This window comes from Elgaria multicarinata, chromosome 1, assembly GCF_023053635.1.
Source record: "Elgaria multicarinata webbii isolate HBS135686 ecotype San Diego chromosome 1, rElgMul1.1.pri, whole genome shotgun sequence".
Taxonomy (NCBI): domain Eukaryota; kingdom Metazoa; phylum Chordata; class Lepidosauria; order Squamata; family Anguidae; genus Elgaria; species Elgaria multicarinata.
The window spans coordinates 22273787-22345875 of record NC_086171.1 but is presented as its reverse complement, the minus strand read 5'-3'; the positions used below and the strand labels follow the sequence as shown (position 1 = coordinate 22345875).

The 72089-nt window shown below is 44.5% G+C and overlaps 1 protein-coding gene across 3 annotated transcripts; it reads right to left on the bottom strand.

Annotated features, from left to right (window-relative positions):
- Positions 1-22356: 22356 nt before the first annotated feature.
- Positions 22357-48868, bottom strand: GASK1A (golgi associated kinase 1A). Of its 3 annotated transcripts, none has more exons than XM_063124684.1 (5): positions 48834-48868; positions 34276-35724; positions 25860-25982; positions 24564-24667; positions 22357-22735 (listed from the first exon to the last, which is right to left on the bottom strand). In XM_063124684.1, the coding sequence occupies exons 2-5, from the start codon at positions 35713-35715 to the stop codon at positions 22525-22527; spliced, it is 1878 nt and encodes a 625-aa protein (XP_062980754.1). In that variant the 5' UTR covers positions 35716-35724; positions 48834-48868; the 3' UTR covers positions 22357-22524. The 3 variants fall into 3 exon arrangements, with proteins under 3 accessions (XP_062980754.1, XP_062980745.1, XP_062980738.1); XM_063124675.1 differs by lacking the exon at positions 48834-48868 and adding an exon at positions 41530-41561; XM_063124668.1 differs by lacking the exon at positions 48834-48868 and adding an exon at positions 37458-37518.
- Between the last annotated feature and the right edge of the window lie 23221 nt (positions 48869-72089).

Here is a 72089-nt window from a genome sequence, read left to right as displayed (position 1 = left end):
CAAGCATCCCTGTTTTGTCCCTTATTTTGACAATTGTGTGTGTGTTTACAAAATTGCTCCCAGAGCTAAAGGAAGGGAAGGGTACAGACAAGGAATAGCAACTGTATTAGAAAGCGGGAAAACAGACGAGGGAGAGCAGACATTTCCCACCCCATGGAATCAGCGGTTTGCCTGTTACTAAGCTACTGTGACAGAAGAATATGTGTTATTTGGCCTTTGCAGATCTTCTTGCACTCATCAAGCCTGCGATGTGTCACAAAATGTCTGTGATCAGCTGAATCAAAGACGCCCCGTGTTTATGTTACTGCTCATGCTGGGTTCTCCGTTCTGTCCTATGATGGAAAAGGGGGAAAGCAGCCCCCGAATTCAGCTAATGGAATATCGTATCCTGTGATGAACTCTGAAAATTGCATCATCCCCTCTCCTCCCATCTGCGCTGTGCTGGTGGGGGTTTTGGGGGGTGGGGTGGGGGTTGTTGTTTGTTTGTTTGTTTGTCGGTTTGCTGTCGTCCATTTCTAAAATAATTTCACCCTGAATCCTTGTTGTTCCCTTCTGCAGCATCTTAACAGAATATATAAGAGTCCTGCTGGAACATACCAAAGGCTCGTCTCGCATTCTGTTTTCCCCTGCGGTCAACCAGATGTCTATAGTAAGCCCACCAGCAGGGCAGGAGGGCAACAGCCTTCTCCCACTGTCGTTTCCTAGTAAGAACATCAGAAGAGCTCTGCTGGATAAGACCAAGGGTCCATCTAGTCCAGCACTCTGTTCACACAGTGGCCAGCCAGCCATCGGCCAGGGACCAACAAGGCAGGACATGGTGCAACAGCACCCTCCCACCAATGCTCCCCTGCAACTGGTGCACACAGGCCCACTGCCTCGAACACTGGAGATAACACACAACCATCAGGGCTAGTAGCCAATGATAGCCTTCGCCTCCAGGAATTTATCCAACCCACTTTTAAAGCCATCCAAACTGGTGGCCATCACTACATCCTGTAGTAGTGAGTTCCATAATTTAACTACGCGCTGTGTGAAGAAGTACTTCCCCTTATTTGTCCTGCATCTCCCACCAAACAGCTTCCAAGGCATGCTGCCTCTGACCCCAAGGTAGCATACACTCACTGGGGGGCTGTCTTGACGTCGCCGCGTTGGAGCCGCGTCCCCCCAAAACCCTGCGCTTTCACTCCTCTGGGGTTGCACTGGGTAATCCCCACACCAAGGAGAGAGAGAGCAGTTTATGGCTGCCACCCCCCCATCCCTCCCTGGCTTTCCCCCTTAACCCCTGTAAAACACAGAAGCTTTCTTCTTCAAAAGGGAAAGCTTTTCCCCACCCTGGAGGCAACAGGGAGTTAAGGGCGTTCCAGCAGCCATTCGGTATGCCGGCCCTTCCCCTTCCTTGTGACCAGTAGGAGGTCGCCTTCTGCCTGAGAACACCCCTGGAGTGGCTCTGAGCAAGGACAGGCTGGAGGAAGAGCCAGGCTGTACTTTCTCTGGCTAGAAAAATCCGGGTAAGTCCCTGACTTTTCAGCCACGCATCTTTGCCACTTTGCCCGGGGTGGTGTCGAATTGGCGGCTGTGTCATCAGCCTGACACTGCACAGATTAGGGGCCACCCCAGGGCAAAGAAGACTTCATGGCAGCCACTGGGACTAGTAGCCACCGATAGACTGATCCTCTGTGAATTTATCCAACACCCTTTAAGGCCATCAAAGTTGGTGGCCATCACCACGTCTTGAGGCAGCTAGCTCTTAAATGTGCTTCCTGTTGTCTGTCCTTAATCTCCCCCTATTAAGCTTCATTAGATGGTCTGAGAACTAGTATTGTGAGAAAAGGAGAGAAACATCAGTGATGAACCCTGTAGCCCCTTTTCTAACAGGTGTGGGCGACCATTCTGAATTGAAGAGCTACTTTTTCCTGTTGAGGTCCCCACCGCCTCATTTGAAACCTGTTGGGGGTCTATATTCCAGCAGTGGGTGGAGCAAGCTCCAAAAGTGGGTGGGGTTAGAGATAGGACTCTTTATCTTCATTCAGATTGCAATGCGCATTTATTTTAATTCTTTTGCATCCAAGCATTCTCCTGACCCAACTTGTATAAGGTTGGCTCTGGGGGCACAGTGTGGGTTGGAGTAAATAATATCAAAAGCCCTGTGCGAGGCCAGTGAGGGTGTGTGGCCTGGGCCTAGGCCTACGCTGAAAGGCCTGGACAGGATCTACACTACTGCTTTATAGTGGTTTATAACAGTTTTGTCAACTGTTCGAGCCGGGACACATTCCATATACCATTTTCAAACCATTTCCGAAGTGTTATATCCTGCTAGGTGTAGATCTGGCTCTGGAGGCCCTCATTTGCCCCATGGGCCAGCGGTTCCCTGCCTCGCTATAGGAAAGCCCAGAACATGCATTGCATTAGGAACCTTATTTGCTATTACTTCTTATAGAGCAGTTGGGTTAATCTATTCAATTATTTAAACCCTGCAGGAGGTAATAACTAATGTTTCTCTTTATAAGCGAACAGCACAATATATAGTACAAGGGGATGTTCTACTCCCTAACGTCTCTACAGTTGTTTGCTCAGGAATACACTTTATTAGTTTTCTGATATAATCCGCACAGTGGGTGATTTACCGGAGACGCTTTTAAGCAAAACCATGTCTCCTAAGGATTATAAGTGGAAGAAAAATTCTAGCTGAAGCAACTGGAAGTTCACTACTAAACATAGCGTTTTTTGAATTGGAAGACAAATTCCTTTCTATTACACCGAGCGCCTGTCTTGGCGGCGGCGTTTTGGTGCTGCGAGGCCTCGAGCGCCCACATTTGTGCTCCTTCTCGGCATCTGCATGGGAAGGAACGCAAGGGCGGAGTTGCCGCTGCCATTGCTGCCGCACTGAGCACCGGCGGGGATGGGGGAGGAGCGAGGCAGCAGGAGGGGGACGAAGAGAGGGACGCGCGGCACCCGAACCACGTCTCCGCCCTCTCACCTCCCTCTGGCTGCCCGTTCCCGGCCATTTTTATATGTATCTGCGCAGTGCACAGATACAGATTTTAAAAAACCCAAAAAAAGAGGGGGGAGGAATGGCCCCATTCCTCTCCTCCCTCCACCACCAATTTTTAAAATTTATTTATTTATAGGGATGCGCAGGGCTCTGCTGAGCTCCCGGAGGTCTGCCCCCTTCCCTGTCCAGCCGATGGTGACCAATCAGGGGCCGCCATTGGCTGTGACACACCTCTGCAGCCAAAAGAGTCGGGATAAGTGCCTGATTTTTTTTCAGTGGAGTTTCTGGGGTTTGACCCTGGATGCTTTTGCAATGGCAGCTGCATCATGTAGTTGACTTGCCACTACTGTGAATCCAACCTGGGGCAAACCATTCGTCAAGACAAGTCCCAGAGTGAGAAACCCCAAACTTCTCCCTACCGCCGCCAGCTGTCAGATGTGTGACAAGAGACAACAGCTTTTCAGCCAGGGCACCCAGATTATGAAACTCTTTAAAGAGGTTCACTAGGCCCCATCACTGCCTACTTTTAGACAGGGAGTAAGAAAAGGATATTATTGTTCCAGTCACAGGGTAGCCATGTGTCCTACTTTACAGGGGTCAGTCCTCTATCTGAAAGCTGTCAGAGGGCAGTCCTCTATTTGATGGTATCTTCCATTTGACAGCCTGTCCAACTGAAGTTCAGTTTTCAAATGAAGAACCATATGAAGGAAGGGTAGGAGCCTTGAAGCTGCCCATCAACATTCTTGGAAGCAGGCTGAGCTCAACAGGTCAGTCTTTCCCCCCTATCGACAGATGTACACTTTCTCTTTAAACTATAGAAATTCTTTCTAAATGTGTAGCTATACCTCTACATTAGGAAATGCAAACCATATGCAAATCTGACCCATCTTTTGTCCTATTTGGGGGGATCATTCCCTCTTTTTTGCTAATGCAAAGGTGGCCATCTTAGTTCCAGTGGACCTTTTCTCCCACAACATATTGCCTCTATGGAAATTTGTTTAATCTACCAGGATTTCTATGACTGTGCTTTCATATTGTCGATCTACTCTTATTTTATCAATCAGTTTGTAAGTCACCTTGAGCATGTTATATACAGGGCGGGTAGGGAGGGAAGCAAAGTAGAATGTATGAAAACCAATAAATAAGCATTTATAGTTTTGCAATTTTCTTTTATTTTGAGATTCAAGCTATAAGGGTTTTGTTCAATCCAAACGTAAAATGTCACAAGAGTTTTCTGTTTGGAAAAATTATATTATGCGATATTCTCTCCATGTCTGCCTTGCTCCTGATTTTATTTATTTATTTATTCCCCACTTTTCTACGAAATGTACCCAGAGTAGCATATATCATAGTACTAAAACTGTGTCCAAAAGCAATAACAGAACACATATAATACAACTAACAATAACAACAACAGCAATAATAATTTTGTCTACTCCTGTTGTTCCCTGACCTTCCCCACTACCATGGAGTGAGAAAATAAGTAGGTAATTCACATGTCTGAACTGGCTCTATGTGGCTGGAGAACCTTGCATAGCTTCAAAAATTGTTTCATGCGTTTAGCAAGAGAGGATGGCGAAATTACTGTCCCTCAGGGAAGTGTCACTAGTAGCATTTAATGTTGTATGGATTGATAACCCAGGACACACTATGAAACTAGGTGGGATAGATTTCCTCATGCTTTTACCCCAACACCATATATCTCATCATAAGCAGGAAGGACATTTCACTCACTGAAACTTTGCTCAAGGGAGGCATGTAGTCTCAAGAGCAAGTTGATTTTTTTTTTTTAGCCCACGTTTCTATTTGTAGCAGATTACAAACTGGGAAGAACAATCTGAGTCCCAATGGTTGAAGAACAGCCACATCCTAAACCAGACTTCCCCAACCTGGTGCCCTCCAGATGTGTTAGACTACAACTCCCAGAATCCCCAAGCCAGCATAGTGGCCTTTCATAACAAGGAGTGGGGGAAACGCCTGAGTTTAATGTAAATCTGACAAATGCTAGTCAGGTCTTAGTCTCTTTCTGTCCCTGTATCCTCAGCTATCCTGTCAGTAGCTTAACCCTGGAATGACACAGCTGTTCTCTTTACCATACTAAACAGGATTCACCTTCCTAGAGTTTTTGCAACGTCAAAGCTTAAATTCCCGGTGCTAATGAATATACTACTTTAGGAGCACTGTGACTTTTGATGTAATGGACACACACTGTCTAAATCAGTCTATTTCATTCATAAGACCACTCCAGAAGTGAGTCCAGAAAGAAGACGTAGCTTCATTTTGACATTTCACCCTCATTTCCCCCCTCACCCCCATCCTTCATGTGTTAGCTGTGCTGAGCGCTTCACCCCTACATTAAGAAACCTTCCAAAATGGCAGCGGGACCACTTTCCGCCCAGATGTTGCCTGTCAACATACCCTGTGATATTAGCAGCGGGCTACATTTCTCTCCCTCCCAGTGCAACTACAATCCTAATCACGTCTGGGAGCTTCGCAGCAGTGAATATGTTGACACACTGAGGGGCCGAGATTACAGGCTCCATCACAAAGCGCATCATTAACACACCCCATATGGCAGGAGGAGGCTGTCTGCGTTAGTTCAGTCAAGTGAATACATCGCACCTCCTGCTGAGCCAAAGCGGTACTGATAAGCTTTGGGCTCTTGCTGTGTGTAGAAATAGAGAATCTACAGTGTCCTTTTGTGACCAGGGAACTGCTAGGACAGTTTCTTTGCCCTTAGTTGATCAGCATGAGAACCATCTCATTCTGCTTCTCCTAAACAGCAGGCCAGATGGTCAACCTGTGACTTAACTATGAGCCCTTTTACATGGGGTTTGTATCATGGAATCGAAATTGGCTGCTCACAGAGATTTGCGGGGTCTTTACATGATGATGTCAACCTCCAGGGCCCCTTCTGCAGTTTATGACCTTTTCCCCGTTTTCAAAAAAGATCAGAGATAATGCGACAAGGGGCATTATTCTGATCAATCGGCTGTGTGAAACGCCGGCGTTGGGCTATAATTCAGCCACTATGTGGTGTTGTGTAATGGAAAAGATAGAGAAGGGAAGTTTTCAATTCAATTCAACTCAAATCACATGTCGACCATGTAAAGAAGACCATCATAAAGGAAAGAAACCGGAAGCAGAAAGACCAGGTGAGAATGCAGGGTTTCAGCTTTGTGTGAGGAACCCCTAAATCACCACCAGAACTGGGGTCACCATACAGCATCCTCTGGCAGTGGCTGGGCCCTTCCCACAGCACACAGCTCCAGAGAGTGTTTCATTCTGGCAATGACCTCAGCAGTGTGGGGGTTTAGCCCAAGCACAGGGTTCAAGGTAAGTTGCGATTTGGGCAGAGCAAGACAAGGCAACACATATAGCAAAAGTCAATTCAGGCAAGACAAAAATAGCACTCTAGATTCAAAAAGCACTCTAGACAACTCCATGTGACACTTTTATGAAGACTGAAGACTTTATAGAAGAAAATAAGGGATGGTATCAATGGGTAGGCACAACTGGGCACCTGCCAAGGCCTCACATCCCACTGTCAAAAGCCTCCGCCACGCTCTTCGTTCATTGAATTTCATTTATTACGTTTCTATACTGCCGAAGCTCTCTAGGCAGTTCACAAAACTAAAAACCATTAAAATGCATTATACAAAGTACAAAAACCATTTACATATAAACAGATAGCACACCCACAGACAACATATATCTAAAAACAAAATTTAAACCATCAGCCAAAGACAGTCAATCCTGATTAAAAACTCATTATATGCTGCCAAACGCCTGAGAGAGGAGAGCAATTTTCGCCTGGTGCTGAAAAGATAACAATGTTCCCTCCTCTTCACTGTTGCAGCCTGCTTGTTCACTTGCCTCTCACTTTGGGTGGTGGTGAGAAGGAGGAACAGTAGATGCCACTGCATATTATTATTATTATTATTATTATTATTATTATTATTATTATTATTATTATTATTATTTATATCCCGTCTTTTCCCCAGTACTGGAACTCAAAGCTGTTTACAAGATTAAAGCCTATAAATATGTTACAGAAGTTAAAATAGAATTAAACCTACAGTAAAATTAAAAACATGTTAAAAAAATTAAAAATTGTAACAGGTTAAAAGGGGGATCCAATATATTAACACAGGTCCAGTATAGTTCCAAAAGCCTGCTGAAACAAAAAAGTTTTTGTCTGCCTCCAAAAGTGTAACACAGAGGGAGCCAGCCTAGCCTCCTTGGGAAGGGAGTTCCAGAGCCTTGGAGCAGCCACCAAGAAGGCCCTCTCCCGCGTACCCATCAGGCGTGCCTGGGATGTTGGTGGGACCGAGAGAAAGGCCTCCCCAGAAGATCTCAGAGCACAGACAGGCTCATATGGGAGAATATAGTCTTTCAGATAACCTGGACCAGAGCTGTAGAGGGCTTTATAGGTGATAACCAGCACTTCGAATTGTGCCCGGAAACAGACCGGAAGCCAGTGAAGCTGTTTTAACAGGGGAGTTGTATGGGCTCACTGCCTCTCTGCCTATCAAGCAAACAAGTGGTAGCGAGGAGGAGGAGGAGGAGGAGGAGGAATAGCAGAGAGTGGCAAAAAGTGGTGAGAAGGTAGATACACTGAGGGAGGGGGCCAGTGAACGTGTCTTACCAACAGACCCCACACCCAGAACCAGCACAGAGTCAGATGTTGCTTCAGTACCAGGCAAGCCCCTATTGAGCCTTAAAAGGTGCAGCAGCTCCATCTAAGTGGCTAACTCTGTCTTCAGGGCCTAGCCTGCTTTAACAGCCTTTGGCTCTGACAGGGCAGGTGAGACATAGTTCTTCTGTGGTTTCTGGAGCAGAGTCCTCAGAGTCAGAGGAGGGCAACTATCTTCTCAAGTTGGTGAGGTGCTGGCACAACGGGCTTCTCTTGTGCCAATGCTTCCCCAGGGGAGTAGGAATGACCCTGGATGGCTCGGTGGGCACGCCTCCCTCTGAAACCACAGCTTCAGCTGACAAGGATAAGGAATCGGATCCCAGGGTCAACACAGGCAGACACTGTTTTAACTTCCCACAGTGACCCAGATGTAGTGGCGCTCGGGGGGCATTGTGGGAAGTTAAGATGGCACTCATCTAACTCTGGTAGAAAGAAGAGCGAGGGAAGCATCACAATAAAGGCACAAAAAAAGAGACAAGCGCTAGTGCATATATATATATATATATATATATATATATATATATATATATATATATATAAATTCTTTAATGAATTCTTCTTAGATAAGAAGACCGTGCAGCAAGAGTAGGAGTGATTTTGAAAGTGTAGTTCTCGACAGGGACGCCCAAAAGAAAAAGCTGAGGACTTTTTAGGTACTGTAAAGCCTTTTAAAAAACTTGTGTTTTCCTTCAGGTTAGTCTATATAGTTTGGGAGTTTGCTAATGCTATGCATATAGTTATAAATTGTGCAAAGACATGTTTCGTTTCTCACAGGGAAAGAGTTTGCAGTACTCTAGAGCCAAGATTGCATGAATAGCTTTTTCTTCTAAGAATGTGGCTATCAAAGAGTAGCACAAAGCAGCTGATATGGGGGTCTGTTTTAGATATTGTACATTTGCAATGTAATTAAATACATACAGGTTCTTTCAGCATTATACGTGTTGCTTTCAGGTTGTTATGACATGGGTAGGTATGTTGTCTCTTAATCAATATTCATGTTATATTTTTAGCTCTTGAAAAAGGATTTTATCCAAAACACATCAAGCTTGTCTAAGAAGAACTCATTAAAGAAAAAAAGAAAAAGAAATACTTTTGTAAGCACCAGAGCCTGTCTCTCTTTCTGTGTCAGTCATCTAACTCCGACCAGAGTAGCAGCACCATTGAGTAACCTCTTTCAACCCAAGTAGGGTGACCATATGGAAAGGAGGACAGGGCTCCTGTATCTTTCACAGTTGTATTTCAGCAGGTGTCATTTGTATGCATGCAGCAACTGGTGAAATTACCTATTCATCCCAACAATTAAAGCTGCAGGAGCCCTGCCTCTTTTGTATCTGGTCAAGAAGGGAGGGGGTGCATTCCAGTGGTGGGTTGGGCTGAAGGCAAACGGGGCAGCCGAAATTCCAAAAAATACCAGCATATTTTCACTTAAATCTCCTAATGCCTGTTACTAAGCCTTAGAAGATCCATCTGTCGGGGATGCTTTAAGGTGTATTCCTGCACTGAGCAGGGGATTGGACTCGATGGTTTTATAGGCCCCTTCCAACTCTACTATTCTATGATTCTATGATTTCAACCTTTTAGTTGGAGGGGGGCAGTTGCACAAAAACCCAGGAAACCATAAAATGAAGCCCAATCAATTAGCAGTCAGGGGAAAGGAGGTGGAGCCAGGTGAAGAAGGCATGGCCTTCCAGGGACCCTGTATTGGAGGTTCTGCATCCTTGCTATAAATGGCTGACACTTACATAGCTCCTTAGTCTGAGGAGGTGGTAGGTCCCTACTTATTCACCTCCCTATTGCCTCCCTGCTTTGACTATGTCACCAGCCCTGACATAAACAGCACTTGAGTCTCTTAAATGGCTCATGGAACTTAATATTAATTGGCTGGCTTTAATTTTATTCTTCGCTCTTATTGGCAATGGCGGCTGGCGCCTCCAAAGGCAGTGGGCTGGTGAATCCGCTCCAGGTTTCAATCAGAACTCTTAAGGGGCTCTCCAAGGTAGGAAGTATCTTGGATAGCTCCCTTAGAATTCTGGCTGGTTCTTGAGTGAAACCCTGAGCAGATTTACCACCCCACTGAATTTGGAGCCACTAGCCTCCACTACTTATTAGTTAATTATGCTGTTAGTTTTGTGTTATTGATGCATCATCATCATCATCATCATCATCATCATCATCATCATCAGCCACCTTGAGAGGGTTCTTGCCCTCAAAGGTGGACTATCCATATTTTTAATAAATAAAACATATTAACTTCTTGTTGCCTTGCAGCTAGTCTATATGCAACTGAAATAAATCAATGTCCCGTCCTTGAAACAAAATCTCGCCTTTACTAATCACTTGCTGCATTCAGCCACTTTAGCTTTCATAACAGAGGAGGTGTGAATAAGTCATGTTTGAATAATATGGAGCAATTAGCATTGTCCTGTTATCGCTTTACATGTATTGGAACTCGTGGTCCATGACACTTGCTGACCCAGGATGTCCTAAAGGTCTGAAATTTGCAGACTGTTTACAGATAGCTAAAAGAAAAGAACAGAGTAATTGGTAGTCAGAAAGAAGCAGAGAAGAGAGCCTGGCATGGGGTGGGGCAGGCGGGCAGGCGCATGGTTGTCTCATCAGGGACAGATGATACAGAGAAGAGCAGTTTAGCTAATAAGGCTCATTGGTTTGATTCATTACCATAATTTCTCTGAGCTACTGAGAAAAGTGTGAAGATAGTGAAAATCGTGCTGAACTACAATTTGGGTTGCGACTTGCTCATCTCACTCCCAAATGGTGTGAAAGAGCAGATGATTTTTTCTTTCTTTTTTTTTAAAAAAAGGAAAGATATGAAATGCAGTTAATGTAGTCCACTTGAAATGCATCTGGGTTTGCTCAGAATACAGCAAAATAGTGCTTTGTAAAATCCAAACATAAGAACATCATCAATCATCATCATCATTATTCAGCTGTACATGGAACTGTACATAGAAAACAATAACAACTCCCTGCCACATAGGCTGAGAAGAGCATGCTAGATTAGACCAAAGGTCCATCTAGTAGCCAACCAGCTGCCCATGGGAAGTCCACAAGCAGGACATGAGTGCAACAGCACTCTTCAGTCCTTGTTCCCCAACATCTGAGAAAGATATAGGCATACTGCCTTTGTTACTTGGTCACCATCCCTGCATCTTGTTTGTGGTAGTGAATTCCATAATTTAACATAATTCACCCAAATGGTGAAGACATATTCATCTGCCAATCCAGTTGGCTTTTGTACATAGAATGGAAAGGGTGTCATTTTTGCCTCAGGCAGCAAAATATCTTGGGACGGCCCTCATCCTGACTGCTTCTGTACCCGCCCTCTGTCTAAGCATTGCCTGTGTATGTGCTTAGGCACCTCCTGTGCTGTAGTATTCTGCATAACCGCAGGAAGAGCCCAGGCTATGCTGAATGGCCCCCTACAGAGGAGGGGTAGAGCTGGGGGGATGTGATGAAGGCAGGGGTAGGGGCAGTGGGCCCACATGCCATGCTTCCTGCAATTGGTACATGTCACAGCCTAGACACAGGCTAGATGAGCCTTCCACAACCTGGTGTGATGGAACACAACTCCCACCAATGAATGTGTTAATTGCCCTATAAGTGTACCACATGAATGGAGTCAATTGGGAAACATCCATGTGTCGGTAAATCCCGGTTTGAATAGGATGGGTTCAACAGTTGGAAAGAGAGAGAAAATCATTGCAGTGACAGCATTGCCCACAAGAGGCCACTGTTCTTGCAGATGCAGGAATGCTAAAGCAGTGGTTCTTCTGATTCCATTCCACTAAGGCACAGGCCACCCTGGGGCATTTTTGTTGCAGTCCTCCTTAGCATTATCCTTGGTTATTCCTCTCCTGCATTGAGCCTCATGTGTTTTCATATCTTGTTTACCGGACTTCTGTACGTCCTGTATCTTCCTCCTACAATGAGTGCCTGGCCGGTTGTTGCATATGAGTGATGGGTTCAGTGATGGTTTTAGGTTTGTTTCTCCATTCCATGTGTGTACCAGCAGTGGAGGCACAGAGGGGAATGGGTCTAGATTTAGGTGCATGCACGTGGGCTGGCAGAAGCAGGCTTCCCTGGCCCCTCCCACCCCATAGGCATCCTCTACAGTCCTGGCAAAATACTACACGAGAGAGTGAGCTGCTGTGGTGCAGAGGACAGAGTGAATCCCCCCCCCCCAAATCAGGTGGAGGAACCTTCTTTGAGCAGAGCCCTTCCATTGATAGAAAGCAGATCCTAGTTCCATCTCAGGGAGTCACCTTCACATGCACCCCTTTAATATCTGATGGACCACAGACATAGAGCCCATCCAGTGGGTCTTTCCCATCCAATTGGCACCTTCCCTCCCAGCAGGTGGAAAGAACTCCTTGCAATCAGCCTCACTCATGTGTTCATCTTATGCATGCATGCACCTTTGCAGCGGGGGACTGCACATCGGTGAAGTGCCACTATAATACCCGTTGTACATGTGTGAATAGGGGCGGAATGTATGTTGAATGGTTTTGCCTTTCTCACTGAGTAGTTACAGCTGCCCAAACACATCTGGGTTTGGGTGGGAGGTGAGCTTATTCCAGTCCTGAGCTTTTGCTCCTCTCATTTTAGGACCCATCTACAATGCTCCATCTGGTTCCCTGCCAATCAAACCGGCACTACCTCCTAAAATGGATATCGTGGGCTGATATGCTATGGAGAGACATCTGCATAGGCGTTCCCCATTTTGCACCTGGTGGCAGGTATAATTGGGATGGAAATCTGGAGAATTATTCCACACTGCAGGCACCTTTGCTATGCACTCTGGGCACAGGAAGCCTACCAAGGGAAAGCAGATCCAACAGAAGAAAGCTGTTGGCAAGGAAAACTGAGCATCTTGGATTTGCCGGGCTGGGCGGTGGTGGGAGTCTTCAGCATACAGAAAATTGATACATTTTCAATTGGGAAGAGAGAACAGGTGTGTACTATTCTTAGAGTAAAGATAAGTCTCCAAAGTGAAGCAGTCTCAGGAATGTATGGGGAATCTGTGGCCCTCCAGGTGTCACTGGACTCCAGTTCCCAGAAGACCCAGACAGTATGGCTAATGGTCAGGGTTGATGGGGGCTGTAGTCCAAAAATATCTGGAGGGCCATACGCTCCCCATCCCTGACTTGTAGGTTGATAAGTAGAGTAAGTGGATAGGCAGGTAAGTAGATGATTGAGAGAGAGAGAGAGAGAGAGATAAAGGCCTCCTCCTCAGCTTTCACCTGCTTAACCTCTGGAAATTGGGCATGGGAGAAGGTTATTAAAACATCTTACAGTATGAGCATGTTTGTGTTGAAGTATTTTAGACCAATATTTCTATACATAATGGTTATGGCTTACTATAGAACATTGTAGTTAGATAACATCCATTTATCATGGCAACTCCTAATAAGCTGCAGTTTTTTCACAGACACCCAGCTAAATGAATACTACCAACAAAAGTAAAATGCAAGGTATTAGCCAGAAAGGCTTTAAGAAAACAAAACATCCCTCATTCTGCATTCAAGAAATTCTTCTATTCAGTTAAGGAATTATCCTCTAAAATAATTGTCCCTTCAAGCAAGAAGGGACAAAATCATGTTATGCTACCGCAACTACCTTTTCCCCTGCGTGCTGCAGTGTCATCCTCCTAATGCTAGAATCCTGATCCAGACTACTGGATTCCATAAGTGCTGGGCTCTTGCACAATGTTGTACAACGTATAGTGCGCTCTTTCTTTCAAGACCAGGTAATGCTTGCACAATGTTTTCATGGAACTACACTGCTGCTAAAACTCTTCTACAAGTACATATCTGGATTTCATTGCACCAGGGGCAGATTTCTCAGCATTTGGCCAAGGTATACCCTTACATAAAGAAGATATGCAGCAAGAAGATGCAGTTGGACAACCATCTGTCAGGTATGCTTTAATGTGGATCCCTGCATTCAGCAGGGGGTTGGACTTGATGGCCTTATAGGCCCTTTCCAACTCTACTATTCTATGATTCTAGATCAGTGATCTGATCTTCACTGCAAGGCTCAAGGGCTTCTAGCAGCTCCCAGTCACCACAATTCTCATTCTCTCTCTCTCTCTCTCTCTCTCTCTCTCTGCAGTAGCTGCTCATGATCAGCAGTGGTCTCTAATTTTGCCCTATTTGCTTTACTGGTGAGCCAGCTGCTTTGATCTGGGCTACTAAGAGGCTTTGGGGCTCATTGGCTGTAAGTAGTTGTGGGGCGTGGAAGGGGAAGAGGGGGCTGGAGAAGCAATCAGCCAGTTAGCTGGGGTGAGGGTGGTGGGCTTGAGACCCAGGGGTTGCCTAGATACTCTGAAACCTCCGCAGTGTGTATGCAGTGGTGCTGCATAGGTTATACAACACAGAAGCCACCTTGCAGCATTTGCAGGGCTTTCCCACAAAGGGGCAAGTTTAAAAAGTCGGGGACTTACCCCGACTTTGTCGCCACAGCAAGGCAAATAACAGCGCACCCACTGTCTAACCTCACTCCAGTGTCACATTCTGGGCGGATGGCAACCCCTGATTGGTCGCCATCCATCCAAGCGGGGTGGGGTGGGGGAATCACCCCACTGCAGTGAAAGTGCTGAGTTTCTTTAAACATGGCAGCAAGACAGTGTCGTCTAGGCAGTTCCCAAGGGGCAAAGCCCATCATGATTGACTATCTGCAGTGGTGCTTTGCTCCGGTGCTGGAGGTGGAGAGGAAATTGAATGTGGAGATGTGAGAGAGAGCAATGTGACCTGCTGAGCAGATCGCTCTTGGAGTGACAAGAAAAAGATCCATCCCAACCCAAGAACCAAGTGAGCCTGTTGGAATTTGCCTGCCTGATGACTTGGCAATTGAATGAATGAATAGTTTATTTGTTTGTAGCACAAAGCCCATTACAAAATACAGAATTGCTCACATATAGCAACACACATTATTTAAAATATTCAAAATATTTGAGGTACAACCCTTTCTCAACCAAGGAGTCAGTCAGTGGGTCACTCTAGGGGTGCTCCATTTGTCTGCAGCACCCACCCTTTGCTATCACAATGGTGACATACATGCCAAAGTCACAAGAATAATTTCAGTGATTATATTATAACCTAAAATGCTAGCGGTCAATATCTGGCACTATCAGATAGGTGGGATCTCTGATGATAGTTTATACAAAACTATTAAATCAAATGGTCCCCCTTACAATCTACGCAGACTTTGTTTAGAAAGTTATTTCTGATTTTTTTGGGCTGCAGCCGCAAACTTTGCTACCTTAATTGTGATTGCTTTACTATGGTCCGCCAGCAGATCGCAGATAATGTCTCTAGTGTGGACTTGGAATTGACTGATGGAGCTTTGCTTGGACCATGTGGAGCGGGTGGAAGGAGAAGGCAGAGAAGGACTCCAGCTGAGTCTGGTGCACAGTGTCGCTACTTGCCTGTAATGTGTAGAGGAGAGGTTTCCCAAGGGCAGGAAAGGCTCCCAAGTGGCCTTGGTGGCAATGCCTGAAGCCAAAGTGGCTCCTGCTTGGAAAATAATGGATCACTGAGTGGGTCTGTCTTCACGTCGCCACATTGGTGCCGCTCTGCCGTCAAACCCTGAGCTCTCACTGGTGCGCAGTGGTGGCAACTTGTCCTAATGAGGGGAGGCAGCACAGGCTTTCCAGCAGCCATTAGACTCAGCACACCTGTCCCCTTCCCTTCCCACGTCTTCCAGTGACCAATAGGAGGCCGCCTTCCACCCAGGAATGCCCCCAGAGTGGCTCCAAGTGAGGACAGACCAGCGGAAGAGCCGGGCTGCCCTCGCTCTGGCTGGAAAAGTCGGGATAAGTCCCTGACTTTTCAGTCGCACATCTTAACCTCTTTGCCCCGAGGCGGCTTCAAACCTGCGGCTGCGTCAGCTAACTGATGCAGTGCAGATTTGGAGCCACCCTGGGGCAAAGATGACATCAAGTCAGCCACTGAGATAGATCATACTGGAAAGATAAATATAAGAGTACTCACTAGTGATTCCCTCTCTGTGTGTGTCCCCCATTATTATTTTTCTGCGTGTCTATTTCAACCTGTAAGTTCCCGTGGGAATAGTAAGCTGTCTATTTTGCCTATTTAACACTTCTTCAGGGCCCATGTACACTCCGATGGTGCAGTGCAATGACATAAATAATGACTTCAGCACGACATGAAAACATGGCCGGCATCCTCTGGTGTTTTGTGCATCCGTGCGTCCGCATGCAAGTGCGCTCATGAGGCTACAAAGGAAACCCGTCTTCAGCTGCTACTTTCCACATAAATTCTGTGATCTCCCCTTTGCTGATCATTAATCTACTTCCTTTCCTGACAGTTTGGGGTGCTTTTGATAAACTGTTTGCCTAACCATTGGAAAGCAAGAACGTCAGAAGCTCTACCTTAGGCGATTCTCCAAACTAATGAAGAAAATCCATCACAGTGGGAGCTTTATCTCTTCCTTTGTTGGATGTAAATAAAGTGTCAGGCTAATTTGCATCCATTCATCTTTAGGCCCGCTGCTACTATACTATGCCATATTCATGAGAGGGTCCTTTTGAGCATCATCTACCAAACAGCATAAATAAATAACATTACCTCCTGAAAGCCAGACAACTGCTATTAGTATAAGCTATTATTATTGCTAGTAGAAGCAAAACCCCTGGAAAATTCATGGAAAGGTTTACTGTTATTAATATAATGCTAAATGAACCAAGTATACTGAATGTAACCCTTCTTATGTTCCTGTATCTCTTCCAGTCATGAGACACTCAGATATATCTTAAGACAGTCGCTTTTATGAGCATTTTCATTCTTTCCATGGCAAGGCCAGGCACCAGGCAAATGATGTAAATACCTCTGAAGGAGCACATTGAAGATTGAGATGTGAATTTCCACATGTAAACTCTATGCAAATCTGTATCCTCTTTTTGGTGATGCATTTCCTCTCTTTTTCCCCCTTTTGTCATTGTTGTTTTTCCTCCAGAAAGTTCTGTGACATCATAGCAGTTAAGCCAATGTTGGGTGTGGGGGATGGTCATAGCCAGGCAGTTTCTCCTCTATACTAGAGTGACCAGATACAAAAGAGGGCAGGGCTCCTGCAGCTTTAACTGTTGTGATGAAGAGGGAATTTCATCAGGTGGTGCATACATGACACCTGCTGAAATTTCCTTTTCTATACAACTGTTAAAGAGACAGGAGCCCTGTCCTCTTTTCCATATGGTCACCCTACTCCTACAACTTTTCCCCCTGGTTCCCTTTTCCCTCCATACCCTGGGTTGGATCCAGACTTAGTCATGCTTAGAGTAGACCCATTGAAATCATTGCAACAATGAAGTCATGACTAACTTGTCCCATTTATTTCAATGGGTCTACTCTAAGTATGACTAAGTCTGGATCCAACCCTCTGTCTTCTCCAAGCATCCTTCCTTTGCCTTGATGCTTCCACCAATACTTGCCTCCTAGAGGGCAGAAAGATTAATGGCTGCAAATTAGTCTGATGTTTTATTTATATCCAGCAAAGAGATAATACTCTACTGTGATGGATCCTCATTTGCTGTCTTGGCGATAGGGATCAGCTATAGTGGCACAGTTCTGAGATAGTAACTATACCACTAAGTGAACATATGCACCTCATTGGGAAATCTTCACAGTCCTGATCCTGCCATAGTTAAGCACTTTCAAATCCCATATAATCCAGTAGGAGAATTAAGCATGTGCTCAAATCTCTTTATTTCAAATCAACTGGGACTTGAAGGTGGGACTTTGACAGATTGTGCCCCAAGGCCGAGTAATTGAGTTATAAGATGCTGGTTGAGTTATCAATTGATTATATATAATATATATATATATATATATATATATATATATATATATATATATATATATATATAGTGTGTGTGTGTGTGTGTGTGTGAGAGAGAGAGAGAGAGAGAGAGAGAGAGAGAACCGGTCTTGAGATGTTAAGTTTTGTTTCTTTCCCTTTTTAATGACCTCTCTTGATGAGCTTTGGGAATACAGCTTACTTTGAACAGCACTATTTGGTGTCACATCTATGAAGAGCTGGAAACTGAGAACCATTATTCATGCTTAGAGCCTATTCTGTCACATTTTAGTTGCGGTATCTCTAAAGATTTTTAAGGAAATTCCTGTGTGGAAGAATATTATGATGCTGGTGTTAGCTTAGGGAATCGGGAAACACATTTCTCAGTATTCTGGTGTATCATCATCATCATCATCATCATCATCATGTTATTGTTGTTACTGTGAGTGCCGCTGCGGCTGCTATTTCTAATGCTTTTTCCATTTAAGAATAATGGTTAGAAATGGCCAGTGAGTCACCCCTTCGCCCCCAAAGCCCTTTTATGATTTGACTCGTAAAGTGCCCTTTAATGAATAGCTAGTATTTCCTTCCAGATGTCGTAGCTCAGCTTCTGCCTGAATGAACACGAAGGAGGCGAGCGTGGAAGGAATTGGGAGTTAATTTATTATTCCTTTTGCTTGAAGTCATTTGAGCTTAATGAAGCTCTCAAAGGGTCAAATTACCATGTGGAGAAATTGAAGTGGTTGAGCAAATGTTAAAACAAATAAAAATGGCTGGATGACTTCTTTTTTCCCTTCCACTTTCTCTCTCTTTTTAGAAAAAAGTATATTTTTAAAAACATTACCTTTCCTATCATGGCATATTGATGTTGTGGGGTGGGGGAAATATTTACCCACAACTTGCCTTGCACTTGGGAGATGGGGCATTCACACTTAATGGAATGTCAACACTAAATGGATCACATTACCTGTCATTTGCTGTCGCAGTAACTGTTGACAGTGTCAGGTTTGCTTTCCTCACCTTCTCCCCCAGTCTCATTATTAGGACCAGAAATGATTTACATGAAAATAGGGTATTTATTTCAGAAAGGTCCTTTAGCTCTTGACAGCTGCATTCCATGATAAGTCATCTTAATCATTTCCATGGCAACCTACTGTGACAGGAAAGGCAGAAACAATTTTTGAGATGGGGTTTTTCTTCAGAGCTGTCCAGACGCTGTTTCAATTCAGAGGACAAACAATGGGGATGCGAAATGTCCCGATGTTGACAAAATGTGGGACACCGAAGAGCCGAGACGGGCATGGAAAGACCTGATAGGGTTGAGTTGCCAATCCAGTATTCAAACCTTTTCTCTCTCTTTTTTAAGAGGATCACTAACAATGTGATGGCAAGGAATGGAATTTCTAGAAAGGTCTCTTACTCAGCCAATGCCCCAAACAGCATCATTCAATTACTGGGAAGCTTGCCAGCCATGCTAAATAAGCATTTCACCCTACAGTGTGTGAAAGTAAAAATATGGGAGTTTCATGATACGGTTTGGATCTAGGACCTGCCTTCCTTGAGAGGAAGTGAGCTTCCTTGAGAGGAAGGGCTCCACTCACTGAAAGTCCCTCCGCATGATTTTGAGGATCCCTCCCTCTCCTCTACTCTGCAGCTTACCTGATTCAGCAGGGCTTCCTGACTCTCTGTGTAGCATTTTCAGGGGGCTGGAGAGGCTGCCATGAGAAGGAAGGGGTGGGAAAGTCCACTTCCCCCAGTGGAGTTGATCCAGCATAAATCTGGATCCAATTCATTGTGATCCAGTGTAAATCTGGATCCAACTCATTGTGCTATTTTGTATGACACAAGGTTGTTTAATAAGTCATGGTGAATGCCAGCTGAATTCCCTAGTTAACCTTGCCAGTTGTGGGTTGTCGTGATGTCCAAAGCCAGCAAGGTGGTGGCTGGAGTGTCCAACAACCACCCAGCAACCCTAGAACAGAGCCTGGGTTCTGGGTGGTTTGTTAACCACCCCAGCCAGGCACCCTACCCAAGTTCACACATCACAACAACCAGCAAGGGTAGTTAGGGAAATCATCTGGCACATGGGGGCAGCGGGGGTGGGTGGGTGGTTAACAAGTCACTGTGGCATATTAATATGAATCTTATCTTGGACTGTTCCTCACCAATCTACTGTGAAATATGGTACTTTTTGCTAACACATTTCATCCTTGTGTTTATTTAAGACGGTAAGGGGTGAGATCCAGGTTCTGCCTTCTGTGGATGGAAGGGCTCCACTCAAGAAGGTGCCACTGCTCAATTTTCAGGGAATCCCCCCATCTTGCTGCACCAGTGTACCCCACTCAGCAGGGTCCCCCAACTTTCTCTGTAGCATGGGGTGGGGCCAGAGCGACTGCTGTGAGGAGGTAGGGCAGGGAAATCTGTTTCAACCAATCCCATTATACACATCTGAATCTGTTTGCAACCCATTGGTCTTTGCCAATATATACTATAGAGAGTTCACAGCAAACAGTTATAAGATGACCATATAATGGCATATGAGAGCTTGAAAAGTTCAGACAATACACACAGTAGGAGAAGGAAAATGCTGGCTTTGTTGAGACACAAAAGTTGACTTAGGGCTCATCTACACCGAGCAGGGTATTCCACTATGAAAACAGTATGAAAGCGGTACATAAAAGGCAGGAGCCACACTACTGTTTTATAGCGGTACTGAAGTGCACCAACAACTGTTGGGGCCCAGGACACATCTACATCAAGCAGGATATAACACCATGAAAGTGGTATGAAAACTGTATATGGTATGTGTCAATGGGCCCCAACAGTTGTCAGTGTATTTCAATACTGCTATAAAGCAGTAGTGTGGCTCCTGCCTTTTATATACCACTTTCATAGTGGAATATCTGCTTGGTGTAGATGAGCCCTTATTAGTCCACATGTGGGGGTAGATATAATCTTATACCAGCTCCAATATTGTTTCTTGAGTTACGTAAAATCAACCATCCTATTAGATAAACAAGAACCTGTTTTGTATATAATCACAATTGCAAGGATTTTGTTTGCAAAGACTCGGAAGAGTAATCAAAAATACAGCAGGGCAGAACTATTAGGGGAAAACAAAAACAAAGTGAAATCCAGGACAAAGAAATTAACTGCATTAGCATTACAAAGATCGATACAAAAATATAATTACATATTAGGAAGATGAACTCTCAAAACAGAATACATTAAGAATAAATTATGTATCAATGGTTTGGATAATAGCATTATGAATGAAGGATTTGTATTTCATACATGTTTCTTTCTTGCTATGTTATGCTGTTTTTAAATAGATGTCAGTGATGTAGTATTTAGATTATAGATATATATGTGGAAATGTATGTGCTATACATTGTATGTTTTAGGTGTTGTGTTTGTATATGTGTACTGTGTAAAAAAATATAAAACTTAAATGGATAGAAGATATTTTTGGATCCAGATATAGTCATACATAGAGTAGACCCATTGAAATCTATGGGACTTAAGTTAGCCATGACTATTTTAACTGAAGTTCCTTTGATTTCAGTGGATCTACTCTAAGTATGACTAAATCTGTTCCCAACACCATCAGTTTTTGTCATACTTCCTGCTAAGTAATGAAAAAGCACATGGTCCATGTTTACCTGAGCAGGATTTTTATCTACCTATCACTATATATATTGGGGTGCACAACCATTTAGTCCAAGAGGGCCACATGGGATGCAGGCTTGGGAGTTGGGGGCTGCTCACGCACACACATATCCCAGCAATCCTGATACAAATCGCTCTTTCCTTGCTGCTGCTACCAGTGGTCTGTGATCTGTGTCGGGATATTTGTGGGACGAAATGCGGAGAAGACTAGCAGAAGCAGTGGCAACTTAGCCAAATTTGAATCCCACCTAAACCAATGGGACATGTTAATCATGACTAACTTTTCACATGGGTTTCAATGGGACCTAGATATGACTAAATTCCTCTGGATCTAACCCCCTAATTCAAACACATTTGAGTTCATTAAAGCTTACTTCCATATGAATGCGCTTGGGACCACAGCCTAAAATTTAGGCTTGTGCGTGTGGGAGAGGTGTATCTCTGAGCATCCCCCATTTTCCTTCTGTGAAAAGGGTGTTAGAGCAGACAACTGGTTTCATAAGGTTGGTTTTGTGTTTTGGTGCTCAGACCCCCACCTTTGCAATGTACTTGAGTATATGGGCAAGTTACTTTGCTTTTGGTCTTAGAAGCATGCCTTTTGCGAAATGAATGCTTTGTGACCAGCCATACCTACCATAGCAGCCATTTTATAAATGAGCCACCCACCCCATGGCAGCCATTTTGTGACAGTGTCCACAACTCTCTCTCGAAATTGCAAATGTACTGATTGACTCAAAATATTTAAGACCTGCTTTCAAATCTCTAGCTTCAATGGCTGCAATTTTCCACAAGCCCTTTTGGCTATAATGGGACTTTTATATTTATTACACGTCAATCTAGCAAGGGAGGTTTGCACATACAACTGATTCGGGTGCAGATATGCATTATGATGCTCATTTGGTACCCATTTACCCTACTAGATGGCTCAGTATATACATCTCCATCTAGTTGCATTCAGCAAAGCATGACTAAAAAGGTACTAAATCCATGGACTCATCATTCAGTGCACATAGATGGGGGTGGGGGACGACCACCACCCCTGCACAGGTTTACTTTAGAATATTAAAGTACAGGTGATGTGGATGATAGTCTTATACACTTTGATGTGCATATAACAAATCCCTATGTGGATATTATTAGTCTGTCAGACAACTATTTTTGCATTCTTTTGTTTTTATTAGTTTTTATTTTCTGAATTCACATCTGGCAGAAATTACGTCATCAGTCAAGTGCCTGAGTGTTTGCTGGCATCTTCACGTTGGGGTATTTTCACAGACGGAGCTCACAAGTTCCTTTTGATAGCAGGTGAGTGCATCACCCTTGTCACCAAAGGCTAAAGCAAGGAGTCTTCAATGACTGTCAAGTTGCACTCCTGAATATACTGAAGCAGGATCTGCCCTCTCCTGTCAATGGTGTGAAGCCAATTTTGAAGTCCTTCATATCCACCCTGGCTCTCCCAGAATTCCTCGTCTACATACAGCGATTGCAAAAGCAGGTTTTGTAAACATCCTGATTTGAGCACAGTCAAAGCTGTCTCAGGAAACCTGACAAACATCATTGAACAGGAAAGAAAAAGACAAGTTTTTCAAAAACGGAAACCCATAAGCTAAGACAACTAGAGCAAATGGAGCGATCCTTACTCCTTATCCCTTGAACATTCAGATTCCTAACCAGCTAGTTTCCTGCCTCTGAAATATTTAAAGAATTCTTTGTTGTTGACCTTAATGTTATTAGTGATGTGCTCCTCAAAACACTTTTTTGCATGTCTTATTGTCTGCTTGTATTTCCTTTGTGCAAGTTCGTGTTCCTTTTTGTTCTCATTTGGGCAAGACTTCCATTTTTTGAAAGAAGTCTCCTTTTCCCTAATAGTTTCCTTGACACCGTTCATTAACAATACTGGTGACCTCTTGGACTTGGTAGTACCCTTCCTGACCTGAAGTATACATTTTAACCAAGCTTCTACCTTTGTGGTTTTGAGTAACCTCCAGGTGTTTTGGAGAGATTTAATTTCTTTAAATTCCAGTTTCAATTTCCTTTTTTTATCAGTCCTTTCATTTTAGGGAAGTTTCTTCTTTTGACCTAAAATGTTTCTGTGTTGGACTTCCTTGGCAATTTTGACTTAAATACAACTTAAATTTGATAACACTGTAGTCACAGCATCAAATTGGTTTGACAACACTCACATTTCACACTATGTCCTGAGCAGCAGCACTTAGGATTAAGTCCAGGATTGACTCTCTTCTGGTCAGTTTCATAACCAACTAGGGCACTGTTGTTTAGGGATTGAGAAATGTAACTTCTTTGTCATGCATTTATTTAGTCAATATGGGGGTAATAGCCATTATTACACTTTCTCGTCTGGATACCTCCCTGACTTCATTTTCCATCTCAAGATCACCCTGAGTTTTCTGTTCTGGGAAACAATAGCATGTCCCCAGTACTAAATTACTTTTGGAACCTGGTATTGTCACCCACAGCACTTCTGAGGATGAGTCTTCTCCTTTTAGGGTTTCTAGTCTACTATGCCCTCTTTAATGTAGACAACAACACGACCTCCAGTATGCCCTAACCTGTCCTTCCTATAGAGTTTATATCTTCCACTGGTTCTCTCCATTCCAACAGCTTCACATTACACATTAAAGGTTCTCCTTTAAAACTAGGCACTCCAACTCTCACGTTGATGTATGACTCGTGTGAATCTTAACTAGAATATTTTTTGGCATTAGTTCTGTCAAATTCACAGGATCTTCTGTCACTCGGTGTAGGCTTCTATGACTCTAAGCATGGGCAGACATACAAGGAAAATGCACAGGTGTGTTGTAGCAGTGGATGCTATGCATGTGAATTACAATCACACACCGCTGTGGCAGCTTTGCTCACCTCCCTGGAAAAATGTCTGTACATGGTTACCCCCTCTGGAATCTACCTGATAGTCAAGTTTCTTGGGTTGGATCCAGGATCTGCCTTCTGTTGACGGAAGGGCTCTGCTCATGGAAGATGCCTCTACCCAATATTTGGAGATCTCCCCTTTCCCCAGCACCAAAGCTCACTCTATTCAGCAAGGCCCCCAGACCCTCTGTATAGCATTTTCAGTGGGCTCATGCAGCCTGTGGAGCTCTGCGACATACAATCCTGAATCCAACACAGTGTCATTAATAGGTCAGATCCAGACCTGGAGATGCTGTTGGTAGACCCACTGAAATCAATGGGACCTGATTTTGATGGATCTACTTTAAATATGAGTAAGTCTGAATCCAAACCTATTATTATTATTATTATTATTATTAGTAGTAGTAGTAGTAGTAGTAGTAGTAGTAGTAGTAGTAGCCTATGAAACTTTCCACTAGAACATTTGCCTACCACCCATCTTACCCATCTATGCCTTGCAGGAGCCTGAAATTAAGTTTTGCTTCCGGATGGAGAGGTCTGCCTGCATTGTCAATAAATACTAAGTGAGAAGGCTTGGTCCTCTGGATCTGGAAAAGAAGAGTAAACTTGGCAATAATTGAGGACATGGGTGTGTATGGGATCAGTCTATAATAGAATGTTTTAGGGAAATTGGCTTTTTGCCTTACTGCTCAACACATTCAGGGTTTCATGTTTCCCACCAATATTTGAAGCTTAAGAAAGGCAAGAAAAAGAGAAAATGGGGCATTTGGCAAAATATTCAACCTGGTTTGCACACAAGACCAACTCATGGTTTATTTAAACTATGGTTTGTTGCCCTCCCCAGGGTTTGTCTGGCAAACAATCGAGCAAACCATAGTTTGTTTTCTCAATCCCTAGGTTGTTTCCATCCTCCTTTGCCCACTCTCTCCCTGTATCCTAAATGACTTACCAGCACTGTTATACTGGCATATAAAGTGGCTGGGTGATGTTGATGATGATGTTGCTTACTATTCTTGTCCGCTACGTCTGTAGCCTGGCAAAACAATCCATGAACAACCCACAGTTCTGGGTTTGCATGAAGACCCATTAACTTTACCCAAGGCCTGCTCTGGGTGGAGATAAAACTAGTTAGAACTGATGCCTGAATTTGCGGCGGTGGGAGCGACCTCTCTTTGGGAGCGTGGCTATGGGGACTGTCATGATGAGCACCTACACTTCAACATTTACTACTACACCGTAGCCTCTTGGATAAATAGGCAAGAGAGGAGCTTCTGATATTAATAAAGATTAGGCTGAGGGACCATCTTTGCTATAGTCCACAACTGTTTCCCCTTCCCTGGAAAGATAGTAAGCCCCCACTGATCTGGAAACAGTCCACAGGATACCGCCCCATTAGGCCTTACATCAACCTCTCCACAACCTGGTTCCCTCAAGATGTGCTGCACTAAACATCTGAAAGGAAGCAGGTTGGGAGAGACGGCATGACATGAACGTGTAGAGACCACTTGAATATGAAATTCTTTCTGAATTGACAAACACACGCACACTTATATTGGTAAGTGTGAGCTGCCATTTACAGACAGCTCTCCTCGCCCAGACAGACTCCAAACTTGTTATTTCATTCTTAATTATCTTCATTCATCCAAAACATTCATTTTGACATTTTACCCAATTGGCCAAGAGAGTGATATCATGAGAAGCAGGCAGGCATTACCAGGCTGCTCCATAAATCACAGAGGGTAAAAGAGAAACAAACACAGTAACTGGGAAATGGCATACCAAGATGTGAACCAAGAGCAGCTCTGAGGGATTTCGGCATTTCTCGTGGAGCATTTCCTGAACGCAAGGCTCAGAAGCATCTGGCTGAAAGCCACAGCAGTATCGGTCCAGGCGGTCGTGGACCTGTAAGGACACCGGAAGTGTTCCGAGGCGTTAGAATTCATATCAGGAAAGTCAGGCACAAAGCCTTCACAGTGTGCAAGATAAACATTGGTTGATGGTTGATCTAGATCAGCCTTCCACAACCTGACCCCTTCCAGATATTTTGGACTATCATTCCCACCATCCCCAACCATGACAGCTGGGGATGGTGGGAGTTGGAGTCCAAATTGTCTGGAGATCTACATTCTGCCCACATCTGGTCTAACGGCCTGCATGTTAGCCTAGGATTTGGATTCAACCCCCACCTCAACTACGGTGGTCCGGGCTCGTCACATTTTGGGGCAATGTGCACACCACCACCCTAGGGAGGAGCCCTGGCCTATGATAAGAATTGTTTTACTTATTGAGGAGAGAGTGGGAGAAAGGCAGGTGAAGATGACCAGCTTGGCTTCCCTCATCACCATACGGCATCAACTGCTCTGTGGGAAGGATTCCAAGGCAGAGGCAGAGAGGTGAGAAGGACAGCAGGCAGCTGCTCCTCTTCCAGCTGGACTCTCCCAGCAAATTGTAGTCCTCTTGTGGGTGACGTGTCACCTTTTTTGAAGATTCGTAAGTGGACGCCCTGTGCCAAACACATTCCGTTCTTTTGTCTCCCTGGAATCTCTTGGACAAACAGGGTTTTTTTAAGTCCTCAGTGGGCCTGTTCAGACAACATGCTAAGCCATAGTTAGGCCGCTGGCGCTCACCCTTTTGCGGCAAATGGTTAGTGAGTGTTTTTAAAGTGTGGTTATGTAGACACCATGGTTAAGGAATAGTTCACATGGCATGCTAAGCCATAAGGTTTAGCTCAAAATACTTAACCACCGTGGCTTAGCGTATTGTCTGAACAGGGTCAAAGTGTATATATGCCATGGGGAGTGGTGCTTCTGTCGTGCCACCTTCCGTTCCGGAAAAAAAGTGGTTATCTGGTACTTTGACGAGTGGATTTCCCAACTTTTACTCTTGCTGTTCAAAGTTTCCTGGGCTGATTTCATGACACGAGGATGTGTGATTATTTCTTTCTCTAATAAAACTGAGCTGATATTCTTACCATTTCAACAGATGGCATGTTTAACAGAATATCTGAAAGTGTAAGAGTTGGCTGTCTTTCAAACTATCGCTCTGCTTTATCGCCTTTGGGGGCTGCCAGAGAAAATATTGACACCTTCCAAAAAGAACCTAGAGCCTCTATTGTACAGTTGGTGGCATTGAAATTACTGTTCCCTGATCCATTCTTGTAGATTAGACACGACCGGGATGTAGGCATTGTGTTCAGTTTGTTTTTAAGCTTCTTGTTAAAGAGCAAGGAGGGAATACTGAAATCCCAGTCTTAGGAAATGTTTTCACGGCAGCTCCCTACATAGAATTGTGGCTACATTCTGTGCTATAGAGGGCAATCACAATTTTCTAGTGCATCATGGAATGAAGCCATATAATACAATGGATGGCATAAGCAAAATTCCAGAGGGCCTCTTAGAAACCCAGAAAGTTTCTGTTCCTCACTATTGTGGAGAAACTTGTGAACAGTGGCTCCAGTCTGCAAAATCACACAACAGCTCCTCTGAATGCTGCATGCCGGACCACTTTTGAAACCGAGGAGAGCTTCAAAAGCACTTTGAAATACACTGTAGATCTGCTGATCCAAGAAAAAGAAAAGGGGAACAATCCCACCAGGTGCACACAAGTCTTCTGTTGCATCTGCAATTGTTCTCTTGACTGGGGCCAATCTATCACGCAAAACTGAAAGCTAAAAGAACTCCTGTGAATGCATCGTTTGGGAGGAAAAATCTTGTTCTTTCTGGCCTTCCAGTCCACAAAGTTGCATGCATCTCTTTATCTCTACAAGCCGTGTGTGTGTGTGTGTGTGTGTGTGTGTGTGTGCCAAATAATAATAATAATAATCCATATTAAACAACACACAGCAAGGGGGAGGAATGTTTGAAACTGGATTAAGCTAGAAAGAAAATAAGTTAAAGTATTTGTGCAATGATGCCAAACTCTGATTGCTACATTTTAGGTTACTCATATAGCCTGATGATTATCAGCACGTTTACTTCAAAACAAGTTTGGCTGAGTAGCCATGTCTCAGTCCTCTATTTGAGATACATCTTTATATTTAAATTATAATAATTATTATTACATTTGCATCTATATACCTAAATTAGCACATGCAAATGCTATTCGAATCACACACACACATTTTTTGTCCTCTTTTATGATGATGCATTTCCTCTTTTGGGGTGATTCGTAGGAGGCCCCCCCTACCCTAACTAGACATCCACATGTAACAGACTCTCAGTATTTTTGTGGTAGCCAGGGGAGGCTGCCAGTTTGAACAGAGGAAAGTTAGGGAGAAGCCAATGTTTAACTGTTTAATATATCATTTACTTAAATTGCTTTTAGCTGTTTACATTGTTTTAATTTTTCTGTGTTAATTTTTTTAGACTTTTTTTGTCGAGTTGTATTTTGAAGTGCTGTTGTATTTTGTTGTAAACCACCCAGAGAGCTTTGGCTATGGGGTGCTATAGAAATGAAATGAAATAAATAAAACCCTTTACCTTCTGGCTGCTTTTCTGTACAGTTCCACCTCCTCCCTGGCTGCTTTTCCACCCATAAAGAAAAGGTTGCAGGAAAAAACTGCAGGGCGGCAGCAATTTTGAGCAGAAATGTGTCCGGAGGGAAAGGGAGGTTTTCAGTTTATTCCATGTGCTGTAGGGGTTTTGGTTTGTTCATTTAATGGGAATTTTGCACTGCTTTTTAGCTGCTTTTTAATGTACTGCAGCATATTTATTTATTATATTTGCTGTATCCTGCCTTCCCACCAAGAAAATGGCGCTCAAGCTAACAGTCATAGGAACTTAAAACATCACCACCTAAATCAGTGGTTCCCAATTGGTGGTCCGTGGACCCCAGGGGGTCCGCGTAACCCACCCAGGGGGTCTGTGGCACCATTCACATATTCACCATTCATATCTGAAGTCCACTGACGACGAATTCTTACCAGAAGTAAAATATAACATCACTGAGCACCTGCGTGATTTAGCGACTAGCTTCAGAGATTACTTCCCTACACCTAATCCTGAAAACTCATGGATAAGGAATCCTTTTGAATGTGGTGATGTACAACTAACAACTCTATCTATGGAAGAGCAAGATGCACTTGTTGACGTGACTTGTGATGGTTTATTGAAATCATTTTTCAAAGAATATAGACTGGATCAATTCTGGGTGAAGGTTTTTCCTGATTATAAGAAGTTAGGCGAAAAAGCTTTGAAACATCTAGTTCCCTTTTGTTCCACATATCTTTGTGAACAAACATTTTTTACATTTTGTTATATGAAGTAGGAAATATTGAACCGGATGTGGAAGGGATTGTTCGGGGGAAAAAGAGGCATGATTTCTCCCAATCACATTTAGGTTTAGTAGCTGCTAGACAAGTCATAATTTGTTCAATTGTAAACTAGATGTTAGTAAAATTAAATTTGTCTTTATATTCCTAACTAAATCATTGTCATTTTTGCGTGGTAATATCACAAATATCACAATTTTTATGGTCTGTTTTTTAGTATACCTAAAATCTTTTGCTTATTAGCGGCTACCCCTTATTTTCTCCAAAAAATTGCTTCGCACAGGTAACTACCATAGAGATAACAATTTTTTCAAAAGAAGGGGGTCCATGGCTAGGCATTTGAAAAACAAGGGGTCCGCAGTACTTAGCTAATTGGGAACCACTGACCTAGACAGATAAAAACTTGGTTAAAAACAATAAGAAAACAACATGAAAAACCCAGATCCTGATCCATCTAGGCCAGGTATGAGGAACGTTTGGTCCTCCAGATGTTGGTGCAGCACAACCCTACCTAGCCTTGCCAATGGTGAGGAATGATGGGAGTTGTCATCCAAGAACATCTGGAGTGCCACACATTCTCCAGATGTGGGAGTACACATCTAGAGGGTACATACCAGACTGGGGAAGGCTGGCAGTGTTTATATAATTTGGTGTGCTGCATTTAGCTAGGACAGACCTTGTGCATTACATCTAGACAGTACAATCCTATGTCTTTGTACTTGGAAGTACATCCCATTGTGTTGGATAGGGCTTAGGGTTGCAGCCGGAATCTGTTTGGTTTTGTTAAAGCATTAAAATGGCATGATTCATTTATTAACTACAAAGTAAAAATGAAGTGAGGAGGGGCAGGCATACATCGGCATACACACACACACAGAGTTGCACTGTAATCTCAAATAGAAATTGGTTTTTTTAAATTGCCAGATGTTATAGATCAAGTCCTGAAAATACCTCCTGCTTCATAGTCTTTCATGGCCACAAAAAACAAATGAGTCTAAATCATTTGGCAACAGAGTGGACTACAGGAGCAGAGCCTTGGAATCTCTCTTCATGGAAGGATTCATTAATACAAGCCCCAATCATTTGGGAAAAGAGAAAGAAAGAGAGAGGAGAGAAATTAAAGTCAAATTCTTCTTCTGTGGATTTTCCATACACTGCAAACTCTGTTAAGATGATGGTTGAAATATGTGGAAGATTTTAAAGAGTATTCACAGTACACTACACACACTCTCTCTCTCTCTCTCTAGGAGGTTTTTCTTGGCAGTAAACCCTTATTCCTGTGGAGAGCTGTTCACAGAGTGATCGGAATTATATCAGTGAGTTGAGGCGTTAAAAAAAATCAGCAGAAGTAGGTCTCTGTGAGATTTGGAGAGCTTTATGATAGATTCCCATCAATGCAGTCGGTCTTTGAGAACCCACATGAAACAGCTATATATGAAGGAACCTGCAAATACCATTATAGGAAAGTTCTCTAATAATATTTAATAATGGAAAAGCTCTCTCATCTCAGTGGAATTTCTGAACCGTTCTGTAAGATTAGGAAAGCCAACTCTTCACTAAAACAAAGCTTGATTCTCTGCCTGAGCAAATCTTTGCAGATCAGTTCATGCTGCCAAATTCTCCTCTGCCCAATGTGGCAGAGTCATCTGGGGTAGGCCTGGCGTACAATACAACATTCTCAGGAAGCTGTTAGGAATCCAGAACTTCAGGGAGGGCCCACCACTGATCCCTGTTTTGATTCCCTCTTTAATCTCCCACTATGCCTCTGGCAGGTACATCTTACAGAGACCACATAACACCGGTCTTAAAGGCATTGCACTGGCTGCCTATATGCTTCCGGTCGGAATTCAAGGTGTTGGTAATGACGTTGAAAGCCCTAAATGGCTTGGGACCTCGATACTTGAGGGAGCTCCTCTCCTTATATATGCCTGCCCGAGATTTGAGATCTGTTGGAGGAGCCCTTCTCCGCATCCCACCAGAACAACACATTCGCTATGATGGGACAAGGGAGAGGGCTTTCTCTATTGTGGCACCCCAACTGTGGAATGCCCTCCCTTTCGAGGCCCGACTGGTGCCAATGCTGATTTTATTCCGGCGCCAAGTGAAAACATGGCTTTTTAACAAAGCTTTTAATGGTTAAATTCACTAGGCACATTGTTTTAACTGTTTTAATAGTTTTACTGCTTTTAAATTATATATTGTTTTAACTTGGTTTATGGTTTGTTTTTAGCTGTGTATATTTACTGTTTTTATACTGTATGCTTTTATCTGTACGCCGTCCTGAGATCTTATTGATATAAGGCAGGATATAAATGTTTTAAATAAATAAATAAATAAAATCTCTCTGGGCATTGTGGGAAATTAAGATGGAGTACTGTCACTGAGTAAGAGTCAAGATAGAGTAGTACTGCCATTCTGCAGATTTACAAGTCACCAGAACCCTACAACAACTCATTGTTTCTGGGTGACTTACCCACAGCAACAAGCCACCCCGGCCAGGTTCCCATGATATGACAAGCTGTCCTGACAAAGGTAATTACATTAATCCCCCTGGCATGCGGCTGACACCATGGCTCATTTCCCCTCCGTGATCGTGTGAACCAGGTCACTGGGTTTCTTCTTATTCCCAGAACCTGCCTGCTCCATCCTCCAGACCCTACCTGATTTCTGCAAACTGCTCTAGGTTGCACCAGCCCAACATGTTAATTTTTTTGCTACTTGAGGGTGGAACAATTGCTTTTACGAGAGATTAGGCAATACCTCCCCCCCCCCACAGAACTCCTCAGCCCAGAATCCATCCATGATTAGGAAAGTTGTTCGAATTAGAATGTTCATTCCATTTTTGTAACATCGGAGATTGATTGTAATACCCCACCCCACCCCTCACATAAATTCCAGTTCTCACTTCCAAACCCGAAGCAGCCCAGACCCAGGTTCGAGGGGTCCTCCTGGGGAAAGCGCCCTCTGGTGGCAGACTCTGGGGGTACTTACCTTGCAATGAGCAGTAATGCTCCAAGGAGCATTGAGCTGCTAGGTCTAGCTGACGTTTTAAGTTCCCACAATGCCCCCAATCTAGTGTCACTCTGGAGCATTTGGGGAAATGAAATTGACAGCTAGGCCCAACCCCCTGTCACTGATCACAACACCAGAATTTTTTTTGTAGGTGTGCGTTTTTAGATTCCTACGGTGTATTTCTGCTGGGTTGTGTTGAACATCTACTGTAAAGGCTACCTGAATGTTGTGGTAGAAAGTCAGGGTAGAAATTAATTATAATAACAACAACAGCAAAAAAAAAGTGTATAAATAACTTTGGCTCTAAGAGTTTCCTAGTTCTTCTGAAAGATAATATATCCCGTTCTATCCCTCTGTTTTCCAACTCTATATTTATACTAATTCATTTTATACCTGGGAAAGAAAAGCAGCTTAGCATTTTTTTAAAAAAAACTAAAAAATTAAATGCTGCACTTTGTAATATAAGCACAAAAGAGAGGCTGTTTTCTGGGCATCTCCACCCACAATGGTGTGATGGGTGTCTACCAGGGAAAAAGCCTCCTCCGTAATGCCCCTTCCTCCCTGGTCTATAGAATGGCCTTCCCAAGAAGATCTGTCTGTCACCTTCACTGTATACACTTAGATGCCAGGTTAAGACCACCCTCTTTAAGCAGGCATTTAACCTTTAATCTATTGTTTTGTTAATATTACTGCTGGCACCTCAATGTTTTAAAATATTTTAATGTGCAATATTGTATTCCTTTGATACTTATATTGTTGTATTATTTTTATATTTATTAGGTTTGGGGATTTTGTTCTTGTTCTCGTTATCATATTGTTTCATGAGACTAAGGCCTTAGCTAGACCTAAGGATTATCCTAGGCAAATGGAGGGGTCGTCCCTGCCTGCTCCCGGGATCCCCTGTGTGTCATTTGGATGCACAGGGATGATCCCGGGATATAGACCTGGTCTAGCCATGGCCTAAGTCACCCTGAGGGCATTTGCCAGTTGGGTGGTATAGAAATCTAGTAAACAAACAAAGGATACCCTATGGAGCTCAAATTAAGACAGGGAGGTATTCGAAATACTCGCAAAATCTAAAATATTTATTCATTTAGTATGATTATATCCTGCCTCTCTTTCAAGGAAGTCAAGGCAACATATGAAGTTGTCCCTCCACCACCCTACTTTATCTGTACAACAACCCTGTGAGGTTGGTTAAGCTGAGAGAAAATGATTCGCTCAGCCTTCGCCAATGTGGTGCCCTCCAGATGTTTTAGATGACAATTTCCATCATCCCTGAGCATTAGTCATGCTGGCTGGGGCGGATAGGAGCTACAGAGCTACAACATCTGGAGGGCACCACATTGGGGAAGGATTCTCAAATTCTATTTGTATTTTATATGTGTGAAGGCGTCTGTTCCCAGGGTCACACACTTATTCTATCATCCATGCTTCCTTTGTCTGTAGATTGGGACTAACTGCTGGGCAATATGCTATAATAGCTCTCCAGAAACTGCAATGAGCTGGTAGGAACTGATGTACAATCGTTTCAAGAAGGGCTACAACCTTGCGGTAGTGCAGATCCACACTACTTTTACTTGTGCTTTTATGTGCTGCTAATTAATGAGAGATCAGAGGGAGTGGTTCAAAACTTTGTACAAATTGACAGAGAAATGCTAACTACAGAGCTTTATGCCAGGAAGTCAGACCCATAGAACCTGAGACACCACTCCATGATTAGTCACAAAATCAGCCACCATTTTGAATTTTTGAAATTATGGGGAACACCTTCCCAACTTAGATTGAGCTCTCTGACAGTAACGTTTGTATATACCAAGTGTTGTGCTCTTGTCACAAACGTGTTCAATTCTGCCTCTTATTTTGACTTGGGAAAAGAAAGGGGGGGGAAGTTGGCTCCCCCACCAGATCTACCTGTAGCAGAAAATCAAAGAGTGCCAATTTGGCCCATTCTGAATGCAGGACAGTCAAACACGGAGCTTTCCCAAGAGATGTTCCAGAATCTTCCATGCCACACCGTCGCCTCAGCAGCTCCTGGTACTGCTGCCAGCTGAGAGCAAAGGAGTTCTGGTCATTATTGGAATCGTTCAGGTGTTGTATATCAGGTTCCCACCATACAATGGGCCTAGGGGCACCGTTGGTGTATTTGTAGGGTAGCAGGTGACTGCTGAATTGCCTGGCTACCACAGGGAGGCTCCGATGCAGCCCCAGCACCCTGTCTAAGTGGAAAGCCAGGACCTCATAGAGGTCAGTGGTCCTTTTGATTAAACCACAAAGCCCATCTGAACAGAGGCTGCTGGGGTCATGGGAGAGAGCATCTCGGCTGGAAGACAGGGCGACTCGGAGAATTTGCCCGTGGCCGGGGATCCTGTCTTTGTTCACCACAGTGCCGTTGGCCAGAAGCTTCATTTTCTGCACATCTTCCAAAGTAAACCACGGAAGGCTCTTCTCGCCAAACCTCAATCTGCCCTCCAGTTTCCCGGGATGGCCACTGCCTCGTGGCTCTTTGCACCAATCGGATTTCTGCAGCCCCTCTGGGTCTCCAGCCCAAACATGTGGATGTCGAGAGTGAGCGTTTCTCATCTGTCTCCGTGTGCCTGTCACGCTCGGGGAGGGCGGCCTGTCCAAGATAAAAGCTTTGATTAAATCAGAGGGTTGGTGTTCAGCGCCGGCTGTCTGTACATCTGGTTTACATTGCTCCCGTGGTACGGTTAGCTGGCCTGCCGAAGCATTTTTATGAAACAAATGAGCTCTGGGCTTTCCATCTTGCAAATGAGGAGCCAAGGGGGCCAGCCGCCAGTGTGGTTTCCAGCCTACCTCCTTCCCAGTAGTATGTGAGGAAAAGCTAAGACCTTTTCCGGCATTCCTTAAAGTAAAAGGGACATCATACTTCCTCCTCTTATTGGGGCTAGTCCTGGAGGGATAGCCTTTGGCTTGGAGTTTTATGCTGGGTCCAGAGCTTTTTGTCCCAATGTGATGTTTTCTGATCCGCCCGCTGTATTTCCTCCTTGCTTTTAACCCCTGGAGATCTTGCCCACCCTGACTGCTCGGTTTGTTCTTTTGTTTGCAAGCAGAGCTAGGATTTGGTAGGCCTGGTCTCCCCTGAGGACTGGGCCATGTCCTGTGGCTGAAGCGCCATGCTTGCCGGGCAACGGAGACAGTGGAGTTTGTCCATGTGCGCTTGGAACGGGCAGCGTTCTCAAGTGGCTCATCCCTAGCCAGGTATTGGAAATGGGGCTCCTTGTAGCTGTTGAGGGACGTTGGAGAGAAACTAGTAAGAGTGACGACCGATAAAGCAAGCAAGAAGCAGCATCCGGCCAGCGGCGGCTTCTTCAGCCTCATTCTGTGCCACATTCTCTGGGCCTGTGGAATCAGAAAAGGAGATCTTATTTACCCAAGAGTGTGAGGAATGACACTGATAGGTAGAGGAGAAAGAAAAATGCTGCTGCGGGTTCCATGAGGCCAACGGTGCTTCCACATGGCTTTGAGCTGGATTGGATTATTCATGTACCTAGATTGCTCTGCTACAAATTGTAGGTAGCAAGAGTGTACCCTACTCTTCCTCTCATCTGATGTGCCTATCCCACCGCTGACACCACCAGACATCCATGTGTGGACAGACAGCAGCCTCATCAGGCACATGGGTCAGCTGGTCACAGCCCTCCCCCCCCCATCAGTTTTATTGTATTTCTGTGAAAATTATAGTAACTATGACTAACTGTGCATCTATACATACACGTTGGCATGGGCAAATTTCATGCAAACCTGTGTCCCCTTTGGCCTTCTTTGCCACAATCCAAATTTTGCCAGTGACAGAAGACAGCAGAGAGAGAGAAAAGGGAAGAGGGAGGCTGAAGGAATGGGATAAATTCAACCTCCCCCAACCCAGCGTCCTCCAGATGTGTTGGACTCCAGTATCACAGGCAGTAAGCCTGTATACACCAGTTGCTAGGGAACATGGGCAGGAAGGTGCTATTGCACCTGTGTCCTTCTTGTGAATCCCTGGTCGACAGCTGGTTGGCTACTGTGTGAACTGAGTGCTGGACTAGATGGACCCCTTGGCCTGATCTAGCATGGCTCTTCTTATGTTCTTGTGGACTACAACTCCCATCACCCACAGCCACTGGGGCAGCTCTGGCTAGTGATGATGGAAGTTGTAGTCCAGCATACCTGGAGGGCCCCGAGTTGGGGAAAGCTGCATTAATACCTGCAAACACAGATTCAAATGCTTAAAGAGTTCCTTTTGATTTGGGACAAATCATAGAGCATATTACTAGAGATTACAAGAGCATGGACGACACCTTCAGGCAGCGCGAGTAGCTCTTAGGACAGCTGATATATGCCTTATTTCCAAAGTGCTTTATTGTGAAAGGGTTAAGATTTCCACAAATATGCTATCTGAGACAAGGCTCACCTGATTGCCATGGAGACAATCTCTCTTACTCGTCTCTGCTGACTGAAAAGCTCAGAAGGTTGGTTTCAGAGAACACCCCAGCCACTGGAAACGCCATATTCCTAACCAAGGAGAACCCATGGTCACAACCCCAGGGTAGATATATCAGCCTTCCCCAACCTGGTGCCCTCCAGATGTGTTAGACTACAACTCCCATGGCCTTTCAGCAGGGGTTGGCAACCTTTTGGGGCTGTGGGCAATTTAGTGGGGGGAAAAGGGAGAAGCAAAGCATCCTGAGAATTTGCTCCTCCCTTTTTTTCACCTGATTTGGGTGCTTTTCTCCCTCTGTTTTTGATTCTGTGGACAATTTGGCAATCTCAGAAACTGTCCTGAGCACCACCACAAAATGGCTGCCATGGTAGGTGTGGCAAGGGACAACTAATCTGCCCAAAAGACTGAGAACAAGGCAGAGGTGGGGCCTGAGCCCCAACACACCAAAGAACTCCTTTGAACCCAGAAAGTTTCAGCACCAACAGAAATGCTTACCCTGCTGCAGGTTAGGAAATGTGTTAATTAAAAAAAATAGTGGGAGAGGCAGGACACCTTGGTGGGGGGCCAAGAAGGGTGTCAGGGCACATCAATACCTGTAGGCACTACGTTGCCTCTCCCTGCCCTACAGCAATACTGATGTCAGAAAGCATACCTTAGGGTGAAGAGCAACACTGTCCTCCACGTCTCCTCCAAGGGGACCCATGTTATCTTTAACTTTGTGACTGCTTCACTGAGAAAGAACTAGAGAGAATCAGGAAACCAGCAGGGCAGCACAAGCAAGCAGATTTCTGGTTTCAGATTTCTATAAGTGTGTAAAGTCACGCAGTCGGCTACATTTACAAAAGATTTCTTTATGTGTAGTAAAGGCAAAGAAAATGTGTAGTCCCCACAAGGCCTAGGAACGCCAGCACTTAGAATGTAAATTTTATATAGTGCTTTAGGCTGCAGTCCTAAACACACTGGGTGGAATCCAGATTTACACTGGATCAACTGCGCTGACGAAAGTGGACTTCTCCGTCCCGTCTTTCCCCTGGCAGCCCCTCCAGCCCCCTGAAAATGCAGCACAGAGTCAGGAAACCCTGCTGAATGGGGTGGGGGAAGCTGTGGAGGAGAAAGAAGGATCCCCAAAATCAGGCAGGGCAAAGCCCATCCTCTCATGGAAGGCAGATCCTGTATGCATCAAGCCTCCACTTGCACCATTGAAAAACCTTAAACAGATGGGCTCCCCAGTCACACAGATAGAGCCTAAGGGCACATAACTGCTTTCAGACCTTACATGGAATGTGCCTAGGCAGGGTACAGCCAGCAGGCACAAGTGGGTGCAATTCTGCTCCCCCTCAGTTCTGCATTCAGACTAATATCATAATGCAGCTTTTACTCTGTAGCTCTGAGAAAAGTCTCCAGAGCCACATTCCATCTGTGGGTGGGGCCAAAAACAATCTGGGTGTAGCTAAAGGTAGGGTGACCATATGGAAAGGAGGACAGGGCTCCAGTATCTTTAACAGTTGTATTGAAAAAAGAATTTCAGCTGGTGTCATTTGTATGCATGCAGCACCTGGTGAAATGCCCTCTTCATCCCAACAGTTAGAACTGCAGGAGCCCTACCCTCTTTTGTATCTGGTCACTCCAGTATAGTTGTGATGAAGAGGGCATTTCACCAGGTGCTGCATGCATACAAATGGTCACTCTAGGCAAGAGTGGGTGGGGCCAAATGTGTTTCTTACCCATTTTAAACCTACTCAGAAGTAAGCATGGTTGAATGACGTGGCAATTTCCTCACAAGGCCTCACACCCTCTCTCTGGCAGGGAAAAATCAGAGCTTTCCCTTGCTGAGCGCCAAGGAAGGGAGCCTTTTGCAGTGTTCAGCAGGGGAAAGCTCTTCTCTTCAATCAGCTGCTGATTTAAGAGAAGAGCTTTTCCCTGACAGGAGAAGGGGTGAGGCCTGGAGAAGAAGCTGGCAGGCTGGATAGAGAATCCCTATGGGCCGTATCTGGCCCACAGGCCAGAGCGCCCCATGCCTACTCTAAAGCCAAGAAGCCTTAAGGATTTTTCAGGTGTCTTTTGCAGCTACAGCTAGAATACATACACGATGCCACAACAGATTATTCCCGCCTGCCCCCATCATCCCTGTCTGATGCAGAGAAACCTGGATCCTTGCCTTCTCATCATTTGGGGTTAGGATATTTGTATGTGGTTATACAGCAGCAACAGGAGAGTGTGCTCAGTAAATACAAACCCTGCCTAACATAACTTCCTTGTAAACTCCTGTAAGAGAGCAGGTAGAAGGTACATATTCCCCTTGATGCTGAAGACACTAACATGAAACTGTACGAAGAGAGTTTCTTTCCCACAGTGGCCCTGGCAAGCTCTTAGCCATCAAAGACTCATCAGCAATACAGGAGGAACACTTTCCTTGGCACATCTAATTTAGCCTTTGGGCATTTGAAGTTCTGCTAGAGCAGGGGTGGGGGAGTGTGTTGTTGAACTGCAACTCCTATTATCCTTCACCGCTGGTTATGCTGGCTGGAGATGATGGGAGTTGTAGTCCAACACAACTGGAGGGCACCAGGTTAGGGAAAGTTGGGGGAGGCTGTTGCAGACTGTGGTCCAGGAATTGGAAGTGTATTTTGCTTCACAATCTGTCTCTTTCTCTCATGCGTTCAGGCTGCGCCTGGTTTAGCAGTATAGGATTTCCCTCAGGCGTAGTATCACATCCACACAGAAACGTTTACAGATTCCACGCAAGAGACAGGAGGGAAATGCAACTTTGACACCCACCCCTTGGTTAGAATGTGGTAGAGCCATCAGGGCCAAGAGATAAACCCCAAGTCTAGTATTATGGGTGAGGCAGAAAAACATCTGTGTGTGTGTCCACTTTTCCCACAACATGATTTTATAAACCATGCTCAAGTTCTCCTCCCCTTTGTTTGCTTTTCTTCTAAAGTTAAAGCCCCCAATATAGGGAAGTGGCTATTCTGATTGTCCTTTTCAACCACATTTTTCTTCAGTTCTACTATATCCTTTGAGAGGTGGAGCGAACGGAACCGTGCCCAGTCTTCCAAGTGTGGCCACACCAGAGTATGTATAACGGCAGGTTCCACTTCGATCCCTTTCATCATAACCCCTAGCAAGCAATTTGCCTTTTTCACATCAGCCTCGTTGTTTTCACTATCCGGCACAACCCCACAAACTCTTCCACGGTCAGTCATTGTCAGTGCAGTGTATATGTCAGGTCAGGATTTTCTGCCCTAAAGTACATCATTTTATGCTTACTGGGGATATACAGATTTTGTAAAATCCATTCTGTCCATGTTCCTCCCATTACACACTCATTGACAGAATGAATATTTTTTTTAAAGCTCTAATGCGAATTAGCTTTAATGTATTAGTGCAAATGTGCATTAGGACTAATGCGGATTTGTGCCAATGCAAATTAGCATAAATTCTCCCTCCCTAAAAAGTGAAGAATCCTTCTGAAAGAGCTCACATGGCTTCAAAAAAACCTGGGCCACTGCAGAATATGCAGGTCAGATTCATAGCAATCCAGACTCATTTGAATCCACTGCACATTTCTGCGACATCCCTGATGCTTACTTTTGAGCGTGTCTAGAGGTGAAATGGAACACAAACGCTGCCTGTTCACCTGGGCCCCCACCTAACATTGCTGCAACCGCCACTGAACCCACCCACCCCTGCCACTGCTGCTGCCTGTCACTCCTGGACATGTTTATCTGGTGGGTAGTAAGCGGCCCTTTGGATGGGAGCCAAGTCACTACACAGTTGCAATACGTGCTGGGTGATCATCTTCTTAGATTCCCAAAAATACAATTCTCGGTATCGACCTCAGACGTTGCATTTCTCAGAATCCAAAATGGTGGCTACTCACCAAGGATTGGAGCTGAATGGCAACTTGACTCCCATCCAAAAGCGCCACCTGGTGGGTAAGCATGTCCTGGGGACTGATTGCTGCCAGGAACAAGTCAGTACCTCTGAGGGTGATAGCAATGCCAGGCAGAGAACCAATGGAAGCGGCAGCAGAGCAGGCATCATCGCCACATGGGCCAGACGTTTGCCCCATCATGCCAGGTGTTGCTGCCGGGCCTGAAGTGTGGAACAGGGACTGGTTTTTCCCCCTTGCTTTTCTGGCAACTGGTTCAAAAGCAAAAGCATCCCAAACACATCTGGGCTGTGATGCTTCTCCCCACCCTCCCAGGCCCTTTGGCTATTTTATAGGTCGGTCTTCTTGGCAACTCTCTTGCCCTCCTGGCACTATATGGCTGACTTTCATCCTGGGCCAGATGAAGCTTGGTGAGGCTCTAGGCCAGTAATAATTTTTCTGAAAGCTCCCAGAACGCAACAGCCTTGCCACAGCATATTATAGAGGCGGATTCGTGTTAAACCGAACCCATCTTGACATCCCAATGTATGTCCGTGTGCTCCTTTCTCTTTAAGCAGATTCCAGGAACTAACCCTTTCCAAACGGGCCACTCCAGCCCCATTCATGGGCCTTGTAAAACTTCTGACAGTCTCACCCCACCCCCTGAGCTAAAGACTAAAGAGAATTCCCAGCCAAAGACTATACAATGAGACGCTGCTTAGCAAATGCCAGAGCTACAGCAGAAGCCTTGGCGTGGGATTTAGGGCTTCACTCTGCGGCTTGGAATTATATTCAAGTTCATATTCAAGTGTCCCATGTTTTGGGGCTTTGGATCTAGCAATCCTACCTGCATGAATTCCAGACCAACCTCAGTGTCTTCTTTCCTCCATCTGTACCTTTTTCCCCTCCAGGTCCTTCCTTATTATTATTATACATTCTGTCCATGACTTCTGGTGTAAACTTGGTCTCGCATCATGAAAAACAGAACCAACATAAATTATGAAGAGGGGCTGTGCCAAAAATCTGTTGTTAATTTCCTTGTCCACTCCTCTGGTTTCTTTAGACGTATGGATATGCTTTCTTTTATAAAGTATATATACAAAGGACAAGATCCCCCAGATTTGCTTCTCTTTGTCCTGGGAAAGGCCATGATTCCTTCTTCTACTTCTTTTGGTATGTGGATTGCATGTGCAGAAAAGTGCCACAAAGGAATTGCTGGGACAGTTACGTATGAGTAGATCTATTTTCAGAGAAGTCGTCCAGCCTGCTGCAGCTCTTACCCCCAACTGGATCCTCTGATATCAGGTAGGATGCAACCACAAGCAGGGAACTGCTGGAGCTGTTGGCCTCTTACTTGTATGCAGACCTACTCACTCTTTACAGCCATTTGGATCTCTCAACACCAAATCACAAAGCACTAAGGGGGCTTAACAACAGGGGAATTTGTCAGACAAACGTGTGTGTGTGTGTGTGTGTGTGTGTGTGTGTGTGTGTGTGAGAGAGAGAGAGAGAGAGAGAGAGAGAGAGAGAGAGAGAGAGAGAGAGAGAGAGAGAGAGAGAGAGAGAGAGAGAGAGAGAGAGAGAGAGAGAGAGCTGTTTTGGAACATGCCCACCTCTTCATTGGAGCCATTTAAAACGATCAAATTTCTAGTCCTCAAGGTTGTAGCCAAGTATTTCAGTATATCTTTGCATTCTTGAAAGATGATCGTTTTGAAACAAACCCCAAGATTCTCAATAATCCACATTCTGCATTCAGTAACTGAGATTCTCCAAAACAAGTCTGAAGTTTTGAAATGTATATGGGAAACAGGAGAGATGCAACTAAATCTCGTCAAGTCAAATTCTTCATCTGGTCGAGCCAAAACACTGTCTAAAAGGTGAAACTGTATGTATTAAATTCTGATGAAAACAGGTATTATTATTAATATTAATTTATATAGCACCATCAATTTTCATGGTGCTGTACTTATTAGGAGGCAGATAGATACAAATGAAAGGCGTCTATCCCCTTTCTCTGATCTCACTGTCGCTCTCCTTATATTATTCTATGGACCAAAACAGCTATTTGGATTTTATAGCGTACTTTTCAAAGTTTAAATGTTTAGATTGTGTTTTATGTTGTATTTTATAATTTTAATTGCTGTGAACTGCCCAGAGAGCTTCAGCTATTGGGCAATAAAGAAATGTAATGAATAAATTAAGACTGCCTTCAGCTCCCCTAAGAAAATTATGGTGAGTTTCCGATCTCAAATACTGTTGTCTCTTCAGCCTTAGTTTGGATGTGGCTAGTTTGGGCTGGAAACCCTTCCGGCTGTAGGCTCAGAATCATGTCCCACTCATCACAACACATATTCCCTCTTCCCTTTCAAAAATAAATAAATCTTATATCTCAACAGTACATTTCTTGTGTTGGTTCTGGCAGCTAGTATCAGAAACTGAAAGGTGGTAGTGATGATGATGATGATGAGCTGAAAAAGCTTTTACACTCTAAAGACCTGGGCTGAGGGCACATGATACAGCCATCTTGCTGAAGCTAAGCATGTCTGGGTTGGATCAGTGGCTGGGTGAGAGACCACATTGGGACAAAACCTACTCCACTTTGCGCTCCATGACAAAAAATGGATATAAATGTATGAAATAAGTCCACGGTGAGCATCTTCCACACACATGTTCCCCTCCTCAAGATGCCTGTATCACAGACATGTTGACAAAGGAAGGTGATGTCTTTATATTATGGTTAAAATTCAATCTAATGGAAATCCCATATATCCAGCTTGGGGTGCTAGCATGAACAAGCAAGAGGTAGGGCATCAACCTTTCTAGAAGTTAGGAATGTTCCCTGAAGAGGGATGATAGCTCAGTGTAGAGCACATGCTTTGCATGCAAATGGTTCCGGGTTTGATCCCTGGCACCTCCAGTTAAAAGGATCAGTCGATGCGGTCCTAATTTGATTTTGGAGAAGCTCTTGAGGGCTGCCAATAATCTGACCTGGTAGCGGGAACCTCCCTACATTCCTATGAATAATTCCTGCAACTAAGCCACAGTTCACACAGTTGGCTGAGGCCACCATGTGATCGATCACCTTGAGTTCATCCACATCCATCCCAAGGTATGCAGGAGCCTGAAGAGGCCGCATAAATGTTGAAACCAAGTATGTGAACCAGAATGAAGTCAAGATGGAGCCAATGACTAAAAGAACCTGGAAACCAGGATTGATTATTGTTTAAAGAGATCGTATTGGGGTTTTTTTTTAAAAAAAACAAAAAACAAAAACAAAAACACCCAGTATTAAAAATGCTATGGCATGATCTCTCAAGCTCTGTATTATCTCCACATGGGTAGGGAACCTTGTTTCTGTCAAGGACCACTGGGGCCAAATGATGGCGGGTGGGGCTGAAGCCAGAACCAAACAGGCACCAGATTGTGGAAGGCTAGACTACGCCTTAGTGGAAGGATCCCTAAATGCTTTGGAATTTTGAGAGAACATCATGGATTCTCTCACAAAATGGCTATCGTGGGGGACTTCTCCATTCATAAAATGACTGCCATGGTGGGCAGGCTTAGTTACAAAACACTAATTTCCCAGAAAGCAGCTAGTGAGACTAAACCAAAAGGTATTTCCCAACTACAAGGAAGAGTTGGGGTAAAACAACAACAACACCCCACTCTTTTGAACTCAAATTTTGCAGCATGCCAGCCTCCCAGTTATTTAAAAAAACAAAAACAAAACCTTAATAAATTAAAAATTAGGAAGGCCAGGGAGCTTGGCGGGCACCAAGAGAGATTTCTGTGGGTACACTAGGGCCCAACAGGCATCACGGAGATCCAAGGCAGGCATAGGCAACGAAATCCAAAATATTCATCTCTGCACAGTGTGGTTGATAACCCCACGTACATTGAACTGACTGTGCACTTTGAGCTTAGGATCTATTCAAACACCCATCTAGGGGTCTTCAAGGCAGGATATATCCACCTGATGAGTAAGGCAGGAAGATGTGTTCTGCCTTCCGCCCCACATATGGAGAAGATTGTCCAAACAAGCCCAGAGTGAGTGTAACTATCATATTTTGCAGATTTGGCCTGGGAGAAAAAGACTCATTTCTTCACGCAATCCTCATCCTTGCACGATAAATCTTTCCGCCTGCAGCGAGCTCATATTCCTGGCAGTCTGCAATTCATGGGAAGGACGCTTTTCACCCAGACGCAACACCTGCTGTCGTTTCAAAACCACAGCTTTCATCCCAGAAGCCAACATATATCATTTCGAAAAATAAACACTCTTCCTCAAGCCGTGCTTTCTGGATATTAACAGCTTTAAAATTTCACCCATTCTCTCATCGTTTCTCAAATATTAATGGTTGAGAGATTGCAAAGGTTCAGAAGACTGGCACTGTTTGCTTCTGAACGCAAAGAAACCTTGTATTTCTTTTCTTTTTTTCTCTCTCTCTCTCTCTCTCCAATTTGTTCTTTGCAAAATGTTGGCACAGTGATTTAGCCCGGCAGAGAAAAAAACAAATTGTGGGGAAAGACTGGAGGAAACTTGGCTATTTCAGGAAGAGCATAAAAACTGTTCTGCAAAGCAAATTCGGACGATTCAGGAATATTTTGTGGAAATGCTCTGGCCGCTAGCTGTATCTGGTCAAAGTGTTGGATCCAGGATCTGCCTTCTCTTGACGGAAGGTGTCTCTGCGCAATTTGGGGGGATCACTCCATCTCCCCACACCACAGTTGACCCCCTTCAGCAAGATTCCCAAACCCTCTGTGTAGTATTTCCGGAGGCTGAGTGGGTAGGAAAGTCCATTTCAACGTCTAAATCTTGATCCAACCCACTGTCTGGAAAGTCAAACAAATGGCTGAATATTTCCCCCCCTAATGGACTGTATTCCAACAGGATTCCATGAAATCAGTGTATGTTCATAGTGCTTAGGTGATCATTTTATAGGATCTTTTTCTGCTTAAGGATCCTGTAATGAAGTTAACATAGAACTCACTTCATAGGGGATACTAACTTGTACTAAGATTTGCATGCCACTTTGGGCATTTTTCTTGTACAGCCTACCAAAATTCTATAAATAAATAAATGAAATAAATAAGACCCCCACTTTACCCAACCCAGTATTGGAAGGTTTTCAGAAGGGGTGGTAGCAATCATGCTAATATGTAGCTTAACTTTTCCTTAATACACATCAGCCATCTTACCCTACCTGCACTAACAGTTATGGGATAGTCATAGGACTGATGGAAATGCAACCGAAAAAGTAAGGGTATGTACTATGTAATATATAACCAGAGGAGGAGTTCTCGTTTCCCCGCCTTTTATTGCAAAATAGCACTGTTTTGCTGTAATAGGAAGGAAAGAGGGAAAGATGAGAGGAAAGAAGTAACTAATATATACACACCTATCATCAGAGAACAGGAATTAATTCCAATTAAACAGTAATCCCATACTATGCTAAGCAGGAAGCAATTAGAGGTAGGAGAACCTATTCCTTCCAGAGGAAGCTTCTAAGGAAAAGCACAGTAGCCCTAAAAAGACACAATAGTGCTTCGTCTGTCCGTCAGTGCCAGCCCAAGACATTTTGCTGCCTGAGGCAGAGGACAAGATGCTTCCATTCCATGTACAGAATCCAATCAGATTGGTAGTTAATTCTTACTTCAACACTGGTGGCAGGTACGTATGTACAGATTTTGTTAAATCACCATAAATCAGACCTGGGGTAAAAATAAAGAGGATGGAAAGAGAAAACTTCAGAATACAATTGCTTGGCAATGATGTCTGGATTCTCCATTAGAGGTGACTGAATGAAGAATGGCAATTCCAGACTGATAGCAGACACCTACACATATCTATTGAGAAGTAAGTCCCATTGAGTTCAATATGCTTACTCCCAGGTAAAAGGACTGCTGCCTAAACAGCCAATGCAGAAGCAAACACAGTCTTGTTTTACATTTTTCCTTTCTTGATGGAATTACCAGCTATGTAGGGTGACCATATTTTGGAAACCAAAAAGGAGGACAACATGGTCGCCCCCAAGGGGGCGTGTCCAGTACCAAGGGGTTGTGCCCACCCAAACATAGCCTTGGTCACATGTCTGATTTTACAGCACACATTTAAGACAAATCTTTTCTACATAACATCTTAATGTTAAAATCACTGAAATAAAGAACAAGTGAGAGATTCAATGTATCTGAAATTAACTTCACTCACTCCTACTTTTGTAGGTTTTGCTGTACTTTGAAGCTTTTGCTATACTCTGTGTGTTACATTCTCCCCTTCCCTCAAATATCTTTTCTGACTGTATCTTCACTCATTGCAATCTGCTGTTGTTGTTAACAGGGTTTGCTACTGGCCCCAGATCTGTTTCAAATTTGGTATGGCTAAAGCTCTACCTAAAAGCTATCATGGCGCCAACTTTCAGCTCTTTATCTTTAAAAATGACAGTTTAAAAAATAATAATTTTAAAATCTCAATTTCTAAAAAATTCCTAAAAAATCAATGGATGAACAGATCTGTTTCAAATTTGGTGTGGCTAAAGCTCTACCTAAATCTTATCATGGTACAAAGTTTCATCTCTTTATCTTTAAAAATGACAATTTAAAAAAATAATAATTTTAAAACCGCAATTTTAAAAAAAATCCTAAAAAATCAATGGATGAACGGATCTGTTTCAAATTTGGTATGACTAAAGCCCTTCCTAAGAGCTACCATTGTGCCAAGTTTCATGTCTTTATCTTAAAAAATGATGGAGTTATAAGCATTTTTGTTAATTCCCATTAGAGCTGCCCTTTGAAAAAAATTCCAGATTTCCCCTCCCCCTCCCGGATTTGCCATCAAAAACCCGGGCAAATCCGGTCATATGGTCACCCTACAGCTATGACTCCAACAGTCTTTAAAAAGCGCTGCATATCTCCTAATGTTTTGTCACAGCATCCTTAATTACTTATTTTTCTGAGAGAAAAGGGCTTTTCTTTCTTTTTTTAATGGTCCAGTTTTCAGGAGGAACACAAGAAATCAAAACAGTGATTTTTAGTTTCCTCTGAATATTTTGAAATGCATAGTATATGGTGTATGGGGGTGGGGTGGGGTTAATGTTACTCACAAGGGACAGCATCAGGTTCCTTAAAAGCATTTTGGATGAAAACATACAAGTCAGCAGTTTTGGTTTCCATCCCCCACCCCCACGAGGTGTACATAAACTACATTCTTTAGATTCTAAAATACCCCAGATGAAAAGGAGCAGAATTCATAGTAGAGACTTCCCACAAAAGAGACGGAAACAGTTTCTGCTCAGTCTACCATCCCAGAAAACCCAACTCATTGGGAGGAGGAGGGGGGGAGGCTATTTCACTCAGGGATGTTCCGAGTTTTGCCTGATATTTTTACTACAAAGACCCCCTAAACGACATACAGCTCCAGTTCAGTTCTTCCTGTACGTACCCCACAGCATGAGTGCTGATCAATCTAGGATGCAATCCAGTGGAAGCTGGTGGCTCCGATGTCAGTGGGGCAATGAATCCGCTTCAGGTTTCAGTCAGAACTCTAAAAGAGTTATCCAAAGTACGAGTTCTGACTGCAACCCGGAGCAGATTCACTGCCCCACTGACATCGGAGCCATCAATCTCCACTGCCTCAACCCTATGCCTTGTTTATTTATTGCATTTATATCCCGCCTTTTTTTCCTCCAAGGAACCCAAGGCGGCAAACATAATCCTCCTTCTCCACCCCATTTTATCTTCACAACAACCCTGTGAGGAAGGTTGGGCTGAGAGTTTGTGACTGGCCCAAAGTCACCTAGTGAGATTCCATGGCCGAGTGGGACTAGAACCCAGGATCTCCTGACTCCCAGTCTTGGGCTTCTTTCTGTCTAGGATGGCACCTTTAAGCACATTAGACCATTTTTGAGTTGCATTGCGTTGATCTTCAAAGACCCCAGCAGCAGCGCACCCTGACAGCACCTTGTATCCTCCGTTCCTTTTCCCCCCAGTGCCCCTATACAAAAATAATAACCATCCTGCTGCCTTAATGCTTGGATTTAACTGCTTCCTTAGGCCACTCCAACATTTGCATGCAAAGTGGGCCAGGAAGCGGTAGCTTCCCAGCACACCTTCTCCTAATGAATCCCAAAGGGTAAATGAATACTGCAAACTCACCAGCAAGCTCACGCAGCCCTCCACGCTGCTGAAGGGTCTTTTCGCAAAGGACAAGGGAGCATGCAAAGCAGATTTATTAAGCCTAGGCTGGCAGCAGAGAAATGCAGAGGGGAATTTATTAAGGCACTTTTGAGCTCCAAAGGGTATTAAAAACAATCGCCAGAGTGCCCGTCACGTTGTAGATGCTGCTGAGCTCTTAAGAGGAAAGCGGAGATACCTTGAAAATTTAAGGGCGAGAAACCAATGAAAACAAACGTTTCTTCCAAGCATGGGGTGTGATTATTATTATTATTATTATTATTATTATTATTATTATTATTATTTATATAGCACCATCAATGTACATGGTGCTGTACAGAGTAAAACAGTAAATAGCAAGACCCTGCCGCATAGGCTTACAATCTAATAAAATCATAGTAAAACAATAAGGAGGGGAAGAGAATGCAAACAGGTACAGGGAAGGGTAAGCAGGCACAGGGTAGGGAAAAACTAACAGTAGAAAGTAACAGTAGAAGTCTGCACAACATCAAGTTTTAAAAGCTTTAGGAAAAAGAAAAGTTTTTAGTTGAGCTTTAAAAGCTGTGGTTGAACTTGTAGTTCTCAAATGTTCTGGAAGAGCGTTCCAGGCGTAAGGGGCAGCAGACGAAAATGGACGAAGCCGAGCAAGGGAAGTAGAGGCCCTTGGGCAGGCGAGAAACATGGCATCAGAGGAGCGAAGACCACGAGCGGGGCAATAGTGTGAGATGAGAGAGGAGAGATAGGAAGGAGCTAGACCGTGAAAAGCTTTGAAGGTTAACAGGAGAAGTTTATATTGGATTCTGAAGTGAATTTTACTTCCCCAAGAGGTAAAGGGGGACAGAGGGTCACATAGAGGGGCTTGAATTTTGGTTTCTCCATAACAACATTTGTTACAGCCATATTTTGGACTTTGCGGCTGCAGAAGTGACAGATTATGAATCTATCAATAGCTGGAACATGATGTAGGATGGCCACATTCCCTCTTTGACAGAGGGCCCATCCTCTCTTTGGAGGAGCCCTCTGTTGGAAGAGGTCTAATTGCAGTTTAAAGATAACAGAACCGTAAGAACCATCACCAACCGTTAGAATCTGGACAGCAAACTGAACAGGCAGCCATTTAATTTATTTAACTTATATTTATATCCCACCTTTTTTCCCTCCTTAAGGACCCCAAGGCAGTGTGCACAATCCTCCTCTCCCACCTCCCCTCCATTTTATCCTCACAACAACCCTGCGAGGTAGGTTGGGCTGACAGTCCTGTGACTGGCCCAAAGGCACCAAGTGAGCTTCCATGGCTGAGTGGGAACTAGAATCTGGATCTCCTGACTCCAAGTCCAACCCTTTTAACTACTACATCATGCCGGCGTATTTCTTTTATAATAATTATTTCTAAACTTGTATCTAGACATATTAATTAGCGTATGCGATTTTTTTTAATGCAAATTGGTGGGCTCTTTTTCTCTCTCTTTTGTGGTGGTCATAGGTGGCCACTGTAGATGGAGGACCAAGAAGATGTACAATCTCCATACTAATATGGTTAAGGCACAAACAATTGTAGGCAGAAATTCCGTCCATACACTCCATTCACACCCAGGCTCCACACAAGTGGCCGGTGCTCGGATGAAAGGAGAAGGCAAATGCAGACGAGACCTCAGGGCATGCATGCGTTCTCCTAGACCAATCACGTATGGCACCCTCTAAATGTGTCAGACTACAAATCCCATCATCCGCAGCCCTGGAGGGTGCAAGGTTGGGAAAGGCTGTCCTGGGGAAGGAGAGCCAAATGAGCAGTGCCTGACTTTGGCAGCAGCCATACATCAAGCGTAACTACTAGTTCTGCCCAATAAATTGGCTTGTTAAGAACGCTGGGTGGATCCATTTTGAACAGAGTGCTGGACTAGATGGACCCTTGGTGTGATCCAGCAGGGCTTTTTTTATGTTCTTATGCTCTGGAGTAATGGCATGAGCAATTGCTTCGTGAGCTCCCAGGTTGCCACCAGACTCAGCTCTATCAAAAAATGTGCTAAGGAGGATCAGTCAAGGAATTAAGCTGGAAATTTAGCATGTTCTGAGGAACCACATCCCCGGATCCAACATTCAATGCATGCCAGTGTGGCCACTGGCACCCAGAACAGTGTGTGGCACCCAGTGGTCCTTCAGCTCCTCTTGAGTGCGCTTCCTCGCCAATCTCCGCCACCCATAATCCCTAGCACCTTCTTTTCCACCATCTCTGCCCTGCCACCCCACCCTTGCTGAAAGAGGAGCACGGATATACAGACATGTTACTGTCAGTTATCAAGCAGCTTTTGCATCCACAGTTGGCAAGGAACAGCAACCCCAGTACATCAATGCCCAGGAATTGCCACCCATGAGTGCCTTTCATAGGGCATTCCTGGGCCCTCTCTCCAGCGCAGCTGCGTCTATTGGCCCCGATCCCAAAGCCCCCCACACAAACACACACAGAGAAGCTTGCTCCATGGTCTCCCCTGGCCCACTTCCCAGCCTGGCTTGCTCCCATGAATCAACACACCACTTTTTTGTTTTGGACTCAAGGAGGTTACAAAGTGGGTTGTGGGTTTGTCGGTTTGCTGAAGTGACCCAAATTGGGAGTTTGTGCTTGGAAAACTAAGAGGGAACGCTCCGAGTGTGCACACAGACCTGGGATGTCTGCCGTGGTTTTTTGCACATTATGTTTTGCGAGGCTTTTTCAGACAAAGGCATGAATTAAAAGAAGAACCCGACTTATCATTTGAGGCTGTAGAAAATTGCCTAGGGTTGGATGTTGACAGAGAATATTATATTTTGCCTCAGCAGCAGGAAGAGGGGGGGGGGGGCTGTTCAGACAACACACTAAGCCATGGTTAGGCTGCTAACCCTTTGCAGCAAATAGTTAGTGAGCATGTTTAAACCATGGTTATGTGGCCACCATGGTAAGGAATGGTTCGCACAACATGCTAAGCCATCATGTTTAGCTCAAAATGCTTAACCACCGTGGCTGAGCGAGTTGTCTGAACAGGGTCAGAGAGATTTTATTAACATTATTATTATTATTATTATTATTATTATTATTATTATTATTACCCGCCTCTCTCTCCGGATCAAGGCGGAGAACAACACCAAACACAATATAATACATAAAATTAGTTAAAAGAGCACATAAAACCAATACAATATTAAAATCACAATCACAGCATCTTAAAATTCTTATCCTTAACATCCATCTTTCTTCTGTTGGGAAATAAGAGGTTCCATCAGACATCATGCAAGGGGACTTCGGCTCCTGCAGTGGGAACTCCACTTGCCCTCCTTCCCTCATATCTGCTCCACAGGGTCCCCCAGCCCTCCAGATTTGGCAAGCGCATGGAGAGCTTCAGGGAGAAGGCAAAAATCTGTTGTGTTCCACTAGTGGATGGACAGAGTAGGACTCAATGGGTCAGAACATCATTTCCCCCTCAGCATGTCCCTTCAATTTTGCTGGTCTTTATATGCAAACACAGTGCTGCCCATTCAACAAAGAATACCTTCTAAAGGATACCAGAACATCTTAACAACTCCCTTAATCTGCCCAGCATCAAATGTTATTGGCACAATCATCTTATTCACTTGATGAATATACTTTCGTCTGAAGCATAACTGATTTACCAACAACTATTGCATACTACTTTGGTGCATTTCATCATGAATTTGTATGTAATCTAGTGTATTATTCTATGGACAATTCTCCCCCCTCCCCATTTCTATTCAGCAACGTGCATAGTTGTTGTTCTGATCTTTTTGATATTAAAGTTTTTGGTTGAGCATTCAAGAAATTTCCCCCTTTGTTTGACTCAGGTGCAACTAAATAGGAACAGGAGTGGAGAAGACTCCCACGCTGTGGACACTGATAGTAGCAGGGGCAGGCAAATAACATTATTTATTTATTTATTACATTCATATCCCACCTTTTTTTCTTCCAAGGAACCCAAGGCGCCGTACATAATCCTCCTCCTCTCCATTTTATCCTCACAACAACAACCCTGTGAGGTTGGTTGGGCTGAGAGTTTGTGACTGGCCCAAAGTCACCCAGTGGGCTTCTATGGCCAAGTGGGGACTAGAACCCGGATCTCCCGACTCCCAGTCCAACACCTTTGCCACTACACCACACTGGCCATTATCAAATATTTTGATAGAGAAGTGGCCTTCCATTCACTGAGTCACTGGATAATACCTGAGCACCATCGCCAATGAGTAAGACAAGTCGCATTCCTTGCGCTCTCCGCACCTTGCGCTCTCCGCACAGCCTACATTGGCTCTCGTCATCCAGCCTTGTCAGACTGAAGCACTTATCCCATGGATGTGCCAAACCGCAAAGAACGGATGTGCCAAACAGGGCGCCCAATTTCCTAAATGGGTGCTATGCACCAAGACAACAGGCCCGCTTTAGAGAGTGCTTTCTGAAGCAACTGAGAAATATCCGTTGTGTGCAGTTGTCAGTTCTGGGCTGGTGCCACTGAAAAGCGCCAGGAACATTGTGGCTCGATTTAATATGCAGACTGCATGTTTATATCAGTGCTGAAATGTGCAACCTTGCACATTTCATTTTGAAAGCCCTACAATTCACTCTCACCCTAAGAAAAACAGGCTCAGCATTCTTGTCCTCCCAGAGACTTCCCCATATTATCCATTGCTCAAGTATTCCCTTCTCACTGTCTAGCTCACATCCAGCATCAGATACGCTCAGGCATCCTTGCCAACGAGTGCCACCCTGTGTTGTGCTTAGGATTGCCATGAAAGATGGCGAGCCCACAGCCAAAAAAGGAGGAGAAAATGGATCGACTTACAAATCAACATTCCGGACAAGGGTTCCTAGAAGACTTCTGGAGCAGCTAACGCTGCTGAGAATGCACAGTCGGCTTAAGAAAATATTCATAAATATAGGAGTCATAGCTTCTTTTCCCAGGTGTTTTAGATTTTATAGCTGTTTTTTTATATACTTTATTTATTTATTTATTTATTTATAAAGTTATTTGTTGTTGTTTTATATTGTGTTTTATTCTTTTAGTTGGATCCAGAGAATGTTTGCTATTGGGCAAATGAAAAATATAATAAATAAATAATCTTTAATATAAAAATATTGTTATGAAAACAGGCAGAAAAGAAAAGGCAAGAAACACACTGAGCCTTAAAAATCAAAATCATGCTCAGATGTTTACAGTGGCGAGGAAGAGAAATTTTGGCTCGTGTGCAGAACCTTGCAAGACCAGAGATAGGGAACCACTGACCCTCCAGATATTTTTGGACTCCAACTTCCATCAGCCCTAGTCAGGATGACTGGAGTTGTAGTGCACCACAGGTGCCCCCACTCCTGCAATAGACAAAGCCCACATATTCTGGATTTATTTACAAGGATGTTTTCCATGTTGGCAGTTTGACACCAATCCAGTGTAGTGGATAGAGTACAAGCCTTAGACTAGCAAGATCCGAGTTCTAATCCCTGCTTGCCCAATGAAGCTCACTGTCTCTCAACCTAACCTACCTCACAGGAACATCATGATGATAAAATGAGGGTGGGCATGTTTATTACCTGAACACCTTAGAGGAAGTATAGGATTAAAGTGTAGAAAATATTGACTTATAAATACAAATAGCAGTAACCTAAAATAATACCATATTTCACAAGGCCCTTGGTCACCATCAAGTTACATTTGCATGGACATTTCTTTTGAAGTGTGTGGGTGCAGGGAGCATTTAAGGCAGGTATGAGGGCTTCGTTTTGAAGCACCAGCCATCACTGACCCAGTTCAGACAACACACTAAGCCATGATGGTCAAGCATTTTGAGCTAAATTTTGAGCTTAGCGTGTCGTATAAACCATGGCTTAGCATTTTATATGAACCATTCCTAACCATGGTGGCTACAGAACCACAACTTATACAAGCTCACTAACCATTTGCTGCAAAAGGGTTAGCAGCTAATCATGGCTTAGCGTGTCATCTGAACAGGTCCACTGTTGCCTCTGGCCTAGGGAGCTGGACTTTCAAGTATTTGGCTGGTGAAAGGGGAGAACTCCAATGCAACCTTGCCATAGCTGCCAAAATGCTTCGGGCAGCCTTCTCCAACCCTCCAGAAGCGTTGGACTACAACTCCCAGTATCCCCCAGCCATCCTGGCCTAGAAGATCTGAAGAATCCCCTCCCCCTAAGTCAGAAACTTTGATGAAGTCTCCATTATAAGCAACAGTCAGTACGCGCCATCGCCTTCCACACTGCCATGTGCAGGTAAACACTACCTATTTTTTCATGCACTGTAGGAGCGGCTGCCTGTTGTGTGCATTCATGGGATAAACGGACAGCACTGTACAAAAAGCCCAGAGGCTGAGTGGAGTTTTGTAAACCCAAATCAGACAGTCCTAACTTTTGTGATGTTGTTAATCAAACACAGGGCTATCATCTGTCACAACCGAACTTATGCCAGATGTACAGGATGCAAAAGCAAACATGTGGCGCTCAGGGGAACGATGCTTCAAAGCAACTTTCTAACTCCAACTTGTCTGCACATAATGCTCAAAAGAGCAGAGGGTGTGTTTGCCAGTCTTCTGAATGGAAGTATCCCAAGCTGGCCAGCGCAGGGTTGTCTACACTGATTAGCAGCAGCTGCCCAGGGTCTCAGACGTGGGTCTTTCCTCAATCCTACTTAGAGATTCTGGAGATAAGATCTGGGAGACCTTCTGCATGCAAAAGATGCGCTCTACCGACGGCCTACTGCCCCTCCCCAAAATTTCCCTCTTTCAGTACCCATCATTCATGGGCTTTCTTATGATGTAGGAACACAGGAAGCTGCCTTATTCAGAGTCATGCTGGAATAGGCCAAGGGCCCAACTAGTCCAGCCTTTTGTTCATACAGTGGCCAACCAGATGCCCATTGGAAACCCACAGCAGGACACAAGTCAGACCCTAGATCTATCCAGCTCAGTACTGAATGTACTGATTGGTTGCAGCTCCTCAGGGTTACAAACAGGGTCTCTCCTAGCCCCCATCTTGACAGCGGCGCGTTGGCACGTGAGGCCTCTGGCTCCCACATTTGCATTCCTTCACAGCATCTGCACAGGAAGGAGCATGAGTGCAGACTTGCTGCCACCACTGCCGCCGCGCAGAGCATCGGGGAGGAGTGAGGCAGCCAGAGAGGGACGCATGGTGCCAGAACTGTCTCTCCTCCCTCTGGCTGTCCCATTCCCCCTGCCCATTTTTTTAAAAATATTTTTTTATCTGTAAACTCAAAGCTTTGCATTTACAAATTTAAAAAAAACTGGGGGGAGGAGAGGAACAGGGCCCCTTCCTCCCCCCTGGGTTATTCTTTTAATTTTTTAAAAAAAATATCTGTAAATGCGAAGCTTCACATTTACAGATAAAAAATAAAAATAAAAACCAGGGGGAAGAAAGGGCCCCAGCTCCTCTGCTCCCCCTGGGTTTTTTTTTTTTTTTTAATTACAGGGATGCGCAGGGCTCTCCTGTGCTCCTGGAGGTTGTCCCCTTCCCTGTCCAGCCGATGGCCACCAATCAGGGGGTGCCATCGGCTGTGACACACCTCTGTAGTCAAAAAAGTTGGGGTAAGTGCCCGACTTTTTTAAAGCAGTTTCTATGAGGTTTGCCCCTGGATGGCTTCGCAATGGCAGCTGCGTCACGTAGATGACCTGCTGCTACTCCGAATCCAGCCCAGGGCAAACCCTTCATCAAGACAAGTCCCTAGCTCTATCTGGAGACGCCAAGGATTGAACCTGGGTCCTTCTGCGCGCAAATCAATGAATCCGTTTCGTTTCCCTTTTTGCCAAAGTAAGATCCAGCCTCAATGAACAAGAGCTTCATGACCATCTGGGATAGTAAGGCCACATTCGCACATTATGCTCACTGTGCCACGGAACCAGAGCCCCACCCCCCGCCATTAGAACCATTTGCTTTCCCATTTGCCATTCCATTCTTTGTATGGTGCCACAAATCCCAAATCATCCATCCTGATTGGACAAGGCTGAATGGGGCACAAATGGAATAGGTATGTCTTAGACGTCCCCCCTCTCAAAGGAGAGTTAATGAGACACATTGCTGGCTCCATGGCAATATCACTGAAACCAAAGTAGCAACAAGTGGAAGATGTGTGGGAAAAGCTGCCAAGGGTGCAGGGTGGAGAACTGTCATGTGTGAACGGGAGGCCCTTTGTGAATTGGTGGGCCTTCCTCGTCTATAATTATCTGGTGTGGACAGGTTTTTCTTCAACAGTCACAACTGATTATGGCTGCAGTCCTGAACAACAACTTTCCCCAACCCAGCACCCTCTAGAGCGGTTCAGTCTACAACTCGCATCATCCCCAGTGAGCATAACTACTAGCTGTGCTGTCTGGGGATGATGGGGCTTGCAGTCCAACAGATCTGGTGGGCTCTAGGAAAGTCTGCAGAATAGAGGGGACCCCATGGCTGATGTGTGCCGTAAGCTTCTAATACAGAAATGGGGAACATGTGGCCCTCCAGATGCAGTGGAGGCTGGTGGCTCCAATGTCAGTGAGGCAGCAATCCACTCCGGGTTTCAGCAAGAATTCTAAGGGAGCTATCCAAGGCCTCTTGGCCAGCTCATTCAGAGTTCCGACTGAAACCTGGAGTGGATTCAGCACCCCACTGACATCAGAGCCACCAGAGTCCAGATGCTGTTGAACTGCAATTCCCATCAGCCCCAGCCAAAAAGGCTAGGGGTGGTGATGGGTCTTGTAGTCCAACACGTCTGGAGAACACCATGATGAGGATGCAAGCACAACTGGACCCCATGAGACTTTCTTCTCCAAGGAAACCTGTTTAGGGCTGTACAAATAGAAACAAAACACTCAAGCCTGTCTTACCATGTTCAGACCGACGGTTCTCGTCCTTTGGCCACCTCCTGCTTTCACATGCAACCGAAGACCCGGGACGGCGTCCCCTCCTCCTTTTCGTTCTTAAAAGTTAGCATCGCTCGGATGGACCGCGCTTCTCCACAGCAACCTGGCTGCCCAGAATTTCAGCCACGAGGACATCTGGTGCGTTTCTCCATGTTTCTCACTTTGGGGAGTAATAATCGCGCAACCAGAGGTTACGTCTTCAAAGTGCTGCCGTCCCCGTCCCCAACACAGAGGACTCGGGTCGCTTGCTTTGCAGGCTGAGCCTCTTGCTCATCATTTCAAAAAGCGGTTGGATTCCCCCGCCCCGCCCCTGAAATCCAGCCTGCGCGGCTGGTGCTAAGCGCCGCGGGACGGCCCGGCGCGTGCGTTCTCCAGATCTCCTCGCTCCCGCGGCTCCTAGGCGTGTGCCGCGGAGGGCGCGAAGGTCTGGCGCCGTGGGGCGAAACGCGCGTGAGCGGCCAGCGAATTTCGCGGCGGCGGCGGCGGGCTGGTGGGGAGGGGAGGAGGGGTGGGAGGGCTCGGCCCTTGCGGAAGCTCCTTTCACAATAAGAGCCCTCCCGGGTCTCTCTCCGAAAGAGCTGGAGTTGCAGCGCAAGCCCTCAACCTGGGGGAACTCAGGTATGTGGGCGCTCTTCTCCTCCTGCGCTAGGACTAAATGCAGAGAAGAAGCAGGTGCATCGTTGCGATTTGGAAACTCGGCAGCAAAGCAAGGGCTGACAAAAGGCAGAAGGCGCCTGGAACAGAAGGGGGCAGTGCCGTATAGTAGTTAGAGTGCCAGACTCAGCCACAAAATGCGCTGCGTAACGGTGCCAAGCGTGCGCCATCTCTCGCTCTCAGCCTAACCTTCCTCACAGGATGAGGGGGAGAGGGCCGTGTACAAAATAAAATCACGTTCTGCTATTGTTGTTACAACGCAAGAATTGCGGAAGCAGCGGCTGCAACTGACACAATCCTGGATTGATCCCCAGGAAGACGATGAGACTGCTTGTTCCACGCCAGAGCTCATCACTGATCTTGCTCCAGGGCAGGGATGGAAAACTTGTAGCCCTCTAGACTTAAAAGGTTGTCACACAGAGGAGGGCCAGGATCTCTTCTCCATCCTCCCAGAGTGCAGGACACGGAATAACGGGCTCAAGTTAAAGGAAGCCAGATTCCGGCTGGACATCAGGAAAAACTTCCTAACTGTTAGAGCAGTGCGACGGTGGAATCAGTTACCTAGGGAGGTTGTGGGCTCTCCCACACTGGAAGCCTTCAAGAGGCAGCTGGACAATCATCTGTCAGGGATGCTTTAGGGTGGATTCCTGCATTGAGCAGGGGGTTGGACTCGATGGCCTTGTAGGCCCCTTCCAACTCTGCTATTCTATAATTCTATACAGTGGAGGCTCCGATGTCAGTGGGGCAGTGAATCCACTCCGGGTTTTAGTCAGAACCAGTGAGACGGCTAAAGGAGCTCTCCAAGGTGTGGAAGCACCTTAGTTCCTTTACTGTTCTGACTAAAACCTGGAGCGGATTCACTACACCACTGACATCGGAGCCATCAGCCTCCACTACTTGCAGTGTTGATTTTAACAAGACAGATGGGGTCATTGACACACTTCATACAACTGGCCCTGGTTAGCAGTGTGGCTGCAGCATTCTAAACCAGCAGAAGTTTCCAAATTCGCCTTAACCCACCCCATCCTTTCTCCTTCCATCCTACCTCCCCCTCCCACACCCACACCCACACCCACCAATACCTTTTCCACCTCCTCCTTCTACTCTTCTTCCCCATAGCTGAAGCCCCACCAGGGCTTCCATCCCAGACTGGATGACACCACACTGAAGGGGATCCGGTTGCATTGTGCCCATGGCACCAATGTAGCTTCATCCGTGGGCAAGTGGCTAGAACCGCTAGGCAAGGCAGGTGCAAAGAGGAGTACAGAGGGGGGAGTTGTAGAGCCAAGGGTCTCCAGCGTCGGGGTGGAGTGGGGCATTTAGGCTGGGTCTCTCCATGCACCGGAAGGAAGCGGAAGAATGGTTTGTGCTACTTTGGACTGCCAGTGGTGGATTACACTTCTGACTGCCCCCCTGTCTTAAAAACAAAACAAAGACAGCCCAGCAAATAGGAAATGTGTGCAACAGGGAGCAGGCTCAGATGGGTTGGTTTTCTAGTTGTGGGGAGAGATTTTCAGGGAGGAGGATTGTACTTGAGGGCCGATTTAAAAGAATCCTGTTGGAAAACCGCATCTGCCCATGTGGAGATGGCAGTATCGAAACAGGAGTTCCTGTATTATTATTTTGTTCTGTTTACAGAGACTTGAGGAAAGAGGTGATCCCTCCACTACTCTTATCTATTCCAGGGCAATCAGTTATCACTTCTGTGTCTTTCCTTCTTACAGACCAAAATAAGCAGGTGACAGCAAAAACTGCAAAATTTTTAGCAGGTGCTATCAAAAGAAGATCTATCATTTTATCAGAGTCTTAATTTCTCACAGCTCCTTTGACTGTACAGAAGTTTATTTGTTCTATTTAATTATTCTTATTCTATGTGTAAAGACTTGTATTAATTCTGGAATTTGTATTTAATGTAATTTTTTAGAATGCAACTTGGGTCATTTTGGTCAAGTACAATCTTGCTTTTATTCTTTTGTACATTTCATTTCAAATGCTAAGGCCTGTGGCTGATGCAAAGAAAGGAATTCATTCATTCATGGAGGATTAAAAAAAACCCGGCATCAACATTTGCAATGGTACAATCTATTCTACCACCTCATTCTCTTGGAGGGAAGGAACAGGCCTTAGTGTGATGGTGGAACCAGAGCAAGGAATTGCAGGGATCATAAGGAGGGGATGAGAACTAGTAACCTGGGCAGGCTGGCTTCCTGAGGACACTGTAATTAGGGTGTCCATATGTAAAGGAGGACAGGGTTTCTTTATCTTTAACAGTTGTGGAGAAAAGATAATTTCAGTAGGTGTCATTTGTATGAATGCAGCACCTGGTTAAATTCCCTCATCACAACAGTTAAAGTGGCAGGAGCCCTGCCTTCTTGACCAGATACAAAAGAGGGCAGGCCTCCTGCAGCTTTGTTGTGATGGAGGGGAAATTTCACCAGGTGCTGCATGCGTACAAATGACACCTGCTGAAATTCCTTTTTCTATACAACTGTTAAAGATACAGGAGCCCTGTCCTCCTTTCCATATGGTGACCCTAAGTAACCATCAACCTCAACTCTTGACTCTAGGGACAGCCAACTTTGGTAATCTCCAGTGTATACCTTTTCCAGGCAATGATCCAGGAGTTATGTTTGTCCATACAAGCAATCTCCTGGCCAGTGATCCAAGTTCTATAATGACGCCTCCAAATAGCCATTGGCTAAGGCATTACATACAAAATACAAAAGAGTCAACTAGCTTTATATATCAGGACTTTTGGAAGCCACTTTTATTTTTGTTACAATTGAAACTGTGTGGAAAAGATTTAGAAAGCCTTGCTTAAAAACTTGTCCAATAGGTCAGACCCAGTCTATGGGTTGCCAGATGGCCATACCTGCTCTACACAGTGATAACTATTACGCCGACGCATGATGAAAATCTCAGTTGAGTGCATCTGTGCTACACTTTTAGTAAAGAGGACCTATGATTATTTCACTATTTACCCCCTCAACTGTATCAGACTACTTGTAAACGCACCTTTGGCAGTTCTTGTAATGGGATATTGAACACTGGAGGTGTCACAAATTGCATTCATGGCAAACAATCAAATGGCCACATTACATTAAAACAGGCTTTAATATAGCTATGCTCCATCCATATTTATGCACCACCAACTTAATTCTAGCCAAATCTTTCTTGATACAAGCCTGAAGGAAAGATAAAATGTATGAAAGGAAAACCATTGGCTCTCTGAGATAAATTTTAGCTGAGCTCTAGGTTTTCTTCATGGTTTCTCATCTGTCTTATTTCTCTTTATTCCCTTTCTCTCTTCTTATTTTGAACAACTTCAATTTATATGCAATTTCCTGTCAAAAGCATTCCTGCTGGGAAAATCAAGCTATGCGGCATCTGCAAATAGTGAGTGACGTGACAGGTGATGTGTGTGTCTCTCCAGATTGTGTCTCCTCCTGCAAATAGGCATTTCTGACATTTGAAGAATTTGGACCTCCGAAAGCAATTCACAGCCCTGTCAAAAGCCAAAGCTCGCTCGTGAGAAAGTGAAGGTTGGAGAAGTCTGGGGGAAGTCGGCCTCTTTAGGAGATATGGGGGTGTCTGGAGAATTCCCTTTGCCAGTGGTGTAGTGGGTCCAGTACTCACAGGGATGCAACACCAGGACATTTTTGTTAGCAGAATTCAGTGGAGGCTGGTGGCTCTGATATCAGTGGGGTGGTGAATCTGCTCCAGGTTTCAGCACGCATCAGCCCTGGTATAGCCACTGGTGAGGGATGCTGGGCTTTGCACGCCAAAAATCTGAAAGACCAAAAGGAAACCAGAGTAGAGCAGTTGAATTCCGGCCCGGTGTCTGCAATCCACAGAAGCATTGTAGGCCTCATTCTCTCACACATATGCACGCACACACACTGCAATAAGTAGAGTGAAAAGGAATTAAAGAAAGCCTATAGATTAGGGAGGTCATAGTTCTACATAGGCCGATTAGTTTTATCTTTCTCAACGGTCAAATATTTTGCAACATGCTTGCTGAAGACCGGATGCCAAGTTGGGCAGGTTCTATAGTCTGAATTTGTTTTGCAAATGGATGTGAAGGATTCGTACACACTGAATACCATGAAATTAAAATGGTAGAGATAATCAGCAAGCTTGCAATAGGTAGTTTCACATTCATGATATTAATGGGGAAGATCATTGTAATGGTTACTATTGGGCAGATTAGAAATGAACTAAATAAAGATATAATATTATAGCCAGGCACATTTTGTGGATGCTTTGTAGTGATCCTGTGCATTATATTTGCGGCAGCTCATAATAAAATTCATGACTGAAATATCTTCTAGTCTGCCAGAGCGTTCATGGTTCAGTGGAGAAAAAATGACAACTATCTACAACATGTAGACATTTCAGGATAGTCACATACAACTTGACCAGCAGCAGCTTCCTTGTGCCAATTGTCTGCAAGATTCTACATTATCAAGCCAGTATGGGAAAATAAAAGATATAAATGGGTTAGCGCAAGGGTATAAGGGATTAACCATGATCATTACTTAGAAAGATTAAGGGATTACAAAATACACTTGAATAACATCAGATATAACATGCATCCAGTTCTACAAATCCTAGATTTCCCCTTTAAAATGTATGTAGAGGACCAGTAAAGGATTTCCTCTTTCAGCCTTCCCCTCCATGTACAGTTTGGGCACATAGGCATGTGTGTGTGTGTGTGCGCATGTATTTTGAACTCAAAAGCATTGGTGAAGTAATCACCAGTGGTTTCATATTCACACAATCTATAAGTTTTAAGTATGACTGCTTTCTGGACATGGGTGTGGACGTATTTTGGTAGGCCCAGTTTCTGAAGGTTTTCTGTATAGTTTTTTTTATTGATGACATGACTGATGTGACTAATGGAATAATTGTGAGCTTTTCCTGTTGCCATAGTTCTTTACCTTCAATAGCCAGTGGTGTATATATTTCTCTCTTTTCCTCTTCCTTTTCTACAACAGTTTTGTCATTAGGTATTGCTACGTCTATGATGTAAGTGTGTTTTTCTTTTTTGTCTACAACTGTTATGTCTAGCTGGGTGCAAGGCATTGTCTGTATGAATTGTTCTGTCCCAGTATATTTTATGTTCTGCATTTTCTAAGATTGTTTCGGGTGAGTATGGTGTAGGTTATTTGATGAGGTGGAATTTGATGGCCAGTTGTTGGCAAATTATTTTTGCAGCTGTATTGTGTCTGTTTGTATAGTCTATTCCTACCAGAATTTTAATCTTCCATTATTAGTAGTAGTATTGCTGCTGCTGCTAATAGTAGAAAGCAGTTGCTGTTTTTAAAAAAGGTCTCCCAGCAGTATTAAAGCATGTGTGTTCCCTCAAAGATATGGAAACACTTCTGGGGGATTGGGTTCACTCCCTAAATATTTCTTAGCAACAGATTTTTCAGAGTTAATGATCACTGGAAACTGTTCCTGTGAACATCCCAACCCTCCAGGTAGAAATTAGGTATGCCGATATGCAAACTGGGAACAGAGCCAGCAGGAAATGTTTGGCAGTTGTTACACTAAACAACTCCCTTCTGTCTGCCATGAATCCCAACTCATGCAGGATGGACAAACAGGTGCAAGGCAAGTCAGGCAGAAAAAAAACAATCCCATTCCCCCGCCCCCCACTGCTTCTACTCCTGATCCAATACTACGGCAGGTTTTCCCAACACCTGTCAACCAGCTTTGCCTTAGAAATAGACTAGTTTTGCTTGCCTTGTCTCCTCTCAAAGGTCTCCGCTCACAGCCATCGCTTCAGATGTTAAAAAAGAAAGCAAAAGACATAGCTGCCAGTTTTGCTTTTGGAACTGTTTCATTCTATCCTCTTTACATGTATCATTGACTGCATGTCGAAGGCTGGAAGTTTTAATTGGTTTAATCATTAGGCTAATGAATGGAAGCTTTATTTGTTGAATCAGTGAGGGTCAGTTTTAATCAGTGGTGCTGCACATTGAGGACACGCTTGTTGGTTTTTTAAAAAATTATTCTGATGTGCCACCATTTTAAGGCATGAGAAAGAAACATTAAACATGATTGGTGTGGGTTCACACACACCCTCTTTGTTTTTGGCAACTGTTCTATTGAGAGAAGGGAATATATTGGTGCCCAGATGGATACAATTGCAAAGTATGTGTGAAATAAACTATCTAGGCCCGTTGCAACCTGGCTTCTGGCCTGGGCTTGAAACTAAGGGGCTGCTTATATGGCGCTGGGTTGCTGCCATGTTAAACAAAACCCCACACTTGCTCTGCTGTGGGGTGGTGGGGTGGCAGCAGCTAATCCTGATGCAGAGGGAGGGTGCAGCATTTCCGGTGGCCATGCAGCTTGCCGGCCCGCCCTCTGCCCCGACTTCCAGCGACTAATCAGGGGTCCACATTGACGCTAGAGCAAGATTAGACAGGGAAGAGCTGTGTTCGCCTCGCTCCAGCCTAAACAGTCGAGGTAAGTCCCTGGCTTTTAAAATGTGGAGCTTCGTAGGAAAGCTCCACAGGGGCTTCGAGATGGCTGCTGCATCGTATACCTGACGCAGCGCCACTGCACACCCACCGCAGGGCTTTTGGAGTGTATAGACAGCCCCTAAAACTGCCTTGGTCGCCTTTAACAGGGGAAAAATAGCGTGGCCCTGTTGATTCTCCTTGATCTCTAAGCAACTTTCGATACCATTGACCATGATATTTTTCAGGATTGGTTCTGTGGGTTTTGTATCAAAGTCATAAAGCTGCAGTGGTTCAACTCCTACCTGCTGGGTCGGTTTCACAAAATTGTCACAAAATGGTCAAAACCTCTCATGAAAAACTTAAGTTCCAGCAAAGGAGTGTGTCTCCAAAGCTGTAATAAAAAGAATGCAACGTCCCAAAGAGCCTTGGCAATATGTTAGAATCTTTCTTGGGGAAAAAGACTCCCGTACTGTGAACACAGTAACATCTGTGCCAAGGTTATATATTTTTCTGAGCTGGAGCATTTTTGCATTTCCCGAATATTCCTTTTGTCCCCTGTTTATGATTATGACTCAGATAAGCATACAGCAGTGGGAGATATACAGCCAGGATACCTTTCAGAGGTATTTACTCATTCCAATGGCTTAAGCCAACTGTGCATACTGAAAAGCTTCACATTGCTTTTCTAACCACAAAACAGCCTTTTGTAGAACTCAAGCTGTGATGATTTAAATGAGTAAGACTTGTTTGAACATCTAACAAATATGAGATTTTAAATGTCTCTCTGAACCACCCTGTAGAATTATACTACTATAAATACTTTTTTAGAAGACCTGCTGATTCAGCTAGAACCCTGGGACTCATACTTGCCATGACTAAATTTGAGATAAGTCAAATAAGAACTTAGCCAAGAAATCTCTTCTGCTCAACATCAGAGCATGAGAACTAGTCACAGAATTCCTCTGAGCATGTGCAGATTGCCCTGCCCCATCACTGGAGTGGGTATTTATGCAGATGGCAATCTGTCAGCAATGCTGTTGAGTTCCAAAATTCTTGCGCTGACCAAGGGTGGGACTAGATGACATCCCAAGTTGCTTCCAATCCTACAGCCTGAGCTTGGAGACAAAGTTCTGAAGTCAGAAGGTGTCATTTCAAGGAAAGACCAAAACCAGAAATTCTACCTACACACCATCACCTGTTTCCAGCAAGCTTCTCTAAAACAGAAAAGTTGGCCCCTTCATAAGCCAAAGTTCATAATTTCCCCTAGCCAGAGTCCCAGACAAAGGCATGAATAAAGTTGGAATTTGAGAGCTACTTCAGAGATGGGGAACCTGTGGCTCTCCATATAGTTTTGGATTGCAGTTCCGAGTATCTCCAGCCAACATTACCAATGGCCAGGTTGGTGAGAATTGTAGTCCAGCATCCTCTGGCCTACACAGGCTCCCTAGCCCTGCTCTAACCATTCAGACCAATGGCAAGCCATTCCCCTCAGTTGCTATCTGTAAATACCTTATAACTTCAAGGTAGGAAAGGAAAGGAACCTCTCATGCAAGCACTGAGTCATTACTGACTCTTGGAGGGACGCCAGCTTTTGCTGACGTTTTCTTGGCAGGCCTTATAGCAGGGTGGTTTGCCGTTGCCTTCCCCGGCCGTTATTACCTTTCCCCAAGCTAACTGGGTACTCATTTTACCAACCTCGGGAGGATGGAAGGCTGAGTCGATCCGAGCCAGCTGCCTGAGAACCAGCTTCCGCTGGGATTGAACTCAGGCCGTGGGGAGAGTTTCAGCTACAGAAACTGCTGCTTTACCACTCTGCGCCACACGAGGCTCAGCTTCAAGGTAATAGTATAATAAAACTCTTGTATTTAGAATAAAACAGGCAACACTACAACATAAGAAAGACCATGTGTTCTACGTTCAAAAGTAATCATCCAGATGTTCCTCCAGATAGAGGACAAGCAGGATATCATCAAAATGGCCTTCCCCCATGCTAGCTTGGAGTTGTAGTCTAACACATCTGGAGTATACCAGGGGGGATTCTACATGTCATACTGAGGGCGCTTCCATGCGCCCCCAGAGCGATCGTGTAGCTTGCCTGGAGAAGAGACGAGGAAGAGGCGTCCTTGCCGCCGCTCCCCATCTACCTCCTCGCTGGTCGGGTCGGAGAGCTCGGCGGAAGAAGGCGGGGTGGAGAGAAGCTCTCCACCCCGCCTTCTTCCACCAAGCTCTCCGACCCAGCCGGCGAGGAAGTAGGTGGGTGGCGGCGGCAGCGGCGGCAAAGACGCCTCTTCCTCGTCTCTTCTCCAGGCAAGCTACACGATCGCTTTGGGGGCGCATTGGGGGCAACATGTGGAATCCCCCCAGGTTGTGGAAGCTGACCTCAGCAGCTGAAAATCAGAGGTATACCGTCTCAGAAGATGGAGGCTCCACCATTCCTTCTATTTTCTTGTGAGTGCTGTTGCTTACGTAGTCAAAACAGAACCATCCACGTACAAGAGGAAGATGTTGGCAGGCTTAGGGGAATTGCAAAGTTTGAAGGACTACCAAAACAGGAGATTGCTAAGGAGGGGGAACACCCAAAACAACTCAATGAGGACTTGAGCTGCAACATTTTGTTGCAACTTCTTGTCCTCTACTATATGGATATACTAATTTAAATGTATAGATGCACATTTAGACATAATCCCTATAACTTAAATAGAAATATTATCCGTCTCACCATAGTAGAGATGTCTAGGCAACCTGTGCGCCTGCTTGCTCAGTCTGATGTTCAGGTACTAACTGTCAAGGCCAGCATCAAGAGTAGGTATGGTTGGGCATCTGCCAAGGGTCCACACCCCATCAGGGGCCCATTGTCAAGATCCAGCTGGAGTTGCTCCTTCACTTCATCACAGCAACCTGGTTCTTCAGTTCCTTCTTGCTCTGGTCCAGACAATGGTGGTAGTGAGAAGGAGGAGACACTACTGAGATACCACTGCCTACTTATTCACTGCCTGTCTAGCAAGCAAATGGTAACAATGATAAGAAAGATGAGGAACAATAGCAGCTGGTGGTAATGGTGGTGAGAAGGTTGATTAATTGAGGGAGAGGACTCACTGAGGGCGTCTTGCCCAAGGGTTCTTGAAAGCTTGGAGCCGGCACTGCTAACTGTAGATGGGCAACTTCAAAGCCCATCTCTACTTTCTGGTTTTTTAAAAATAAATTTAAAACCAGATTTGGACTAGGTAGCCCATAAAATAAAGCTCACCTCCAAATAGAGGGAAAAGAAAGTCATGGACAGAATGACTAGATGATCCTACCCACACTGCCGCATGATTCTTTTGCACAAGACACCTGGAGCTAAGCAGAACAGGGTCACATATTTCAAAACTAGGCCAGACCATCCTATGAAGGAAGACTATATTTTAATCTGAAAATGAAAAAAAAGCACAAGGGTGTTGTTTTAAAGCTGGAAATCAACACAAAATAGAGAAGCAAACAAACAATTGGGACTTAGTTCATTTTAATCCTGTCCTTCCTCTAAAGAATTCAGGGTGGTGGACATGGCTCTCCTACTGCCCATTTTGAATCCTCACAACAACCCTGTGAGGTAGGCTGAGAGATAATGACTGGGTCAAGGTCACCCAACAAGCTTTGTGGACTTGAACTGATGCCGTCCTAGTTTAGTTCATCCTGGGTTAGTCCTTTCAGTCTAACCCAGCCTTCCTCCCACCCCACGCACCCAGTGTCCTTTAGATGTCCCATCATCCCCAGCCAGCATGGTGGCCAGTTGTCAAGACACCTACAGTGCACAGGTGAGGGAATGCCAGTCTAACCACTAAACCATGCTGGCTTTCTATGGGTTCTGAATACATTAATTTTGCCATGTTAACTGAAGTGTCTTCTCTAAGCAGATCAACAAGATTTTCTATATGCTGGTAAGTTTTGTTTGGGTCTTTTGTTTGCTTGTTGCTAGGGATGCTAGATAAAATCCAAAAACTGATGTCCAGGAAGGGAATTAAAAAGCACCAGCCATGGATTTTTCTTAGATACTTTGGAACGTATCCGATGAAGTGTTTTCAAATCCATGAAAGCTTACTATGCCATCATGAACGTGTTAGGCTGCAATCCTACAAGCACTTACCTGGGAGTAAATTCAATTGAACTCAATAGGGCCTTAATTCCAAGTAGACAAGCATAGATTTGCAGTGTTAGTCTTTAAGGTACCATACGTTTTGTTGATTTCCCTGCAACAGACTAACAGCTGCCTCTCTGGAAATTGTATTTTGATTGACATTTTCATAGAAATTAAACTAAAAGAAAAGAAAAGGATGCACTTCCAGTTCGCTAATAGTTCATTAGCTTTATCCTCTTCTCCCTTCCCACCACTCTATATTCTGTCAGGGCCAAATCCAGTTCTTCCTATTCACAGCTTGAAAGTTGCCTACCTCTGTAGCTAAAACAAAACAACAAAACCCCTTCAGCGTTATTTCATCCTTAACCATTCCCCATTTATGTCCCTAGCAAAAATGATGATTCACAGGATATCTGTAAGCAGAATTATTCTCAGCAAGAGAGGCACAACTCTTTTTTTCCTGCAGAACATTTGCTTCCTGCAGTTCTTGGAATATTGTACCACAGCTGACATAGGCCTCTGGTTTAGGACAGCTGCATTTTTGTTTTTTTTAAAAAAAACATTTCCCAACATGCGGTAAAAAGAACAGTTGATGCTTCTAAACTCTGGCACTTTTCTTTCTGCGCAGGTTTCTCATTCCCTATATATCCATCAATAAACAGAGGAACTAAAAATAGGGGTAACATTGTTGAGGTTGAACGAAAATTTTGTTCTGATCATTCCGTAGAAACGAATTGGCAATGCACTGAAATGCACAACCAAGTGGTGTAGTTTTTGTGAGGGAGAAACAGTGCCACCTTTTGGCGGACCAGGTTCTTGGTCTCATTTTTAAGGACCTGCATCAATGGAGATACCATTTACAGAAAGAAGCTAGAGGCAGATCCCCACCACAAGTAGCATGCAATCTATATTTGGGAAAGTAGGACATACAAATTGGGGAAGACAAATGGATCTCCCTCAAGATGGTGAAGAGGTGAAGTGCACACATGTTTCTTTCTCTCTAACCATTTGAACAAAATATAATGTTGATTATAAAAAGGTATGTGAAATGGACATTGGGGGCCCTAGCTACTGTAAGACAGCAAGCTTTCTGTTCTCAATGCTGGGTTAGTCAATTTCATACCAGCCCCCTCCAAATGCCTAGGCTCCGCTGGAAGCTTGTAATGAGGCAGCAATTTGAAAAAGAAGGAAAAAAATCAGTGTTCAATCAAGAAAATAGCTGTAATCAGCCCAGGGACAGGGTGAATTTGTACCACCCTCCACAGGAAGCAATCCTGGCCTCAAGTCACAGTTACATTTAGCATATGACCTGAAAGAACAACATACTAGGAGCAATGTGCACTCACACAGCAGGTAAAAATGTGTGCCACCATACCCATGAGATCCATCACTAGGAAACCACATGCCTATACTTACTATACTGGACATCAGGAAAAACTTCCTGACTGTTAGAGCAGTATGACAATGGAACCAGTTACCTAGGGAGGTTGTGGGCTCTCCCACACTAGAGGCATTCAAGAGGCAGCTGGACAACCATCTGTCAGGGATGCTTTAGGGTGGATTCCTGCATTGAGCAGGGGGTTGGACTCGATGGCCTTGTAGGCCCCTTCCAACTCTGCTATTCTATGATTCTACCTCTGCCATGTCACTGTACCCACAGAATTTTGTTTTGTTTTTGAGTGGGGAGATTTTAGCATGGATCAACCAAGACTCAGAAATTAAAGATTTATTTAATGGTCAGCCAGCTAGCAAAACTTTTCTCAGAATTTTATTCCTTATCCAGCAGCCACAAACAAATGGCTGGCTTCAGTTTCAAGCAGAAGCGGGCAACTTGTGGCCCTCCAGATGTTTTTGGCCTATAATTCCCATCAACCTTAGCCAGCATAGCCAGTGGTGAGGGATTATGGGAGTTCAGACCAAAACCTCTGGAGGGCCACGGGTTGCCCTCTCCTGCATTAGGCAGGTCTCTCAGGCAGCAACTGCCAAGAGGCAGTGAGCAGCAGCGAAGCGTTGGGAGGACACAGCGGCTCTGTGTGCCACACAGCCAGCCTGCCGCCCTCAAGTGGTGGACGATGCTGCCCCATCACCAAGGCTTCAACTGGCAGGGTGGTCAGCTTCCACAGCTGGAATTGGAAGATGCCTTGTCCTTTGCGAAGGGCTGGGCTGGAGAACATGTGGCTCTCCAGAGATTGGTGGGGTGCAGCTCCAATCAGCCCTTGCCAGCATAGCCAATGCTTAGGGATGATGAGGATGCAGTCCAACATCATCTGGAGGGCCAAACCCTCCCCATCCCTTGTTTACACAAACAGCAGCAGAGGTGCAGCAGGAATAGGAGGCTACATGGCTAACTTTCCACCCAGGATTAGCATTCCCTATTCCAACTCTTATAATACAGGGCCATCCAGTCAAATGGGTTGTCTGTAACTTTAGAACTAAAGGAAGCTCTTCTGGATGCAATGCAAACAGACCTGACTTCAAACCTATGCCCAAGTACTTGAGAGTAAGTCTCCATTCAACCCATGGAAATTTAAAATTATCAGCATAGACAGAAGCTGCAACTGAAAATTCACTAAAGAAATTCTCCACCTTGTGAACACTACCAAAACATAGTTTGTTTTTTAGATGGGCAAGACATGTGTTTCGCAAGGCAATGCCCCCACCCCAAATAAAAATCGAAGGCAATTCTTTCATCCCCAAAGATTTCATGCATAAAGGGGTCATAACTATTGGCCACCCTGTGTTTCTAGATTAATTTATGTTAATTTAGGACCTGCTTTTGTCTCTGCAGGGATGCAGACACAGCTGTATTGCCAATCCCAGGTGGGAAGACTGGAAGGAGGCAAAGCAAGTGCAGCCTATCACGATTCCTCTATGCTTGGATTCTTGTGGTTTACTGGCATCTCTCTGGTGGTAGCACAGTACAAATTCTCCTACACAGTATGGGAATAGTTAAGTTCTCACTAGAGTCCTTTTCTCAGAAGACTGATTTTCTGAGATCTCATGTCCTAGTGGGGGAAAAGCCAGGAAGGTTTGCAGAATTTTCAGACTATTCACTATTTATTTATAATAAATAATAATAATAATAATAATAATAATAATAATAAT

What these genes read in the sequence shown, in the direction of transcription:
- GASK1A (XM_063124668.1), bottom strand. Translation starts at nt 37,508, where the DNA reads ATGGGTCCCCTTGGAGGAGACGTGGAGGACAGTGTTGCTCTTCACCCT. An exon ending in TCTTTGATTTTCTGCTACAG is followed by an intron (nt 25,983 to 34,275) that starts GTAGATCTGGTG and finishes GTGTCCTTACAG; the next exon opens with GTCCACGACCGCCTGGACCG. An exon ending in TGCTCTTGGTTCACATCTTG is followed by an intron (nt 24,668 to 25,859) that starts GTATGCCATTTC and finishes CTTCTTTTCCAG; the next exon opens with ATCCAGAGGACCAAGCCTTC.